This window comes from Fusarium oxysporum, chromosome 3 (genome assembly GCF_000149955.1).
Source record: "Fusarium oxysporum f. sp. lycopersici 4287 chromosome 3, whole genome shotgun sequence".
NCBI classification, from domain to species: domain Eukaryota; kingdom Fungi; phylum Ascomycota; class Sordariomycetes; order Hypocreales; family Nectriaceae; genus Fusarium; species Fusarium oxysporum.
The window spans coordinates 40630-107429 of NC_030988.1; the positions used below are offsets into that span (position 1 = coordinate 40630).

The 66800-nt window shown below is 49.2% G+C and overlaps 14 protein-coding genes across 17 annotated transcripts; 6 read left to right on the forward strand and 8 right to left on the reverse strand.

Annotated features, from left to right (window-relative positions):
- Positions 1-4440: 4440 nt before the first annotated feature.
- Positions 4441-5931, reverse strand: FOXG_17317 (uncharacterized protein). The gene has a single exon (XM_018397320.1). The coding sequence runs from the start codon at positions 5917-5919 to the stop codon at positions 4630-4632; it is 1290 nt and encodes a 429-aa protein (XP_018258283.1). The 5' UTR covers positions 5920-5931; the 3' UTR covers positions 4441-4629.
- Positions 5932-6496: 565 nt separating this feature from the next.
- On the reverse strand, positions 6497-8242 carry FOXG_17318 (uncharacterized protein; the record flags this gene model as incomplete). The annotated part of the gene is made up of 2 exons (XM_018397321.1): positions 6497-8022; positions 8093-8242. The coding sequence occupies 2 exons, from the start codon at positions 8240-8242 to the stop codon at positions 6568-6570; spliced, it is 1605 nt and encodes a 534-aa protein (XP_018258284.1). The 3' UTR covers positions 6497-6567.
- A 1310-nt stretch (positions 8243-9552) lies between these two features.
- On the reverse strand, positions 9553-10258 carry FOXG_22783 (uncharacterized protein; the record flags this gene model as incomplete). Its single annotated transcript, XM_018403196.1, has 2 exons — positions 9553-10199; positions 10246-10258. 2 exons carry the CDS (start codon positions 10256-10258, stop codon positions 9553-9555), a joined length of 660 nt encoding a protein of 219 aa, XP_018258285.1.
- A 404-nt stretch (positions 10259-10662) lies between these two features.
- Positions 10663-12732, reverse strand: FOXG_17319 (uncharacterized protein). The gene has a single exon (XM_018397322.1). It carries the CDS (start codon positions 12588-12590, stop codon positions 11253-11255), a length of 1338 nt encoding a protein of 445 aa, XP_018258286.1. The 5' UTR covers positions 12591-12732; the 3' UTR covers positions 10663-11252.
- Positions 12733-19952: 7220 nt separating this feature from the next.
- FOXG_17321 (uncharacterized protein) lies at positions 19953-23559 on the reverse strand (the record flags this gene model as incomplete). Its single annotated transcript, XM_018397323.1, has 3 exons — positions 19953-21100; positions 21265-22470; positions 22530-23559. The coding sequence occupies 3 exons, from the start codon at positions 23557-23559 to the stop codon at positions 19953-19955; spliced, it is 3384 nt and encodes a 1127-aa protein (XP_018258287.1).
- Positions 23560-24464: 905 nt separating this feature from the next.
- FOXG_22784 (uncharacterized protein) lies at positions 24465-24989 on the forward strand (the record flags this gene model as incomplete). The annotated part of the gene is made up of 1 exon (XM_018403197.1): positions 24465-24989. One exon carries the CDS (start codon positions 24465-24467, stop codon positions 24987-24989), a length of 525 nt encoding a protein of 174 aa, XP_018258288.1.
- A 3861-nt stretch (positions 24990-28850) lies between these two features.
- Positions 28851-30387, reverse strand: FOXG_17322 (uncharacterized protein). The gene is made up of 3 exons (XM_018397324.1): positions 29827-30387; positions 29289-29776; positions 28851-29236 (listed from the first exon to the last, which is right to left on the reverse strand). The coding sequence occupies exons 1-3, from the start codon at positions 30067-30069 to the stop codon at positions 28933-28935; spliced, it is 1035 nt and encodes a 344-aa protein (XP_018258289.1). The 5' UTR covers positions 30070-30387; the 3' UTR covers positions 28851-28932.
- A 7896-nt stretch (positions 30388-38283) lies between these two features.
- FOXG_17323 (uncharacterized protein) lies at positions 38284-40666 on the forward strand. The gene is made up of 5 exons (XM_018397325.1): positions 38284-38608; positions 38660-39140; positions 39188-40243; positions 40295-40393; positions 40445-40666. Exons 1-5 carry the CDS (start codon positions 38362-38364, stop codon positions 40485-40487), a joined length of 1926 nt encoding a protein of 641 aa, XP_018258290.1. The 5' UTR covers positions 38284-38361; the 3' UTR covers positions 40488-40666.
- An 11463-nt stretch (positions 40667-52129) lies between these two features.
- FOXG_22785 (uncharacterized protein) lies at positions 52130-54142 on the forward strand. 2 transcript variants are annotated; one of them, XM_018403198.1, is made up of 2 exons: positions 52130-52944; positions 52999-54142. In XM_018403198.1, the coding sequence occupies exon 2, from the start codon at positions 53568-53570 to the stop codon at positions 54021-54023; it is 456 nt and encodes a 151-aa protein (XP_018258291.1). In that variant the 5' UTR covers positions 52130-52944; positions 52999-53567; the 3' UTR covers positions 54024-54142. The 2 variants fall into 2 exon arrangements, with proteins under 2 accessions (XP_018258291.1, XP_018258292.1); XM_018403199.1 differs by having other exon boundaries at positions 52765-52875; positions 52934-54142.
- A 543-nt stretch (positions 54143-54685) lies between these two features.
- FOXG_17325 (uncharacterized protein) lies at positions 54686-57762 on the forward strand. The gene is made up of 2 exons (XM_018397326.1): positions 54686-55060; positions 55118-57762. The coding sequence occupies exons 1-2, from the start codon at positions 54761-54763 to the stop codon at positions 57287-57289; spliced, it is 2472 nt and encodes an 823-aa protein (XP_018258293.1). The 5' UTR covers positions 54686-54760; the 3' UTR covers positions 57290-57762.
- A 1158-nt stretch (positions 57763-58920) lies between these two features.
- FOXG_17326 (uncharacterized protein) lies at positions 58921-61018 on the reverse strand. Of its 3 annotated transcripts, none has more exons than XM_018397328.1 (3): positions 60502-61018; positions 59682-60444; positions 58950-59632 (listed from the first exon to the last, which is right to left on the reverse strand). In XM_018397328.1, exons 2-3 carry the CDS (start codon positions 60372-60374, stop codon positions 59474-59476), a joined length of 852 nt encoding a protein of 283 aa, XP_018258295.1. In that variant the 5' UTR covers positions 60375-60444; positions 60502-61018; the 3' UTR covers positions 58950-59473. The 3 variants fall into 3 exon arrangements, with proteins under 3 accessions (XP_018258294.1, XP_018258295.1, XP_018258296.1); XM_018397329.1 differs by having other exon boundaries at positions 59014-59632; positions 59682-60306; positions 60635-61018; XM_018397327.1 differs by having other exon boundaries at positions 58921-59632; positions 59682-61018.
- Positions 61019-61084: 66 nt separating this feature from the next.
- On the forward strand, positions 61085-62909 carry FOXG_17327 (uncharacterized protein). Its single transcript, XM_018397330.1, has 2 exons — positions 61085-61820; positions 61871-62909. The coding sequence occupies exons 1-2, from the start codon at positions 61532-61534 to the stop codon at positions 62758-62760; spliced, it is 1179 nt and encodes a 392-aa protein (XP_018258297.1). The 5' UTR covers positions 61085-61531; the 3' UTR covers positions 62761-62909.
- A 125-nt stretch (positions 62910-63034) lies between these two features.
- On the forward strand, positions 63035-64281 carry FOXG_17328 (uncharacterized protein; the record flags this gene model as incomplete). Its single annotated transcript, XM_018397331.1, has 1 exon — positions 63035-64281. One exon carries the CDS (start codon positions 63035-63037, stop codon positions 63662-63664), a length of 630 nt encoding a protein of 209 aa, XP_018258298.1. The 3' UTR covers positions 63665-64281.
- A 214-nt stretch (positions 64282-64495) lies between these two features.
- FOXG_22786 (uncharacterized protein) lies at positions 64496-65979 on the reverse strand. The gene is made up of 3 exons (XM_018403200.1): positions 65715-65979; positions 65387-65650; positions 64496-65337 (listed from the first exon to the last, which is right to left on the reverse strand). The coding sequence occupies exons 2-3, from the start codon at positions 65529-65531 to the stop codon at positions 65048-65050; spliced, it is 435 nt and encodes a 144-aa protein (XP_018258299.1). The 5' UTR covers positions 65532-65650; positions 65715-65979; the 3' UTR covers positions 64496-65047.
- Between the last annotated feature and the right edge of the window lie 821 nt (positions 65980-66800).

Sequence of the window (66800 nt, forward strand, 5' to 3'; positions counted from 1 at the left end):
TGGCTACTTCCACGGCCCTGCCATTCATACCTGTTCCAATAATCAGTCACGTTGAACTTCTGCTTCAGAACGATATCCCTGAATAGACCGAATCGCCTGTAGAAGTGCCAGGCTGCAATGTGTGGATTATCTCGGAGAAGCTTGCTAGACATGCCCATCCGTTGTTGCTCGGGCAACTCCTGCCAGTCTTGGAACTGGGGCAGATGCTGGTAGAGGCTCCTCCAATGCAAGTCAGCCGGGGTGAAAGTAATAAAGGCTCCGGGACTGTCGAGGTTGTAGGCATAAGACTCAAGCTCTCGACGCTTGCGGTACCAATACGGCCGTGTCCCGCGAAGCTGCGCTGTCTGGCGGTTAATCGAGTTGAGTAGCTGCTGGGCATCTGCCGATTCAGGGTTCTGGAAAGCCTCCAGTAGATCATCCCGCGTTATTGGGCCCCGCCTTTGATGGTGTTGCTTGACGAAATAGCTGCTTTTGGCCCGCGCCTGTGCTCGCATCAGCGTGTTGAAAACCACAAACCGGAATGTCGGATGGCGGGCAAATCTGCCATCGTGCCATCGAAGGGCATGCTGTATGTAGTCTGCATACTTGATAGGCCGTAGCCTCGGCTCAACAAAATCGGCTTGACCACGAGGAAATAGTGTTGGAAAGGCCATGGAGAGAAGTGCTTGCGATCGGTTGAACTCGTTTACCGGCGTCCTCCGAATATCTGGCATTTCAAGCTGATGTTGTGTCGGCTGTCGTACAGGAACCGGTTCATCGCGCTCTTCGCCAAGAATGCGCGAATGCAGTGCTTCCATCTCTGTATCCTCTGGTAGCAGATCTGGTACTGCAGGCTGGTCAACCTCATCCGGCTCAACGTCGTCATTCTCCGTGGCACCTAAATCAGCTGAAAGAGGATCAGTCACGTCCACAGCAGCAACCTGATCAAGTACATCGTCATCTTCAGGCAGAACTGACATCCGCTTCTGGCAGACAGCAATATCTCGGTAGCCCGGATGGCTACGGCGCAGGAAATCCAGCCACGCCTGGAGACAGCGACGGCGTACGCGGTGTTGGAAAATCCGGGAATCCCCCTTATCTTCAGGATTCAGACTGTTAGTCTGAAAGTCCTAGATTTAAAGTTCAAAGTCCTAGATGAAATCATCTAGAGATATAAACCCGAGAAGAACTCTCATCTCAATAATGAACAATTAAGTTTCATAAAATATACTTTCACCCAGCACTACTGCGCAATATAAACAACACGCGGAACTGGCGTCTGAATTGGCGGTCAAGGTGGGCATGTTCGCTTGCATTCGGAGGGCGTAGCAGGATAACATCTAATTCAGAGGGTAGAAGAGGAAGTTGGCGATACACTTTGCCAACATCGCGGAGAAAATGCACAATATGGCCACGATACTTGTATTGCTGGCCCCGGACCTGCATGACGTTCACAAATACATGAACTCGAGCGATTAGCATCTCTTCTATTCTTGTCAACTGGGGGAGGAATGCGGGGACTGAGCCAAAATCCAATTGATTTTCGGCTGAAAAAAACAGAGGTTCATCCTCCTTTTTGTTCTTGTCCTTGGCCATGCAACGCTTGCAAACGCCGTCTTTCAAGCCCATGTCAAACCATGTCTCCTGACAACGGGCGCAGTGTTCCATCCGGTCGTTTTCCAGCTCCGTCCAGAACGCCTCCAGGAGGTCCTTATCTTTATCAGACAACGGGCAATGCGACAGATCACGCGCCCAGTCCGGGTCAGGAAGTTCAAAATCTCGATGTTCTGGGTGTTCGATGGCCGGCTGCTGCAGCTGTGCGGGCGGGCGGGGATTTCTTCCCCTTCGAGTTGGCCTCGGGTAAATAGAAAGACGCGATACCGGAGATTCGATCGGCGTCCCGAGTCGTACGCCTTCTTGAGAAGCAGCCGACGGACCTGGTCGGGGAGTAATCGGCGCGTCCGTTCGTGTTGACGTGGTGATTGGTGTGCCCAGTTGCAAGTCTATCAATGGCAATCCTTCTCGAAATATTGGGGATAACTCAGCTTGTTCTGCCGTACGCTTAGAGGCGCCTAAGGCTCGTCGATTCCTACAGTCTAGACAGTCGGTCGTAGGTCTTCCACATGCGAGTGACGACTTTGTCTTCGAAATGAATTGATCTGCTGGCTTCTCCTGCTTGCATTTCCTGCAAACGTTCATCGAAGGGATAGAATCAGCCATGACTGACTGTGTTGGATTGGAGGGTCCAACGACGGGATTTGCATTAGAGTTTATTCAAGCTGCCTGCTATAGTTCAAACAAATTTACTAAAAATAAGAGAGTTATAAAGTACTAACGTACTCCACAAGTGAGTGTCCCATACAAGCGAGTGTCCCAAACACATTTTACACCTTAAACTGCCATTTTAAAAAACTACATCGAAAGTCTTAATCAAGCTTAAACTGCCTGAAAACTTAGATTCAGGCCAATGAACAACGGGAACACATAGAAGAGACGTTTTCTAAATTCTATTTGTATTATTTAGAATATTACGAGGAAAAGCTGTGTTCGCACTGTCTTTTCTCCTATTTTCAGGCATAGAACATCGAATAGACCGTCGAATGGTTTGGAGGAACCTCAAACATATGACTTTTTGCTCAGGAGACTATGGATAAGATTTTCAAGAAGCTAGCAGTGCTATGGCGGAATTTGCGAAATCCAATATTGCCATTTTTAGGTGCACAGTATAGGTGGGACACTCACTTGTATGGGACACTCCCTTGTGGAGTACGTTAGAATTTTGTCGCATGTTGGCAAGAAACATGGAGAACTCAGGGAAAAGACTGTACGCACGGGCCTGTTTGTGTGCGTTTTGTCGAAATGCAAGAGGGGAGGCTACAGTAGGACATCACGGAAGCTTACGTCTATACGCTCCACATAACTCGTCCAGGCATAGCCCTGTGGAATGGACAACCTGTACAGAAATAACTTAATCCTACGACGTGGAGTTTGCGACCGCCCCTGGCCCTCAACATGTACGGCAGCTCTGGACAGGTCAGGAGCCGGATCCCCTTACGACTCGGGAATTTCCTAGCCACTAAGATTGGTTTGCTTGTCCTGTGGGAGGTTCCGCATCTCATTTTGTTGGTTCACACATGGGTTGCTTCAGCTAGATCAGTCCCTGCTATCTGTCGCCGCAGGCTTGAGCGGGGTGCACGGAACTTTCCATATGCACGATTTGGTCAGCACGCTGTCACTTATACGGCGTTGCAGCGGCATGATATGGCGATAGTTAACCTTCCGAAGCAAGGACCTACTATGGGTATTAGCTGATGGTTGGGGATTGGTTTGGCAGCTTAGCTTGGTTGTTGACAACTGGTTCCCCACCACCCGGTGGCCTGGGGTCCAGGAATGTCACTGCAACCGGCTCTATGCAGCAAAAACATTCCCCAACTTGGCAGTGCTTGACCCGACACCCACGTTTGGCGTAATAGCACGGTACTCGCTGCTGGATCAGTTGAGTGCGGTATTGGGCGGATGGGGAGTCGTCCGGCGGCTAGGAGGAGCCCGGCAGTTGGGTCCTTGCAGCACTCCTGTGTAGCTCAGTAGGGGTCCTTGAGCCAGCCAGTCACCATTGAATGCAATAATTGCCTAACTGCTACATCAAGGCTCGTTCCGGAGATGTGTTCGTCCTTTTTGTGGCAATTTCATGTGAGAGAAGTTGTCTTTCCAATCCATACAGATTATGCAGAACGATGAGGGCCGTCCTGTTAGGCAACCATCCTCTTCGGCAACCCGTCAATACTGTCATGGCTTAATGCTCTTGAAAGATCATTTACTAAACAGGCTATATGAAGCATTAAATATACCCTTGTATTGATACATGAGAGGGTTCAGCTAACCATACTCAAGCCCGCCTAATTGCTCTCACTGGCTACAAGGGCTGATGGACAAGGTTGTGTTACTATAGAGCCTGGTGGTCACACATTAATAGATAATGCGTCTCAAGGTTTATCCTGGGCTGGAAACGTTATGGACGCGGTAGCCAGAAACATGACAATAACGTCGAGCTTGGTCATCGAAATAGAGTTAACCCGACTATAGCCTTGTAACTCAGTATCGTGGTGCACTGCATACCTGCCAGTAAGCTTAGCCTAAAAAGATTTAAGGTTCGGGGCGAGCGTAAGTATCAAGTCAGTGGCCATCATCATGAATAGCCCGATTGGGTGCAATCATGGAGCCCTGTTATGGAATCACATGCATCTACATTTGATATCACACATGTTTAACCCTAAGCCTGAGTAGTGCATGGACCCCAGGGTAGAAAGGGGCTGCAACTCGAGTCGTAAGCTACCGAGCTAAATGTGGAGTTACAGCAAGAAAGTAGGCTAGGCCAGATAGCGGGAGAGAAACAGCCCAAGGCAGATCGCAGGCAGGTAGTCCAGAATCGGTTCGTAGCGGTTTCACTGCAATTTTAGATTTGCTTAATTGTATTCATTGCTGTCGATAACTTTGATCCGTCTTGATTCAGTTGCATTATCCATTCTCGGTGCCTCGTCTCCAGGGTACTACCCCCTTCTTCCATATGCCGTTAAACATTATGTTACGGTACTAGTCTGATGAATATCGAAGTGTATCGATACTCGCAGATGATATACCAGGCTACATCGCTCAAACTATCTCTGTTCCATTCACAGCTTTCAACAACCGCGAATTCTCCCCATCGTGATAAGCATCAACCCCGAGAGAATAGTGTGCACCGAATAGATGCGCCTTTCCCGTCTTGCTATAGAAAACCATGTTTAGATCATAACCCGAGCCCTTGTCGTCGCGGTGCATCACAACGCCTAGCATGGCCACAAAGTCGGTTTCATTCGCAAAATGCTCTGTAGTGTGGACGTATTTGCTCAAAGGCTGTTCAGTCCCATCTATCACCTTCCAGTCGATACTTGGGTTCCCAAAGGTGAATATTCTTAGCCTTCCCTTAATTATTTGTCTTTGAGGGGAACCTTTTGGAGTCTCTGTTACCAGCGTCTGTAGCGCCAGGCGCAAGACCAGGCAACCCTGAGAGTGCGCGATCATGACGACTTTGTCAGGGACCTTACCAGCGGCGGGCCATAGAGCAGCCCTAAGTTCTTGCTCGAGGGCCTCCTGAGCAGCCTTGCTACTCTGTGTCCTTCCAATAAGAGTATTTGGCTCACCATCCCTGCGTTCGCCGCAACACTCGATAAAGTCCCAGAGGATGCCGTCGCTTCTGTTATATACTCCTGTGACTTCTCTGTTGAAGGTGTCACGGATCTTATCGCACGACCGTTGAAACCAAAAGAATTCGTTCGCAATGCCGTTGATGAAGAGCCATTTCTCATTTGGTGGGGACGGCGGCCCGCCGTGAAGCGCTGAAATGTATGTTGGTGATGGGGGGTTGGCATTTGCATCAAAGTCGCTGCGTAGACTGACATTTAGTTGAACATCGTCGAGTCCGTTTGGTATTTTGCCTCTGCCCATCTTCAGAATGGCAACAATGGTTAAAGCTACCCGCTGTGCTTGGCAAACCACAGCGTTTCTGTTCTCCGGTAGCCATAAGTCGAGTTCATTGTACGGATTGTCTATGCGGAACTCAGCATCAAGGGTCTTTGTCGCACCATCAGTGGACGGAAATCTACCCAAGACGGTTCCAGGTCTGATCAAGTCGTATAAGAACTGGCCCAGTTCGGGCAGATGGTTTAATATGAAGTTTAGGGAGGGCTTGTTGACGCCGTTGGTAAAGATAGCCCTCCAAATGAGGGCTGCGCCGCTGAGACTTTGTGTCATGGCTTCTAGAGACCGATTTATCGCCTGGAGGATTGCATTGACCACTTGTGTGTCGCCTGCAGCGACAAACACCTTAATTGCCAAGGTGAGAAAGGTGCCAGCTATGTATGAGCCGAGTGTAAGAAGTGCAGGGCGTATTTTCGAGGTCATGTTTGCGAGACGTGTCGAGAATGCTCGGATCCAATTTTGTAGCAAACGAAACATATTAACAAGATAGGGCGAAGGACACGACACAAATGGTCTAGGTAACAGGAGGAAACTCGCGGGAGTCCTGGGAAATATAGCATTTGGTTTACATGCGTCTCCTTAGGTTCACATGTCATATGATTGATGATAGCGCAAAGGTTTCAGCTCAAGGGCAGGGGAATGGTGCCATGGCTGCAAATAGTGGTGGCACAATAATCTTAAGCCACTGATAGCATCTTTCATGGTATGACAAGATGAATACGACATCTTACCTGCATGCCCCTCCTGGCACGGCAGGGTTAGTCGCTCTCATGGACTCCAGTGTGACTCGTATCTATAGGCTCCCTAGAACCATGCTTAAGCCACCGTAATATCCTTTATCATATGTAAGATGAGTATGAAGTCTTAGTAAATAGTGAATCTTAGTTAATAAAATACCTCTCAACAACATTGGGTGGCTCTTCAGTTTTCTCAGAACTGATTCATATTGCATCATTATGGCATCTCAATACTACATCCCACCAATTGCACTTGCAAGTCATAGAGGTTAAGGATAATCCGATGGGATACACGGCCAGCTATTATATGCCCCTCAATAAAGTAATCTGTAGTTTAAACGCCCTTTGTTTCAATGGCCGAAACAGCAAATAGGTTTGCAGTGAAGGTGCCGTTAGGATCAGCTTTACCCCTTGCTCTACCCAATTTCTGGTACTTATCCGCATCCTCATAATAATATTCCCAAACCTCCGGCTTCCCCAAGTCCCAGTCACCATAAGAGCCCCAGAGCAAACGTCTGTCCTGCTTACTAAATGGGCTCGAGGGACCAACCATAATAGAGTCATTCTTGGCCTGCCACTTTTCGGCATATTCTTTATACCTGTCACCCAGTTCATGAAAACAGTCCAGCGTCTGGACAACCGATGCATCCCTCCAGCTGTAGGAAGTGCCGTTATCTTTGTTTAGATAGAAGTGCGAATTGGCGCCTCCAAAGCATTGGATCTGCGTTACAAGCTTGCAATAGGTGTAGACCTCGTACTCCTTATCCCCTGGGTTATTATCGAGTAACTGGCGCGGGTTATAGATCAAGTCGCTGCGATCAATGACCGAGTCGACCCAGCCGTCCTTTTCGAGAGATTTCGAGTTGGTAGAGTAGGTGCGCTTGACATAAGGGAGATCAAACTCTCGCCGCCTGGGGAGGATCCATCTTCCAGTCATTCGAGACATGTCCTCTTCGAACTCGTCGATGAGGAGAGTCTCATTTTTGAAGAAACTCTTGAGGGCCCGGAACTTGTTGAACCATTGATCAACACTCTCGTCATACTTATCCTTCTTGCTGGTAGGGCACCATTGCGCATTAACTATGATGACGGCGGGGAAGCGACCATTAAGCCACTCAAGAAATTCATCCGCAAGGGCGTTCTTGATCTTGTTTTGAATGTGTTCCCAAAGATTAGCATTATTCAATGTGGGAAATAGCATCGCGATGGGAAAGTCGGTGCTGAGGACGTTAACAGTGAGGTCAAAGCCTCGCGGGACCTTGGCATTGTCGGCCATTTGTGCGACGGCGGTAAGCAGCTTGTTGAGGACTTTGGGGGAGTAGATCCAGAACCCTTTGATGCCATGTGGTCCCTTGAATCCGTTTGGGCCGGCAATAGTCCCCATGTAGCTCTTGGCCTGATACACCTCGACGGTATAGTGTGAGATGATACCAAAATTACCTGGACTGCCCCCGAGTATGGCATAGAAAAGCTCGAAGTCGTTCTCTTTAGAGATGTCTCGAATGACACCGTCGTGACAGACCATACGAATGGTTCTGATGTGGTCGCCAAAAAGGCCAAAGCCACGGCCAAGCTGGCCATAACCACCAGTTTGACCATGCCCACCCACACATACGTAAGCGCAATCTCCGTGGGGGACAAACAGTTGATTGTGCTTGATATATGTGTTGAGCTCTTTGAGTTGATTGCTGACGCCAACGTACACCAAGGCTCTATCTTGGTCAATGGGGTCATGGGGATTCAGAACCATCAAGTCCTTGTACGTGTTGCTAAGGTCCATCTGAATGTTCTTGCCACTGGTAGACGACGCGCCAACTCTTAACAGCAATAGCGACTTTGTTCTCTCTGGCCCAAATTACATCCTTGATGACGTCTTCGTCTCCTTTCGGCTGAACGATGAGATCTGGGTACATATTGTGATCAACCTGGTAAGTTGAGGTTGCATATTGCTGGTTGAAGTAGGCGTAGTCCTGTTTCTCAGCTTGAGTGCCATCGCGGGAGTATTGCATCCCCTCAAAACCCGGAATTTGGACTATGATTGCTCTCTGAAAGACGCCAAATGCGCAATTGGCAGAAGTCTTGGTTAAAATGTTTAGTGGGCAGGCTTAAGACGCGAGTGACAACTAATTTTATACTTTTCTGGAGTGCTTAAAGACACGAGTTAGTGTCGAGGCGCCCAGTCTCCACGGCGATTCCGACTTACATCTCTAATCTCAAGTGTAACATTGATTTGGTGCACACTCCTCGAGCTTGAGACCTGTAGCAGAGTCAGATTACAGCGCCACCGTTATCTCAGCCAGCCTCGTTGTCCCAATCTCCATCCACGATGAGCCGTGTCTGACGCTGTTGGTGATCATTAGACATATTTAGGGTAATGAACTATATTCCCGTATCTTATGCCTTTGCTGCAACTGGTTTGCCATAAGATGAAGATTTCCAGGGTATTGAGGTATTGATACAGAAGTAGGTTACGAACATAGAACCTGTTGAGGGCCTCGTTACCCCTCCAACAGTAGGACTCCATCGAATGCCAAGCTCCCTTCCTAATGTGACTGTAATGCACGTAAACTCTCAAGACCAGTAAGATTCAGAAGTGTGTAAAAGAAATTCAGCCAGCCCACCTTTAGCCTCCACGTGAAGCCGAACCACAAGTCTTCTCGTGTTATGATGCCCCGTCGTGTCAACACTTGCAGGGATAGCCTTGAAGACTGCAAATTCAATTGGACTGCCTTTAAACTGCGGGCTCAAACTGCTATTACGGTTTTAATAATTCAAGCCATAGATTCTGGCTGCTCAGCTGGCAGGTGGGGTGTACTTCCCTACAAGCAGATGTTACTGACATGTGATGGCCTGGGAGTGGGAAGTTCCGCTCACTTTGGTTTACATGCGACCAACAAGAATGTTTGGTAATTCAGCAGGAGGCATTGGGCATCCCGTCGATGGCCTTCTTTTACATCTTGGGTTAATCCATTCATGCACAATGAGCCCGAATCTTCCGAACCTGACGCAGAATGGTGCCGCACTCTCGACACTTTAGTCCATCCGGCTTCAGTGCGCCTCCCTAAACGCTAATTATAACGAGCTCTTACCTTACGCAACGCGTACTGGCGTTCCTCACCTATGATGCGCCTCACTAGATGGCAAGCTTCATGGCTAATTATAGATTTAACTCTACCCCCCTGCAAAGTGGGACGAAATAATCAACTCTACTAAAGTTGATTTTGGTATGTAGGACTAGGTGGTCTCTAGCAGATCAAGAAGCCTGACAACCTCGGATGCTTCCGGGTCATCCCCGTGTTCTTTCCAAGCGTCGGTCAAGTCATCTGCATGTTCCATCATGGCATTGTAAGCGCTCTGTTGCCTGTGGCCGATCCGCCTTATCATCGAAAGATATGCATTGAACGATGTAAGCGAGTAGCTGCTTGACCACAAGTGCATATCTCCTCTGTGTTTCGAGCTTAAACCGTAAATGGAATGGCTTTGTCCTCTCTTTCATCAATTCTTTGCGATTGACCTCAAATAGAGCGTTCCAAGATAGAATATCTGGAGTAATGACAGCCTTGGCATGGTTAACCAACCGATCGAATGCGACGTGTATGAACCGTAGTTGAGCGTCGTCTGACTTTTCTGGGTCATCCGGATCCACTTCGTATTCCATAGCGATCAAGCCCCTCAAGAAGCCCTTTTTCCCACTAAATTCCTTTAAGTGGACAGCAGAACCAAGCCGACGAAGCCACGGATTCGGCGCAGTAAAGTCATTCTCCTCATCAATACGCTCTGCTTCTCGACTTCGAATATCTTTACCCTTGCTCTGGAATGCATCAATGGCCCTCTGGAGTGCGGCTTGTGACTCGTTATCTTGAGCCCTTAATTGCTCGAGATTCAGTCCTCTTGCCCACCTCAAATAGCTCGCTTCCCGGCCCACTAGAGAATAGTCGTTGATAACAGACTCCTGTTCTCCACGGACTGTTGCTCCTTTCTTCATCTGTCATAGCAGCTGAGCGACGTCCACCTTTAAGTTCCATGTCCCAATTATGCTTAACCCTGAGATGTTCTCGAATCCGCCTCAACTCTGTGCCCACATATGGGCAATTGGACCGAGACGACGTGCTTCGCTCTGGGATAAACTCACACCGAATACCTCCTGTGCCTGGCGGACCTAAAGCTGTAATTGGCGGTGCATCATCGGGCCTGGGTGGTAAATTAACGTTAGCCTCTAGCTGACCCTCAAAGACATCATGCTTAGATGCCCACTCTTGCGCAAGCCTGATCTCCTGAATGTTGAGATTATGCGGAGCACTGCGAAGATATATCCTAATTTGTTTCTGGGTTACCATAATCTGGCAAGAGAGGCAGCAGAGAAGCCAAAACTCTAGATTATATATAAAATACTTTACTACAAATAAATTAGAAAATATTAAAATATTACATTGACCTTTCAAATTTATTAACTATTATACAGCATTAATGCTTTTCCTGAATCCCTTTGTTCTACATTGGAAGTTCAAGTGAAATTTGACCTGGATGAAATTAGACATATCTTTCGCCAGAATTGTCTCCGCACATCCTAGTAGAGGCAGCTAGATAGCAGAATTCCTAAACCCCCCAAAACCAAGCCATGCATGCCATTCACGACTAATTCGCCGGTACTCGGCATTTGCACCAGCAATATGCCCGGGTGCTTCTTCTAGCCCCCCCGCATATGTCAGCCCGGCTATCTTAGTCGAGTGAGCCGCCATCTCATCGTTCCAAGCCCATGAAACCGCCTCAATAAAGACCCTCTTGAATTTAGCTTGCTGCAAATGCCGACGTGAGATCGCAATAGCTGCGTGGCGCCACATCTGGATGTTGGTTTCTGTTCCAAAACTGAGCTTGAAAGTGCGGCTCAGCGTAACACTAAGTCGTGTAGCTGACCACGGACCGTCTGAGACACCAGCTGTTACTGAATCAGTTTCTGCTTTCTCAGTTGTCAATTTCTGAAATATGCGAGAAGCCTTCTTTCTTTCTTTACGAGCTTCCTTATCGTTCGCTTGCAGGTAAGGCAGGGTCTGCACTTTTGTATTCCCTGATGGCAACAATTGCGATGGAAAACTCGCCCCACAAGTATGGCGTGGATCCTTGCTTGAAGCCAGGAATCTGAACTAGCTGAGAAAGCTGGCTGAGAAATGGGACGATGAGCCAAACATAGTATAAAAGAAGTTCCCCAACGTCGCTCGGTAGGTATCGATGTATGATCTTGGTTGTACCAGTGACGCTATATCCCTTATGATAATATGTCACGAAGCTAACAAGGCCATTTTCAACGAAGATATTTTGACGGCCTCCCGACCCGTCTCTAGGGTTAGAGTGCTGAATACAAAGTAGTTCCGTCCCACGTGCTGGCTGACCCCCTGTAATATGCACAAGAAGTAGCAACCGCTCGAGGAATGCGTTGGCTGTAGATAAGTATCGGCCTACAGTTTGCAACCTCCATTTACCAGTTGATTCATTCTCGAAGAAGTCCCGTCGAAGGAAAGCTTCTTTGAGTATACGGTCAAATATCCACCTCCGATGGCCATGCAAGACCTCGTTCTGGGGATGGCAAGTGAAGTTCCAACCTGGGGCCCCTTCCGACGGATCATCCACGACTGATCGCAGGCTAAACTGGGGCACCATATGCTTTCTCTCTGTGTCAGATGGCACCAAGAGTAAATCTGCTAACTGGTTCTGCGCCGCTTCTACTTCTGCAGAAACCAGGTCACGAAGTCCAGTCATCGAGAAGTGCATTTTTTTGTAGCTCAGAATCTCGTCGTCGTCTGACCACATGATGTAGCCAAGGCTTGTCGTGTTATCTTTTACGGCAAAGCCGTATGCGCGAAGCTTTAGTGACCAGCTTATCGGCGACCTCGCGTCTTTTGTCATAAACCTGTCTTGCATTTCTTCTACTGCGGAAGCCGGGAAGTCTGCTTCGTCGAGTTCGACCGCGAGAAGCGCCCTCTCGGCAACAAGAAGCTGGCCCATCTTGATGAGCGCTGATAACTTCGGAGTAAACTCAGCAGCCTCTGACAATTTCTGCGCATTGCTGGATGTCACATCTTGACGGATTCCCATTACTGCCAGAAAGCTGACAACAATGCTATCATAAACATCGCCATATAACTTGTGATCTAGTAGCGAAACCATTAGAATAAGGCATTTATCGTCCAGTCTCTTGCGGAGTTCCTCAGATTGATCGGGATTCCGTCCATCGCCGCTGGTGGCACTCATTTCTGACGCTGTGTGAACGGCGTCCATCATCGCTACAGCCTGTCCTTCAGTAAGCCGGTAGTGTAATTTTGGACCCCTCTTTAACCATGCTAGTCGAAAAAGATAGCACATTAAATGCTGAAGGACGCGGCTGTATTTTTTTGTCTTCTCTTAGGTTGTGGATTAGTGGCTTCCGGGACGAGCGACCAGCGATGAATGAGTTGAGTCGATGTTGATCGAAAGCATTTAACATGCCATTCTGGAGCGAGATCCGTGATCGGGTGATCACACGTGAGAGAGAGTCGAGAAGAATAGACAGTAAAGTTTCAGGACTGCCTGGGGAGCCTAGCTCATACGACGTGGCTAGGTTCGGAAGTGAAACCAGAGCGGCAACCTGCATCAGTTCTTGTTTGTGGGGCTCTAGGAAGCGGGGCCATTCTGTGACTCTATGTTATGTTATGTTATGTATATTTTTCGTCCGGGGGGCCCGTAGGCCCCGAAAGTCCCCTACTGGGGCACAGGACGTGCTGAGCTAGAGAAATCAGAATCTATCTACACGCTATTTACAGAGTTACTATTGGCTATAAAGGATTAGTCATTCGCCGCGCGAAATTAGTCTTCCATCAGAATCCAATTTCTGCAAACGCGTCCGTAGACCGCACTCTATCCAGCATATCAACGGCACAAATGGCGCATTCTATCAAGCTTGCTACCCGTCAGCGGGATGATCAAGCGCGGCTGATAAACGAAAACCGCAAGGTAAGCCTGTTGCCAGGCGATCGTGAGCCTCTAGACACGGTTGTCGCAGGGCTGCCTCCGAGTAATCGCGGCCGGATGGAGGGCGTGTCGGCGCCCTCCATCTAGCCGTGAGCACATAAGAAAGAGAAAAGTTAGCAAAAGAAACGTGTTGAAAATAAGGAGAGAAATAGAGATGCAAGTGCTTCTCTAGTCGTTGTCGCCTAATAAAAAGGGCAGATCTTTCCAAAGAACGCGCTGTCCTTGGACAGATCGATGAATTTGGTAAAGTCTTTTCCTATTGCAAGGTTTACTACCGCATTCGGTGAGGGTGCCAGCCTCATCCGATGACGCGGCGGTACCTTTCTGCAATAGAAAATGTGATCCGGTGCTTTGCGTCGCCCACATGAGCAGACAAGGCGTGCATCGACGTGGTCGAATCTTTCGTGGTATGCGGCGAAGTCCCCGTGGAGGGACCTCGCTGCCAGAAGATGGTGCAAGGCTGCGCGCGGGAGCGAGAGCTCCGGCGGACAGCTTGTGGTCGCCTTGAGATTGAGTCGCTTGTACTGCTCAGGAGCGGAGGCTGACCACCACGCCTCGAATGTTTCTTTCGATTTCTGTCTTGCGAATCTTCGTAGGTAAGCCAGCGTCGGTTGAGTGCCTTCGGGCTCAGGGAATGATGATGCTGCTTTTGCCAGTTTGTCGGCCTGTTCGTTGCCAGGGATGTCGGAGTGTCCTGGGACCCAACGGACCTGGATGGCTCGATGTGATGTCGCCAGAGCCTGGAACGCAAGAAAGACGTCTTGAGAAGAGTCAGAGGGTGTGCCTCGTAGGCACGTGGCGGCTGCCAGGTTATCTAGGCATATGTAAATGTTTTGTGTTGCTGATTCTCGCAGGTTCAGAGCAGCCTTGAGGCCTTCCAATGCCCCGGCAGCTTCGGCGTCGAAGACCTCAGCGGGTCCAAGGCGACCCGATCCGTTAAAGATTGGGACATTGTTCTGATGAATGGTGAAGCCGTAGCTGGCAGCCCCTTCCGAGGATAGAGAGCCATCCGAGTATACCACCAAAGTGAACGGGCCGAGTGACTGAAGCCAGCAGAGAAAGGCACTAGTTGTTTTCTCCTTTGATGCAGTCTGTAGTGGTACTATTTCTTCTTGTTGGAAGCATCGCTGTACGAGCTTCGGCCGCGGGCATGGTGCAAGCAGCTCGTCTGCGCGTCGAAGACGCGTCCTGAAGACGTTTTCCGTCTGTGTTTGGTATCTTCGCTTGATGAGGTCGTGGTAGGTAGGTTGGGTAGGCGGGCGCGTTCGGCTCGCCAGAGGATGAGCCTCGTCCAGCGATTTGAGTCGTGCGGAGAACCTAAGTCGCCTTGCTTCGAGCAGTTGGTCGACTGGCGGGATCCCGCTCTCCCTATGGAGGATGGTGATAGGTGTTGTCTTCCAGACAGGAAGTATAGCTCGCATGGCCTGGTTCATGGCCTTGCTCATTCTCTGTAGGAGATGCTGATTACTTGATGGCAGATCTTTCGTAGGCTGGGTCCACCGTGGCCTGGTCTTGCCCGGGTACCATGCCTCGGAGCCGTGAAGCAGCACTGGCTCGACGCATGCTCTGACAGCACTTCGCACGGCGCTCGGCAGAGGGCCATGTACCGTGTTGGTCAGTCCTCGCAGGTGATAAGCTACTGCCTTCGCTTTCGCCGCCCACTTTTCGACATGAAGTCGGAAAGATAGCCTGCTGTCCAGCCAGATGCCTAGCCAGCGCAGAGCTGATTCAGGATGTTTCTCGACACCGCCGTGGTGTACTACCGGGGCAGTCCTGAGTTTGCTGCGGGAGAAGTGCATGACTTCGGTTTTCTTCGGGTCGAAAGAGATGCCATTTGCCGCACCCCAGCGTACCATCTCGTCAACAGAGCTGGATGCCATGGCAGTAGTCTCGTCTACTGTGTCGCCTACGGACAGGATGGCCGTGTCGTCTGCATATCCGAAGCGGCCCTGGGGGTTGCCTAGTCGGTAGATTGGCTCAGTATAGAGTAGAAAGAGGATTGGCGATACCGGTGAACCTTGGGGAAGGCCACACTGGAGAGAGGAAAGTGGAGTGGTGGTGTCTTGATATCTGACACGGGCTGATCGTTCCATCATAAAAGACTCAACCCATCTGGCTAGATGGTCAGGCCAGCCTTGTTCACGAAGTCGCAGGACGAGTCTGTTGCGCATGACAGTATCGAAAGCACCTTGTATGTCCATCGTGACCAGGGTGACGACCTTGTTGCGTGCAAATGCTTCTTCGATGTCGTGGATCAGGGCGGTCACCAAGTCTGTCGCCGACCTCTTGGGGAGCGCTCCGGCCTGCTGAGGGTGTAGGACGCCGAAGTAAACAGCTGCCCAGGCTAGACGGCGTGCGATCAGCCGTTCTAGTCCCTTACCGAGGCAAGAGAGCAGAGAGACGGGTCGCCAGGCCCTAGGCGACGTGAGATCACGGCGTCCGGGTTTGGCGATCATGACTACTTCTGCTTCCTTGAACGGCTTCGGATGGTGGCCTATAGTGAGGCATCTTTCGAACAAGCGGCGGACATGTGTCCCGATGATGTGCCACGCGGCCTTGAGAAGGTTCACAGTGATATTGTCTGCTCCTGGAGATGTATTGCCTGTGTGGATGGTGGCATGCTGCGCCTCGTCCAAGGAGATTTTGTTCGAAAATGCAATCGATCTAGAGGGAGAGATTGATGCCCAAGGATTGTCAATGTCGTCGTCTGCAGTTCGTCGTTCTAACGTAGCCTGTCGGAGTGCGTTGGCTTTATCCATCTGGGTCTCGAAGACGACGTTGTCGACCTGCAAGGGTGGAGGCTGAAAAGCGCCTGGCGATTTCAGCCATCGGACAGCTTTGAAGACAGCGCTGCTGCTGGAGAAGCTATCGATGAGGTTCCGCCAATACTGTCTTTTAGCCCGACGGACTATACGATGAAAGTCTCTCTTGGCCATCTGGACATCCTGGTTGAATCCAATAGGGTAGAGTCGTCTGATGGCTCGAAAAGCAGCCGCGGCGTGGGCGCACTCCTCCGTCCACCAGGGAGCCGGACGTCCGCCTTTCCGGGCGGGCCAGCCAGCTGCCTTCGCTGCTGATGTTAGTAAATTTACAAGTGCAGAGGCAAGCTCATCTAGCTCTTCGGAGGTCGAATCGGTGAGAGGGATTCCTGTAGCGCCAAGCTCCACGATCTCGGCGAATCGTTTGAGCTCGTCTTCCGTCGTCACCCGAATCTTGCCCGGCTGCATCGGAGCCGGCTTGGTGTCAGGGAGGGTTAAGCTGAGTGTGAAGTGGTCAGAGCTCGTGGCGAGATGGTCCTCGACAGTAGCTTCGGCCAGTGGCATATTAGTGAAGGCCAGATCAATCGTGTTGCCGTACGGGTTTGTCGGTATATCTAGAGTGTTGAGAAGGTCGAGGTCATTCTCCAACGCCCAGCCTGCGATCTCTTTGCCACGGTTCGTAGTTTGACCTGTCTGCCAACTACGATGCCTGGCGTTGAAATCGCCAGCAACGAGGCAGCGCTCCGGAACAGACCATTGCAACAGCGTGTTCAAGGCATCCATCTCGTCGTTCTGACGATAGAAGTTGACGATCGTCATGTCGTTGATCGCGAGCCAAAGGATATCGCGAGTCTGAAAGGGCCGGATCTGGTCAGCCAGAAGTCTGGGGTCTCGCCGGACATATGTCATGACTCTAGGCCGAGTATCATTGCTGTTCCACATGTCGACCGGCGTAAATGTGTCGTATGCAGGGTGAGTCTTGGTTAGAGAGCGGGTCTCTGTATGAGCCGTCCACGGCTCTTGCAAGAGCACAACGTCATATCGTTCCGAGTCGGCCAGCGCTAGAGCGCAGTCGTGGGCCGGAGGGATCTTGCCGACGTTGGCCTGGAAGATCCTGATCGGCTTCCTGTCGTTCTTTCGTGTTTGAGAATATCTATTCCTGGCCATGCGAGCGATTAATGAGAACTATTCGGCGCTTTCGCGGTGAGCCTGGTCTGGGCTGTTCGGGTTCTTCCTCTGCTTCATAGCCAGCATGAGGGGTCGTGGCCACCATGATGCACGAAGGTGCTCCTGATACAGCTGGGCTTGGAGCACGAGCGTTCGGTCGTTCTTGTGATGTGACATCCTCGTTTTGTCGCTCAGCCATGCCCTGCCGGGCTTCCTGATGTGATCCCGACTGTGGTTCTTGGTGTCGTTGTCGGTATGTCTCCGCACCAACGGCCCTGACATGTTTTCGTTGTTCTTTAGTCAGTCGGCGGAGCACGCCGTGCACTGTCTTTGGCCGAGCTGGGCACCTACGAAAGTTGGCCTGGTGGGGGCCCAAGCAGTTGACGCACTGTTCTGGTGCGATGCAATCGTCTACGAGGTGGCCGGCCTCACCACAGCGTCGGCAAACTGGCTGTCTGTGACAGTTGCGGGCAAAATGGTGGCCCCAGCACTTCTCACATTGTCTAGGTCGGTCGGTTTTGTCGACGAGTCTGGCTGCGCTGCTGCCAAAGAGCGACCAGAATCTCTTTGTGGGCTTCAGGAAAGACACAAGCAGGGCCTTGGTCAAGGGGTTATCCGAGAATTGTCTTCCGGTACGTACATCAATGGGCTTGAGCCCAGTCTGGATTTCTATCTCGTCGCTAACGACGCTGTCACTATTCACCTCATTTCCGTAAAAGTCAGTCAGCCTTGTAGGAACGTCTGAGATCACATAGGTGAACCATTCCTTGTTCGTTTCTACTGCTATAGGTTTTAGTTCAGCAGCCCACTCAGCTTGCTTTTCTACCAGAAAGTCGCGTGTTGCCGAGTCGGCAGCCAGGACGGCCCATCCCGATCTGACCTGGAACACCTGCCGGATCTTGTCTGAGACGGCGCCGAGCTTCTCCCTGATCAGCCAGAAATGGTCTGCATCAATGCCATGCATCTTTCCTCGAGGGCTTCAATGCCAGACAAGCTCAAAGTCGAGTCGGGGTGGGGCGATGGTCGTCTGTTGCCCTTGGCGATGAGGTGGATCTGTTTGTCGGCCTTTATGTTGTTGTTGTTGTCTGTAGGTCAGACGGTCATGGTCAGTGGGAGGCGCGGCAGCGGCCACGCTGCTGTATGTAGGCTTGGGGGTCACAGGTCCGGAGCAGGAGAGCTCTCGTTTCCAAAAACCGAGGAAATCATCAGCAAATTGCTGAGCGAAGCGTCGTTGCGGTCCGGTGACGAATTGCTGGGCCGCTTCTTCAAACTTGGTACAAAAGGCCTGAAAAACCATCAACTTGGTGTTGTACTCTTCAACGCGTTCTCGCGCGAGATCATTGGCTGATTCGATAATAGAGATTGGTCTTTGTTCAAAAATGGATGCGGGACTGGCACGCTCAGCTCCTTCCGTAGCTGCAGCGGTGGTGGCGGGGTTAAGTGGTGAGGATGGTGTCTGGGCCATCCGGCCGGAACCGGTTGAAACACCAATGGTGCCGTTGACGGCTGCCGGACTGTTCTGCAAGAGGGCTGCACGGGCTCCCCGATTCAGGTTGACGGGAGTGTGGATTCCCAGATCAAAGGGATCTGGGGCAGCAGGCGGGATCGTCGTAGACGAAGCCATCACTGCGGCTTGCGACTGCGCAAAGCGCAGATTGGAATGTTTGTTGTGCACTTGTTAAGGATTTAGGTGTAGACAGGGCCACTTTCTTAACACTTGTATGCCAAGAAAGTGTGATGACAAAGGAAGGTGCATTCTGTGACTCGAAGCCACTGGGATTGATGTCTAGGGTCGGAAGATAGAAGGTTTATGTCAAAACCAGTCTGGTTTAATATTGCTGAGTTTTGGTTTTCTTACTGGGCAAGCTGAAGGTTTATGATGTCCTCGAGTCTAGTTTGAGTAAACGCAGGGCTGATATTGGTCGCGCTACTTCCTGCATCAAATCCAGATGGGTTTTCCTCCATGTCCTTGTGAACTTTGCGGGCCTCGACGATGAAGTACCTACATCGTGAGCCGTGAAAAAGGGTTTGATAAGAGACTGGAGTCCGGACCAGACCGGCCTGGGCCAAACCCTTGATCCCTCCAGCCTCTCCCCTTCGTCTACGCCCTGGTTGGCGCAATGGTTGATTATGAACCTTTTTGAGATGATCTTCTGTTGCTGTGCGACCTCGGCAGACATACCGGTCTCGGTCGTCTTGACAAAGTAGACAACAAATTCCATCGTGAAAAACATCAAGGAACCGAATCGGATGGGCGATCGGCAACGGTCGCACGTTCCTACATATCTCATCGGCGTCTCCTATGAGAGGTAGATGGTCGAAACTTCTCTCAAATAGCTTGATGGCAGTAACCTTAAAGGCACGCGTCGCATTGTGGTGCCGTCGGATATGCCGGGCGATATTGGTTTGCGGTACAACGCCACACTGTTTGCAAACAATGATACGCCAAGAAGGATCGTAGTAAAAGAGATCTTCAAGTTCCATAGTGAAAGTCGTTTATAGTCCACTAGCCTTTTGATGGCACGAGCTTTTAAAGATCGTTGGGGGAAACCTCGAATTGAAATTACAGCAAGAGAGTAGACGATGTAAAAAAGCTGAAGTACGCGTTTACGCGTGTTTACACGCGTAAGTAATGCGCCCGCAGACTGTCGATCGAAATGAGAAAACAGAATTCACCATAGCATGGTCATATGGGAATAGACGGGAGATAAATAAACAAGTGAGAAATAAACAGGGGTAGGCGACAATTAGGAATAGAAGAGTAGGGCAAAGACAGCTTAGATAGTAAATATTAACCCTTTTCTAACCCTAATCCAAACCCTAAAACCTTCGCTATCTCCGAGTGACCGTTTCGTAATGCTAAAAGCAGTGGTGTCAATCCATACTCAGTTGCAACCCTAGCATCCGCTTCCTGCTCGAAAAGCATCTTTACTATCTCCAAGTGACCGTTCTGCGATGCTAGATGCAGTGGTGTCAATCCATCCTGAGCTGCAGCCGTAGCATCTGCTTCCTTCTCGAGAAGCATCTTCGCCATCTCAAAGTGACCGTTCTGCGATGCTAGATGCAGTGGCGTCCGTCCATCCAGAGCTGCAGCCGTAGCATCTGCTCCCTTATCGAGAAGCATATTCGCTATCTCCGAGTGACCGTTCTGCGATGCTACATGCAGTGGTGTCAATCCATACTCAGTTGCAACCCTAGCATCCGCTTCCTGCTCGAAAAGCATCTTTACTATCTCCAAGTGACCATTTTGCGATGCTAGATGCAGTGGTGTTAATCCATCCTTATCTGTAACTCCAGCATCCACTTCCTTTTCAAGAAGCATCTTCGTTATCTCCAAGTGACCGTTCCGTAATGATAGAAGCAGTGGTGTCCGTCCATCCTTAGTTGCAACCCTAGCATCTGCTCCCTTCTCAAGAAGCATCTTCACTACCTCGAAATTGCCGTTCCCCACAAATCTCACTAAGTCATCCACACCGACTTTCGCATCCTGGTCCAGAAGAAATGCAGCGATAGCCAGATGACCCTCTTCGCATGCCCAAGAAACAGGGGTATGATTCGTCTTTACTGAGTCTATTTTGCTCTTGAGGCCATCTGTAATGTCGATTCCGTTATGGAACCTCGATGATAAACCCAACAGCGCTGTGACACTATCTTTGTTTCCCTTGGCCATCGCAGCAAGGAGCGGGTGACGGTATCTTCCTCCTCCACAGTCAATCCCAGGGTTTACTTCGAGTCTCATCCGAATGAGTTCAGGATATCCCCTGTCTGCGAGGATGTAGAGAATGTCTGCTCCTTCACTATACTTTCGGATTTTATGCTTTTCAAAGATATTAAAGATACGGACCCAGCTTGATACTGGAAATTCGCTAATGAACTGTTGCTGGGTAATCTTTTGGGCAGCAGCATCAGCGTGTCCAAGAACAAACTGACTGGCGTACTCTAGAAAGGGGAACTGTCTTAACAGGTCATCCTTTATGGTCTGTGCTTCAGTAGATTGTTGTCCGTCAATCGCCTCTCCTATGGCCTCATGAAATATGTAGGCGCTACAACATGACCTCGGTTTTCCCATTCTGCCCCAAGTTCTGGCCATAGTTGATACAAACCCTTGTCCTTGATTAGGAAATCATGGACAGACTCATGTATAAACTGCACTGTAGGCTTCTTGGCTTTGGTGATTTCAGCGAGTCCTTTAGAAGAGCTGATGACGCATTTGTTAAAGCAGTCGCTGGCATCCGAAGTGTTGACAGGCGGTATTTCGAGATCTACCAGGCCTTTCAGTGATAGTCCAGACCAAAGCGCATGATAGTACTCTCCAGGCTTTAACGGTCGTTCTGCAAGAAGAATCCAGAGAATAGAGAGTAACAGATCTTCCATGTGCTCTTGATCCCGAGTCAGGATAGCTTTGAAAAGCTTACTTAATTCACTTGGCACCTCTTGCAATCTTCTCCGAAGTGCTAGGCGTCCATGGCGATTCTCTTCGTTTAGAATGTCCACTACCAGAGCAACCCAGAGGAAGACACCGGCCGCCTTCTCAAGCATCATCTGCGTCAACTCATCCACAAGGGAACGATCCTGAATCCGCAGGTGTTTGCTGATGTAGCGTTTCAAGTCTTCGTTGTGACCGTCTTGGCCTTCTAACGTCAATCGAATCCCCGACTTGATGTCAATGTAAGGGTAATGTCGGCTCGAGAAGCACACCTGAAATCTCACATTGTCTTCCACACAGTGTTCTGCGACTTCTTCAAAAAACTCGACCATGTCCTTGACTTGCTGCTCATCGCACTCATCCAGCGCATCGACAAAACAGGTAAGGGATCGCTTCTCCAGAGACGAGATTGCGGAACGGATCAAGTCTTTGAGGATGTTTAACGGTGGGCATGTGACCTGGTTCCGTGGTATCAAGTCAGGATCGTCCAGGATTTTCTGTAGATCGGGGAAGCCTTCGAGGAGCTGCAGGAGTAGAGATCGATACATCCCTGAGACTGATTTCTCTAACAATTCTCCTCTGGCGTTGAAAAAGAATGAGACAGTGAGTGCTTTCATTGGGATATCTGTCTTTTTCATCTTTGTGTAGATGAACTTCATAATGATTGATTTACCGGCACCTGGCTTGCCTCGGATCCAAAGAAAACCATGGTGCTGCGAATGCTTCTCTAAATCGAGCCATTCCAGATAGTCACGGTGTTTGAGGAACCAGCTGCAGGTCTTGGAATAAGCAGTTTTGATTGTGGTTTTGCGCGAATCGATTTGCTCGAACCGGAGAGACTCCATTAGCTGTAGCCGACGATTACCAAGATCTGCTTGCTCAGCTGTAATAACAAGTTAGCTTCCTTTACTTTAGCAGTTGAAGGGTGAATGGCAAACATACGAAAATGGGCATTGGGCCGAGAGTCTCTTAACCCGTCGTCGGTTGCCAGTAGAGCCTCCAAGAACTCTCTTGCATATGCTGCAGCGACTGCTGCTGCATATTTCTGCCAGTCTTTAGCCTTGTGAGAATCTGAATAGTCGCATATACCTCGAATTGGAAGACAGGGAAGGACATCCATCAGCCCTGCAGCCTCCATCTCGAAGCATATAATGTCCAATTCTTGGGCAAGACGGTCGCGCGTAATTGCATCTTTCATGACCTGGTTGCTGGAGGCAATTCCGCCATAATGAATCTTTGGTTCGCAAGATCTTCGCGCCTCCCGTTGCTCTAGTTGCGATTGATCGCAGGTTTGGCAATTCGCCATTGAAGGGTCGTGCCGATACGATGCCTGGAATAGACGATCGGCCGCATTTGGATGGTTGTAATTCGTAAGGCTCTTCATCCTTTCCTGAAGGATGCCTGAGACGCGGCTTGAATTTAGTTCGTGCCCAGCACGAAGGTTTGTTACGGCCGTGCGAAGAGAATAATCAGGGACTCTAGGAACTGCTGTTGTTTTAATCTTGCCACCAGCCATAACTTTCCCGAAGTCATATTGCATAACCCTGGTTCCCACAATAATGTCGCCCAAACGAATATCGAGTTTGCCAGGCGCCCCGCCGCCGATACCAACTATTAACCCATGGCGGATTGATGGAAAAGTACGCTTCAAGTCTGTTAACACAATTGCGGCAGTGTTATTTCCGAACTGATCTTGAGGTAAGCATGCGATAACGATATTATGATTCTTAATGCTTCCAAGCGTGTAGGCATTGTTGTCATTAGGACGTCTCGGTAGTTCACCATGCCTCTCGTCTAGCATGGCCTGAGCAGCAGCCGTCTCGATATACAGCGCACAAATCCAAGCTATAGTATAGCGGCCATATGGTAGGTTGTTCTCTGTATTTGAGTCTGTATTCGAATGAGAGGTCTTTTGTCGCTTCGGGAGTCGGAGATGGTCATCATCGAAGTTAGGCAACAAAGCGGGGTTCATGCTGACAAGATTGCTCTCACGCTACACGCCACGGTCAGCGCAGGGGACCTTTTTGTGTGACAGGGGAAAAAGGGATGTTGTCTTGACGCTCAGTAAGACGGTCGTTTCGTGGAAGACTGGAGATGCACGAGGAAAAGATGGCGAGGGCATGGAGGCTGGAATCAGGCTGCGACAAAGGACTTGTCGAATTCACGTGACTTCAGCACTGCCACCGCCTCATTAACGTGTCGTGGTGGCTATACCCGTCATGCTCAAGCTGTGAGCTGTAAAGTCTGGTTTAGATAGATTACAGAATCATTTCAATCATGAAAGTCAATTGGGCGGTATAAAGTTCAAGCTAGAGCGGAACTACCCTCGATTGTAACGTAAACACGAACTAAGCCTTGAATTGCTCGTTGACCCGCTCTTTCCTCGGTAGATCGTCAGCATTTCCCCCGTAGACCAGCATCTTCGTACCAAGAATGTGACGGAATTTAAACTAGCCGCTCGATGATCTGAGCTCGCAAAGGTCGTTGGAAAGAATCCTCGGATCGAGATTACGGAAAGGAGAGTGTGTAATGTATGAAAACTCAAGTAAGCGTTTATACGCGTGCAGATTGTCGATCGAAATGGGACAAATCAAATGCCCCAATATGGATTGGAAGGGAATAAACCGGAGATAGACAGGTACTTGAGAAATGGACAGGGGAACGCGACAATTTGGGGCACTCGACAATTAGGAATAGAAGAGTAGGGTTAATTTGAACCAATCAGCGACTCGGCTTCGACCAAAGCGATTTGGACCAAATTTCCATACCCTGCAACCCCATTTTGGTGCGCGATTTGACTCAAATCGTCTCTTAATAGTACCTAGGCTCATCTGGCTACCATCTGACAGTGAGCTCAAAATCCAGAGGATAGCCAAGATGCCAGCCCGCCACGCAACAGAGCCGTACGTCACACCACGCATAGGAACAAGCAAAGCAAAGACGACAATTCTCAGTCGAACGAGAGCAGACTTGCGAAGGGAGAGAAAACTGCCAGACGGAGTTGGCAGACATTCGAGAAAGGTCGACTCAGCTCTGCCTGGTAAACATACTCGGCTACTGTACGACCAGCTACCGTGGAAGGAAGCCAGCGTGCTGGCACAACTCAGGACCGGAATGGCACGACTGAACGGCTACCTGTATCAAATCGGAGCAGCAGTGACCGATGAATGCCCATGCGGGCAAGCAAAAGAAACAGTAGAGCACCTCCTCTTCCGATGTGTAAAATGGATGGCACAGCGCAAGGAGATGATGCTTCAATGTGTAGAGGAAAAGCGCGGCAACCTCTCCTTTCATTTGGGGGGCAAAGCTGCATCAGATGGACAAAAATGGACACCGAACATGGAAGCAGTACGAGCCACAATCCGTTTCGCAATCGCCACAGGTCACCTGGAACAGAGATGACAACAACATCACTACTAACCTATCGGCCATAAACTTATACCTACTAACGACTGCCCCGTGCAACCAGAAGCAGGCACCGCTTCAGCCGCCGAAGATAGGAAACTGAACACTTGGAGGAATTGGGCTTCAAGTTGACTTGCTACTACTAACAACTACGGGGATCAAGGAGACAAGCGATGACCAGGCTGGAAAGAACAAGAAAAGAACTGCATGGGCTTGGCGAGATCAAGGCAACAACTAGCGAGATGTATGTATTTTTAACTCATAGAGCCCTCTGGGCAATGGCCTGCCGGGCGTAATAGACTTTGTGTGTGTGTGTGTGTGTAGCACTAGGGTGTATAACGTATGAAAGCTTAAGTATGCGTTTAAACGCATATGACGCGAGTGCAGATCGTCGATCGAAATGGGACAAATCAATCGCCACAGTATGGATTGAGGGGAAATAAACCGGAGATGGACAGGTACTTAAGCAGTGGACAGGGGTAGGCGATAATTAGGGGTGCACGACAATTAGGAATAGAAGAGTAGGGCTATTATTGGAATACCTAGATCCTATTTCTTAGTTGTTACTAGGTTAAAGATGTAAGATATAAAATAGCTCCCTTAAATGAGATATCATAAATAGATTCCCCCTTGCCTTGAGACTTTCCTTGTGATTAGAGTCGTGGCTTGTCTGGAGATCCTTTTGCCCGTAAGACTAAATCCCACTTTTGCAGTTCTGCGTTCACGTCCTTGACTCCACCGTTTCTGTCAGTCGAAGCAGGCTGACTAACAGCAATTCTTTCTGCTACCATGCAGTACCCACCTACCGGCAGTACCCACCTATCGGCAAGCAAAAAAAAAGTTTCCTCATACAAAATGCCCAATTTCACTTACGCAGTATTTGACCAGAATTGAAGTTATTAGCATGGAACAATGTCTGTTGTATTGGGGAGTTCGTTCCGTCTGATATCATCACATTGCTTTTTTGATTACGTATGCAGTATGGTCGCACGGGACCAATGTAAAATTTGTCAAAACGTCTCCTTTGACACCCAGCCTCCCCGACGCTCCGTCCAATGTTCCCGACGGCAGCCCCTAACAATCGCCTTAAAAATGCCACGCGTGTCTTATACAGAGGATGAAGTTGCTGAAGCAATGTTAGATGTCACGGATAACTGCCTCTCGCAGAACAAATCCGCCCAGAAACGTGAGATCCCTCGGTCGACTCTCGGGGACCGATTAAGGGGCCTACCGTCAAGGTCAGAGGTCACACAGCCTGCCCAGCTGTTATCCAAACCTGAGGAGTCTAGATTAGTCGCATGGATACTTCGGCAAGAGGCCTTAGGCTATGCTCCCTCTCACAGTCAAGTTCGCGCCACCGTCAACGCCCTCCTACGACAACAAGGAAGGGAAAAGCCTGTCGGTGTACATTGGCTAGCCAGGTTCATGAAACGACATCCATCCATAAAGACAAAGATAGGAAAACGGCAGGAGGCGTCGAAGTTCAATTGCTTTACCCCGACCGCTGTGAATTAGTACTTTGATATCCGGGAGAGAGAATATGGCTGGATCAAACCCGAGAACCCGGTTAACGTTGATGAGGGCGGTATAATGGCTGGATTTGGCGAGTATCTGTTGTTTTGACCAAGAATTCAGCTAATCTATTGCGAATCTAGGCTTGGATTCTTTGGTTATCAGCAGTAGCGATCCCAGGAAGAAAGCCTTCCTCAAAGGCTCCCAGTCCCGCACTTGGACTAGCTTTATCGAGGCCGTCACGGCAACTGGCCGTCTTCTGAAACCGGGGATTATCTTCAAAGGCAAAGAACTTCAACAACAGTGGTTTATCAATGAGCTCAAGGAGGTGGCCGACTGGTATTATATCACGTCCGACAACGGCTAGATAGACAACCATATCGCAATCGAGTGGCTCAGAGAGGTCTATCTTCCCCAAACGCAGCCGGACGATGAGTCTGATGCAAGGCTCATCATATTAGATGGCCATCGAAGCCATGTGTCTGTAAGTATCTGCCTGCCCTGAACCTCCTGAACCAAAAATGCCGCTGACCCTAAATCCAGGATGAGTGGATGGTTACGTGCTTTTTGAACAACGTCTATTATTGTTACTTGCCAGCCCATTGCTCTCACGGCCTACAGCCACTTGACAATGGCGTGTTTAATGCCTCTAAAGCTGCTTACCGCAAAGAACTCCAAAAACTGACAAGCCTGACTGATTCTGTGCCGGTGGATAAGGTTAACTTCATCAAGGCTTATGCCAAAGCTAGGGAAGTGGGTATGACGAAGAAAACCATCCTTTCGGGCTGGAGAGTGACTGGAAACTGGCCGATTTCACGACGGAAAGCGCTCATGCACCCTGAGATTCAGCCAGACAAGAAGGAAACGACGCCTGCATCAGACGGCCACAAGGATGGGCAAGACGACTCTGATAATACGCCAAAGACCAGCCGTCACATCAGGGATCTGGGGAAGAACAAGAGCCCTTTAACAAGAAGACGGTATTCTGTGATATCAAAAGGATTTGAAGCGCAAGAGTCAAAGATCGCCTCCCTAAGCTCAAGAGTAGCCAGTTTAGAGGAGGAAGTCGGGCGGTTGAGCAGAGGCAAGAAGAGCAAGGCGATACCGAATCCCAACAGGAAGTTTATGACAGTAGCCGAGGCTCTAGTGGCTGGCGATGCTATTTCAGAGCCACATTAAGCAGCTGAAGAGACAGAGGCTGTTGAGGAAGTGATCGAGGTGGGAGGAGCGGAAGAGAATGAGGGCTCAAATTCGGAGGCGGAAGAGTTACCTGTGGCACGCACGCGCGCTGGGCGCGCAGTCAAGAGGCCAAGACAATATTAAAATACATTCAATTCCGAACTGGAAAATAGCAATCAGTTTGTTATTCCTATATTTGGTGACTCTCTGTGAGGGGGTTGAAAGATAGCAGTTTGTATGGGGAAACTTTTTTTTTGCTTGCCGGTAGGTGGGTACTGCCGGTAGGTGGGTACTGCATGGTATGAGGCGTATTCTCCCGGGCGTAATAAATTCATTCATTCCCTCGGTCACGCCGACCCTTCTCCACCACCATTTTTTCGATAATTCAGCCACTACCTGTGCATCCGCATCCATCTGGTCAATTAGTTGCCTTGCTTCCCCTACTTTCATTGCTCTGCATTCTGTAGTCCAGTCCTTTTTGCCCTTCGGCGCCGGCTTAGTATCTGGGAAACACGACAAAGGCTGTGGTGAAGCAATACCACGATGCCATACGGCAACGGAAGAACATTCACTGGAAGGAGTTTCTAGCGGATAATGACAACGTCTGGAAAGCAGCCAAATACATAAAATCCGGGGATGAGGCAACTTTTGGAAAAGTACCCTAGCTCATTAGAGCAGACAGAACAACAACGACCAATCAACGAGAACAAACCGAAGAACTTCTTGTTGAGACGGTATGACTAAGATGGTCCGATCTGCTGGTGGGCCTGCTTGGCTGAAACGATCTGCAGAAACGTGGATTTTAAGGAGTAAATTCCGGGTCCATTGGACGATAGTTCAGCTGCTCGGACCCGAACGCTACTGTAAGATGCTTATTTTCTGGGCCGTTAAGGCGCTTGCGTAGATGTGGAGTATCAAAGAGTCAATTACACCGAATAAAATGCCCCTTTTTACTTGTGACGATACTGATCATGTCTAGAACAATTTACATAACTCTTTGCGGATTGTCCAGTTGTCATTGGCCATGGACGTGAAGCCACTTCCACGCTCTAGAAGAGGTGATGCGGGATGTGGCCTGTTTCGAACATATCGAGAGTTCACTGGTTATCCTTCTAACGAGAAGTATAAGTGTGAGTATCCATAGTGCTCTGATAAGAATCGAAATTAGTGGTCATTAAATCTTGAGAGTTACTATCTAGGTACAAGGAAATTTGGGAGACATCCATCCTATTATACAATACACAACACTTTATACGACTCTAAATTCAACGGTCTTCTTGATGACATTACCCTTAAGGTCCATATCGTCCATTTTGATAGAACCATCTCCCTGCGAGGAGCCGCACTCTATGATGTGGTCTGTTGAGTCATTGCGTGTCTTGCTCTTGCCTCCGTTGACTCCGACCACATGCTCACTTCTGCACTGACCAAAATCGTCCTTTTGTGTCGAGGTGAAGCGACCTGGCTGACTACCTTGATGTGGGTAGCGATCCCAAAAGGATGGATAATCCCGAGTGCCACTGAACTTGAGTTTTGAAGCAAGGAGATCAATACTGCACGAGTCAGCCCAAGGTCTGATCAAGATAGCGCAAAGGAGGGACGTACTATAGCACCATGGAGTACAAGCAAAAGACTGCGTAGAAGAAGCGATCGAGCTGAGTGGCAATATTCTCTGCCGTCTGACCCGCAGTCTTAAAGGAATGCGTAACAGCACGAAGTACACCCTGCAGAGCTAGAAGCGCGACTCGCATCTCGGTACTTCGGGCGAGGTATTGGAACAGACCGCCGTTACGCGCAATTTCGGCGGATGAAGCCTTGGCCGAAGTGAAGAGGACTATGAGGAAATAGGCGCTGAGACATTCGAGCGAAGCGATGAGACCAAAGTATGCGATATGAATGTGATTGATAATCGTCAACAAGTCGTTGTTTCCGGCGAGGATAGAGCGGACTCGGAAGACGATGATGACAATTCGAACCATAATGATACCAGCTATGCCTGTCCAGAAGAGCGAAGCGAACACTCTCCACCGCAGTCCTCTCAGGACTAGTTTGAGGATGATGTAACTATAAAATAAAAGACTGGCTTCTTGCAGCTGGCAGTTTGTCAGCTCGGGCAGATTCCAATTGAGACGTGAGGTCATACTAGCCAGAAAATATCAGTAAATACTGAAGCTATCGCTGTATACATCGGGGGATGTTTCTCGTAATAGACATAATAGCACAGTCCATTAGCAATCGCTCCGGTCGCTGACGAGAACATCGGGACAGCTGCGAGGAGCGTCCAATTCGTGATGCCGCACACGAGACAGCCGAGCAAGACGTTTCCAATGCATATGGTGCAAAGAATAGACCAGCTCAGCTCGAAAAACACTGGTACAGCCGCCATTGTCGATCAATAATGTCGAAAGAATGGATAGAGGAAGAAAGTGACGAAAAGGCTGAGTAGAAAAGGCAATGTGACGGCGCCAAGGAGTTTAAAGGTGAGACCCTGGCGGCGAAGATCACTCTCCTATTAAGTTAGCCAGATCGAAGGCTGTACTGTCTGGTCTTGTCATATCATGAAAGTTTGGGATAGCCCCTGACCCCGCGTCAATCCAGGCTGTTGGTCGAGAGAAGCCAGGAGTTAATTAATTAAAGACGGACCCCCGGATTCATAGCGTCGCTCTGGGGAGACATGAATGGTTGGAAGACTAGAGTCCTTCGGTGGTGAGCAAAGAAGTTTAGCAAATCATTCGAGGGATGGCTAGGCTGAATTAGGCTGGTCGGAAAGGAGGGGATTTGTGCCAAGTCCCAACGGCGTGGCTAGCGCAATCAGTTTGAGTTCTGACTTCCGGCACCTGTCCTTGCCATTATCGCTCTGGTTACCCATAAAGGGGATGGTAAATGCTGGGGTTACTGGGTCTTGTGTCGGAACAACGCAGTCCTGGGTAAACGAAATTCACTGCCGTTTCGGTAATTCGTGTCAGAGTGAACCCCTACCTGGCTGGAATGGCACCCAAAACTTCGGTTCGTCAGGCCTTCTGGTAGAGTTTAAAACCAGTATCATCTCCACTCACTTCTCATCGGAATAAAAGATGGCTGCGATGGCTAAACTAATGCAAAGGATTCTGGACTGCATCATCTGATGCGCCCTCGTACCGGGTTCATTGACCCTGAACTGTCAGTGCCTGGAAAGTTCCGAGTGCAGCCGCAAAATAATAGCGGAGATCTAGACTGATTGATGCTCGGGAGGCTAGTGAGCCGAGCGGATTGGTTGCTAATGCTCAGGCGTGAACAGTGCTGGCGGAGCGTCTCGCGAGCCGGACTGTAACCCATTTAAGGACAGGCAGGTATGCTTGATCACATGTGTCAGGGGCACTGTAGGGCTACTGATCTTCATAGCGCCGTTCTGGCATCTAGATGCTTTACAGTGCATATGCCGGGATTTCAATTGCCGCTGTCTGCGATGGTGGTCATGGACAGCTCCCATCTGAAGCATGTGGGCGTTCGCCCGCAAAGTGGGATATCGAATGAGCTATCAGATGAGACATCGAGTAATGATCGGATTTGCCTATCTATTCCTCGGGTTGAAACTAATGCAAATACCGCGCCACTCGCGCGATACTTCCCTTGCTCTAGTTCGGCGCGAGGCGTCGACAAGTCATTTCCGCCCTACGTGATTCGTCTATTTTAGAGTTTGGTAACCCATGCAACGAGTAGAGGCGACCGACTTGCCGCGATAATGCCATTATCTCCTCAGTGCCCACAAGCCTCAATCCCGCACCGTGCGGGATTGAGGCTTGTGGGGCACTGAGGAGATAGGGAACATATGTTATGCAGTATCACATCAACAAAGACTCCCACAGTTTTGAAGTCAAGGCCAAGTTTATCGGAGCCCTCGACAGCGAAATCAAGAATTAAGGTCATGCTACAAGTCTGGTTATCTTGGCAAAACTATTGGCAGTAACTACTAGCAATGTGGTGCTGTATCAGCCCATTCGCCTAAATACTTTCCCCGTCTTGTTTTAAAGACTCATTTACCAGGAGACAAAATACCTAACTCAGGTCGGCGGTCAATCCTGCATTAAGAAAAGTAACCTGCGCTCATCACCAGCAACTACAACGTATTCGACCCGCCTTTACTGTCGACAAGAATTCGAAAAGGGGGCTTGTGATTTCGTTCTTGAATGGTTGGAAGATGCCGCTACAGGGACTTGCAGTCCTCCCAGAACCACAAGGTGGTCATGAGCACCATTTAGGCTCCAACCATACGAAGAGACGCGCAGTAGCATACATGGGCAAACCGTTTAAACGGTCGAATATTTCCTCAAACGTTTGAAAGGTTCAAAAATATTGCAAACGGTTAAACGAACGAAGAAACGATTTAAACGAACGAATGAACGATCTATGACTGTATGACAGTGAGAAATATCCACCGCGCCTGCTCTGATACCAGTCAAAATAATGCCCACTATCATCGTCAACGTCCTGAGAGTCACCCTCCGGCCGTGGGATTCCGATTAAACCCATCCCGTTCTCATGCAGAGGCTGTATGAGTCCTTGACGCAACCAATTGCCCGTACATTCAATCATCTCGATAGTTTTGCATGTGATTCGTAATCTATCCCATGAACATGTTCTTCTTGCCCCAGAAAACGTCCTCTCCGGCTCCGATGACTCTGCCGGGATAGAAAGAATGCAAATAGCCATGCGGCTAAGTTTCGGATACTGCTTTCTCTGCTGTGGTTGACACCACCACTCCACAGGCGCACAATCCGGAGGGATATCTGTTGCATCAACGTTGACAAAGCTAGTGAAATCATCCCTAACACTCGCGTTAATAGTCCTAACCTCCAGCTTCTTTGATAGTATCGCGAGTTGATTTGGCTTCTTTGCCAGCGGTGGTGGCATCGACGTCGGGGTGGAGGGATGGTCGCTGGGTTGCTCGTAATTAAATTCCTTTTGCCAGAATGCTGTGGCCGAGGCAATAGTATCTTCATGCCATTCCTTTGGCCAGTTCTGCTTGATATACGCGATGCGTTTACGGGGATCAAGGAGGAGAGCGACGGCGTATACGGGAACCTCGTCAGTTAGGCGGTAGTATTTAGAGAGGATAAACCATCCCATATCGATGGCTCGAACCATCTGTTCGTCGGAGTGTTCATCCGACTGATATATCTTCTGATACAATGTTAGTAATTGACTTGATGTGGATAGATTGAATGGTACGTGGTTTTTTTTCGTAATGGAGTAACAACATATCCATCAGCATCAACGATTGTGAGATAGACGAGTCATCTCCCTCTGCATACAATGTTGCCAGTGTTGCGAATAATATGGCAATAAAGTAGTATATTGCAATACATACCATATAATATGCCTTTTCTGGTATTGTGATAATATGATATGAAGTCTACGATATTGTGACAATATAATATGAGGATGTCCATATTGGCAATATATTATCTATATTGGGCTGTCAATTCTTGGGTGAATTAGCCCCGTGAAAGCTGCAGAACTCGGTCTTACCCTATATAAGAAGCAGGGATAGCTGGCATTTTATTGGCCATCGTTCACTTCCACGCACTTCTTTGTTGACAATTAGACCTAACACGCGATCACACATGAAAGAAACGCGTGAGGGAGTGCAGACCATGTTGGGTTGGGCCATCTTCGCCTCTGCTCCCCCCAATTTTTTTTCTTTTTTTTTTCTTTTGTTTTTTTGAAAATCACTCGTCGAACTCAACTTTACAGATCTAACTGCCATGCCTCAACAACGCCTCTCTTTTGCGCAATGGTCACAACGAAGAGGGTCGTCAATTTCTGGCGACCTTCTGGAGTTTTCCAGCCAGCAATCGGATGATCTGGACGTAAGCCAAAAGTCCAAGTGCCTGTCATCTCGACCTCGCACCGTCTCCACAACCTCCTCTACCAAGCCCAGAACATCATGGGTCTTCTCTCATATGCCAGACGAGGAGGTAGAGACGAGATACTATAATCAGCGGACCGGAAAGGAAGAGTGGCGCTGTAAACATTGCGACAAAACCTATGCCTCTTCAGGGGGTACTGCAGCTCCTGCAAAACATCTCATGGACCCTCCTCCTGACGGTCACGGCCTGCCAAAAGGAGCCCCGCGAACAGCGAAAGTTACAACTATACGAACTATTATCGAACAAGCTCGTGTTGCGGCAGAAGAAAATCCCCGAAAACGCCGTCGACTCAACGATCAATCCGGAGACTCGATCGAACCCGACCAGCTCGAGGCGTTATACGTGAGGTTTATCACGGCCTGCTCTCTCCCATTTCGGCTCGTGGAATGCCCAGAGTTCCGAGCACTCTTGGCCTACATCAATAACGATATCGAGACTTGGCTTCCGGATACGCATGATACCGTCAAGACATGGATTATGCGCCAATATGAATGCCAGAAAGAGAGGGTCAAGCAGCGCATACAGTCGGCAAAGTCAAGAATTCACATCAGCTGCGACCTTTGGACTTCTCCCAATTCTTTGGCCATTTTAGGCGTAGTCGCACACTATGTCACGGAAGACGGTCAGCTGGAACACCATGTTTTGGCGTTGAAAGACATCGACAGTGAGCACGACGGTTCTCATCTCGCTGTGGCCATTTTGAAGGTGGTTGACGAATGGGGCTTTGCTTCCAAGCTTGGATATTTCGTGATGGACAACGCTGGCAATAACGACACCATGATGAGATCCCTTTCGCTTGGTCAGTACAACTCACTATTTCCCCTGACTGGCGGCCCTAACACCCCACAGGCCTCCTACGCCGATATGACATCCAATACGATCCCAAAGTGCACCGACTCCGCTGCCAAGGCCATATCATCAACCTCGCCGCCAAAGCCTTCCTCTTCGTCACCGATAATGAGAAGCTCGAACTCGACGATCCTGGTGTGCATAATGTGACACTAAAACATATTGAAGCGTGGCGGGAAAAGGGGCCTCTTGGCAAGATTCACAACTTCGTCGTTTTCATCCAACGAAGTGTCCAGCGCAGCCAAAAGTTTCTTACTATTAGCCATAACCGTAAGCTCGCACGGGACAACGACACAAGATGGAGTTCGTGGTATAACATGCTGCGAGTGGCCCTGAACCTCAGAGATGCGATTGACGGCTATTTCAACAAATGGATGGAATTAGATTGCGCTGGAGACGAGCTCTCTTCAGAGGACTGGATCATCTTGGAGAAAATCAAGTCCTTCTTAGAGAAGCTGAAGATGACGACCAAGGCTCTCGAGTCATCGTTTGCAACACTCGATAACGTCCTCTTGGCTATGGATTTCGTTTTGGCACAATTCGAAGCAGGGAAGGAGGCATATATTGACGATCCGATAATGGCGCCCATGTATAACTCTGGCTGGGCCAAGTTGGACAAGTACTACCGGCTCACTGATGAATCGCCTGCCTACGTTGCCGCTATCGTGCTCCACCCTTCGCATAAATGGCACTACATACAGGAGAACTGGAAAAAGGAGTGGATTGAGTCGTCAAAGAAGTTGATGGAGACGCTGTGGAATGACTATAAACCCGTGGAATCACCTCTTCCTCTCTGCGAGGTCCCATCGACGACCACGAACGAGTTCTTGAACTGGAGGAACAAGCACCTGCAGCCGTCGCTCGTCACGGATGAATATGAACGATATTGCAACTCTGAACGGGTTTACGGGTTCACAAGCGCCCTTGCATGGTGGCTAGAGGAGACACAGCAGAAAAACTACCCAAACTTGAGTAAAATGGCGGTGGACATACTGTCAATTCCCGCAATGTCTGCTGAGCCCGAACGACTCTTCTCCGGGGCCAAGATAACCATTACAGATCGTCGAAATCGGCTTGGTAGTGATGTAGTTGAGGCTCTGGAGTACCTGAAGTCATGGTTTGGGATACAAGAGCTTCAAGGTGATGTACTTTAGTTGCCGCAGTAGAAGAACCCAGATCACATGCAATATATGGGATGTATTGTCATACTGGCAATATATTGGGTTCTTGGCAATACAATACAATATAGGCCAATGTCATATGGCCTAATACAATATGCACCACTTGGCAATACAATAATATTGCGAGGCTTCCATATTGCCAATATACGTATTGTTTATATTATTCGCAACACTGGCCTGTGGCGGAACGATGGTTCGCGCGTCGTGTCGTGGTCTGCGACGGGAGCCCCGTCATGATCACTCAATTAGGCTTAGCTCTTGCCTTATCAGGTTAGACCATTGGAGCTCCAGGAGCTGGTTGCCAATCAATCCAATCCAGTCCAAATCTTCGAGAAACCCAAATCCAGTCCAGCCATTTTCCGTCCACTCCAGTCCAATCCAAATAGCCCTCCAGTCCAATAACATCACTGCATATAACTTATATACATATAAACAATTGCCATCCCAGTAGCCGTCAGTGGTAATTAGCTCGTATTGTCATCTCAACCGTTTGGGACGATGATATGCGATAAAACTCTCTTTTGTCACCAGGCAAACTCAGTTCGCGACCCCTGCCCCTCAGGGCACCTTAACCCGGCACCGTTCCTGCTGCCAGCGTAGCCGAGCATTGCTGCGACTCTTCAGTGGTTTACAAGGTTTGGCTATGCTAAAACCACCTTTGAGCCATAAGAGAAAGACTGTCCTGGCCTTCAGAAAGGCCTGCATCATACAGTAGTAACAGCCACCACTTCTCTAACTTCCCCGAAGTGCTTCGATCAGCTGTTAGCTCTAGTCCTAATACCGTATCGACTCGAAAGATTGGCCACGCCCTGTGGAAACCACTAGCTTCCTGGGCTGCCAGTTCTAACCTACATACGGTTAGTATGCAATTTCAAACTCAACAACCAGCCATCCTTCCCCCGTAGTCATGAGGATCATTGAAATCATGAAGAGAAGTCGAAGATGATCCGGCGAGGAAGAGGACGAGTCCCAAAATTTCTCCAACACGACGGGCGCCGCTCCCGAAGCTAGACCCCGCAGATTACCCCTCCGCGCCCGCAGGCTCCTTCAATTCAACCCCACCTTCCCGTAGTGGATTGCCGAAGCTGCACGCCAGGGGGAGAAGCATGATTGATGCTGCATCTCATTGGTCTGACTCCTAAACTGGGGGTTGGGGGTTGGCCCGTGCGTTGCGAATGCGATGGCGATCAACAGGGGGGCGTGTAACTGTCCTTCTAAAACTGCATGGGGCCGTCCTAATTAAGTATAGCGCCTCCGCCATCATCATTCCTATGTATCGCATTGAGTTCAACTGCCGAGGTGTGCTTACCGTAAGATCGAGTTTACTAGTCCTTTTAAGGAGTCACTTGCAGACAGTTACAGCCAATTTCAGGTTCAGTTTCCCGACTTCCGTCTTGAATTTTCCTCCCCACCGGCCAAAATAGTAAAACTATTGATGTTTGATGGGAAACTGAACCTGCAATTGACTGTATCTACATTTCATCTACATCGGTAGAAAGATTCGCCAGCCTGGATGATCACAATACCGGCTTGAGTGCATTGTGGTCATGCCATTCTGACAGCTGAGAAGCAGCGTGCCAGGTTCTCCGTAGGCGTAGAATTAGACACTGGGGAGACATGAATGGTTGGAAGACTAGAGTCCTTCGGTGATACACTAAGAAACTTAGCAAATCATTCGAGGGACGGCTAGGCTGAATTACATAGGCTGGCCGGAAAGGAGGGGATTTGTGCCAATTCCCAACAGCGTGGCTAGTGCAATCAATTTAAGTCCTGACTTTCGGCACCTGTCCTTGCCATTATCGCTCTGGTTACCCATAAAGGGGATGGTAAATGCTGGGGTTACTGTGTCTTGTGTCGGAAACAACGCAGTCCTCGGTAAACGAAATTCACTGCCGTTTCGGTAATTCGTGTCAGAGCGAACCCCTGTCCTGGCTGGAATGGCGCCCAAAACTTCGGTTCCTCAGGCCTTCTGATAGAGTTTAAAACTAGTATCATCTCCATCACTTCTCATCGGAATAAAAGATGGCTGCGATGGCTAAACTAGTGCAAAGAATTCTGGACTGCATCATCTGATGCGCTCTCGTACCGGGTTCATTGACCCTGAACTGTCAGTGCCTGGAAAGTTCCGAGTGCAGCTACAGTGGGATGCAAAAAGTATTCGCAGGTGTGCAGCTAGGCCCTAGCTTCTCTAGTTACTAGCTTAGCTTAGCTTGGGTACTTGATACTAGATTATCCACCTGATATAGGTGTGATATAAGGTATTGAGGACCTGACAAGCTACCCACGACTAGCTTCCGAGCATTAAGCCTATCTGCACACCTGCGAATACTTTTTGCATCCCACTGTACTCCATACACTTGAGACAACGGTACTTAACAGATAATGCTATTTTCTGGACCTTTAGAAGCACAGACGCCTCTACTTATAAATAAGGTTGAGCTGTGGACGGATATATCCGAATCGGCAGGTATATCTGCGAAATAAGGTTTACTGAAAACCATTTCTTGTTTCAGGTGAGAATTTTGGGATATTTGAAACCCTTCCAAGGAACTTTACTAGAGATCGTCGTTCGTAAAGATGGATCTATAATCTTAATTAACTTTCATAACAATTATGAGTTGGTATAACAGTAGCGCGATCTAGAAAGATCTGACGGTTATGCGATGCCTCAAGTTGTTACAAACCACAGTCCTTTCCTTCTTTCTTTTCATCTCTGTCACGTTCATTGTATCAATCAAGATGATTGCACTCTACTTCCTTCCTTTCGTTTTATGGGCTTGTCTGGGACAAGCCATATTGACCCCTCGCAAACCGTTCGACACGGCATTCTACGTCTTCAACGGAGCTTGGCCATGTTCCCAAGATCAGCTGAAAACAATTTCTGGGGCCATCGACGAGGCACATGATCTTGCCAAGGCAGCTATCAATGTCCTTTCGAAGCCTGGCTCCGAGCAGTCGATCGCCTTCGACTCTTGGTTTGGCTCAAGTATGTCTCCCTCCTGCACAACATGATAACCATTCTAACTACAGTTCGAAGGTAACGGGACTCCTGATAGAAGAGATATCATTCTCAAAAGACATTTTCAAGCCGTTTTGGAGAATCTGGTCCCATCCACTGCTGCCGCCCAATTTCGACTCTCGCACAGCCCGTTCCTGAATCCCCAGCAAGGCTCTACCATCACCGAGTCTTCTCTGGTCTACGCCTGTCCTCCCCCTTCCGAGCCAGTATGCGATGGCAATACGGTGGCAGCTGTTCAGAGTGCAACCGGTTCCAGAGCGGCAGTATTCGGGGCGACGCTTCTCGTTCTTTGCCCCGACTTCTTCGGAAACAAGCCTAACCTCGATAGTGCTGTTCAATTGTGGAAGACGGAGCATACCCTGGGTGACAATCTGTCGGGTGGCTTTGCACTCGTGCATGAAGTTCAGCATATGATCCAGGCAACCGAGTCAGAAGAGGAACGATGCGACGACTTGCAGGACCCGTTTGAGGATAACAAGGACTGTTATTCAGCTAGCTGGTGAGTCTGAAATGGAGGTTCTAAAGCCTGTTGCTGATATAGTTTAGTTGCTTCCGGCTTTCCGATGCCCAAAAGTTAAAGAACGCCCAAAACTACGCTATATATGCACTCGATGTATTGGCTTTCCCTGATGCTGCAGGATCTCCGTCTTCGTCATGCAACCTGCCCCAGAAGCGCGAAGAAGCACCCTTCTTAAACTTCTTCAAGCGTCAAGCACGGCCACTACCAGGATCTGTGCCGCCTGCTCCTTTCCAGAACACTTCTGCTAGCTTCATTACCTTTCCAAAGACTAGCACGGAACCTTTGTCCTCCGAGGTTCCTGTGACTCCTACCAGCAACGTTACTACGCCAGGCGGGGTTCCTACAGAGCCGGTTACATCAGGTAGCCCTATTACCACTTCGTTCATCGAGACCGCGACCACGTCATCGGCAGCACCAACTACGACCGTCAGCGGCGGTGCCACAGTGGTAGTACCTGTTGGCGCAGTTGTTGTTGGCGGACCAGGAGGCGGCTTCATCTCTGTTGGTGGAGCCTTGATCCCCGTTGCTGCCGGTGCTGTCGTAACGGCCAAACCTGAGGACGAACAGAAGCCAACAGACCCGGATGACAAGTCGAAAGAGCCTACATCCACTCCAACCCCGACCTCACCCTCTACTGAGTCAGAGTCATGCAGCGCACCAACTACAACAGCGACGTATGGTTCGGAAGGAAATGCAGCTTGTAGGGATTTGTCTGGCATGAGTAATGAACAGCTTTTGCAACTCATCCCACAGTATGGCCAAGTCAGCTCTTCTGCTGAGCCTGCACCAACCTCTACACCAGGCGCTTCTAATACTACCGCTATCATCTCTGGCACGCCTTCACCTTCGACTTTCTTGACGACACTATCTCCCAAGCCAGAAGTTCCGACATCTACTGTAAACACTACCTCAATCCTGGTGACAATTCCAGCCCCCAATGGCTCAAGTACGCTGGTGACTGTACCAAGTATACAGACACCTGTTCCCTTTATCGGTGATACCACCAACTGCAACTTAACAGACAATGGGGTGCCCGAATGTCAGAACTTGGTCAACGGGAAGAGGGCTTGCCTTTACTCTCAGTAAGTGTAGGTTCGGCTTTGAGATACCTCTGTTACTAACTCCACTGTTAGGCCCAAGGGATTTTTGTGCGTTGCAGACTGTCCTGCAGGGGATCCTTGCCCGCAAACTTGCCGGACAATGAATTACAAGGGTGGCTATTGCAGCAATGGGTTTGTTTTTCCCACAGATGAGGAAGCATTGGTGACTAACATAGATTTTAGAACTCCCTCGTGCGTGTGTTCTAATGACGATCCTACTGCTTGATCAACTTGTATCAACCCTACTCTCAAGATCTTCTTCGTGATAGAATTCAGAATTTTCAAGGAGAGCAAACTCTGAATCCTTATGAGCATTCTGGCTCAATAGAGCAAGCTTAAGCAAAGTTTGAGATAGGTTACGTGAATAAATCTTTTTAAATTCTTATACTATGATAAAATATGCCGACACGCTCACCGGAGGTGGGGAGGGTGTAATACAGTCCGAAGGATGTATCTCTATGATGTGATATTCTATACTAATGACTCTGTGTACGTCGCTCTGTGAAGCGGCATGTGCATGATCGCGACCTTTCTGTTCGCAGTCTATATACTACAGCGACATCATAAAGAAAAAAGAGATTGGAATAGTGGCTGATCAAGTTGCTGTTTCTTGCGTCGATCCTGGTCGCGGACTTTCATCAAAACACCTACTACACTGTTAGGGCTCGCAGAGCATTAAGCGTAAATAACATGATGGAACTCTACTTGCCATCAGGTAGCTTCTCATAGTGGAGAGATGCCCGTTCAAAAGGGGTATCAATCATTAACCCGTCTAACGTCTTGACTCTGGACACTGCAACATAGCTGAGCCCTGTCTGGAAGTCACGTTCCGACAGATCTGTCACCATCTTGTCCACCGTGATGCTCTGTGACTTGTGAACCGTAATGGCATATGATACCATAAGTGGGAACTGCTTTCGTGTACACGCGGATGTCCCCAGAAAGAAGTCTCGCTTTACTGGGAGTATGGGTACTACCTCGCGCCCGTCGTCTGTGGTTAAATATGACGGCCCGGCATAGTTATCCATCACCATCATGATGACACATGGCGGGTCACGATGTGCATCAGCACCAGAGGCCCAACCGATGTCATATACTGTTCCTCGGGCGCCATTGACTAGACCTGCTGGTTGCCAGATATTCTGGGTTAGCATGAGACGAGCACCAATACATACCGGAAACTGGCCAGCCAGGTTGCCAGCTTGTTCCGATGTTGCCTTGTCAGCGCCATTACCAATGTTCTTCGCCATGACTTTGATTGCTGGGTGCTTCAAGCGGATGAGGTGCTCGTAGTTGTACTCGTCAACACGAGCCTTCTTACTATAGATACGAAGAGCAGCGTCAAACGTATCTACCTCGCGCTGGCTTAGCTTGACCCGCACCCGCTGGCTCAGGAGTTTCCATGATTCGATGGACAACTTGAGACCACGTAGCTCTGAAAGCGCGAGACGAAAGCCGGCCTGGTCATCGCCCTGCTGCCGCTGGACCTTCTTCAAGAAGACGGTGTGGTTGAATGCCCTATATGCTGTCTGGCCAGAGACCTCATGCAGGTCCTTGAGTGGCCCATCAAAGTAGAGAGTCTTGTTCGCAACCGGCGGGAGCTGGAAGAAGTCACCAACGAGGATGATGCTCATGCCGCCAAAGAATTCGGTTGCTCTGCCAGGAAAGACTTGGCGAAGGCGTTTGTCGATCCACGAAAGCTGACGCAGACCCAACATACTTTTCTCATCAATCACAAGATACCTGACGTCGCGTAGCTTATTCTGGACAGCATTAGCATCTGCTGGGGATAGCTCTGTAAAAGCCCTATCCACGGGTAGCCGGAGGAGAGAGTGTAATGTTGTCCCCATGATCTGGTTGCTTGCAACTCCGGTGGGTGCAACTCTCCAGATTGGACTGGGCCGGTTACCTGCAAGCCTCTGAAGATGCGAAGACAGGACTTTGATCATGTAGGACTTGCCTGTCCCACCACCACCATCAACATGGAGTAGAATCTGCTCCTCGCTGCCGCTTTGGAAGTGCCCAATAAAGGTATCGTATACTACACGCTGCTCCGGGTTGAGTGTATCACGGACGTCTAAAGGCAGGTCTTCAACATCCATATAGAGACGATGCTGCTCAATGAAGTGGCGCCAATAATCGCCTTGAACGATTCCTGGGTCAGCGTAGCGGCCGACATGGGGCGTCCAGTCGTATTGGATATCGATATCCCGCCGACCCAGAAGATCTATTGCCTCTTGGCTTGGTGCGCAGTCGGGAAGCTGGCGGGCAAGTTCAAGCCAGTCCTCCTCTAGAAGTTCAGGCTCGTGAAATTCTTCCTCGAACTCGTCCGGATCTGGTCGACGTTCTTCAGCGTCAGGTGTGCCATAATAGTCATCAGGGTGCTGATGCTTCGCATAACAGACTTCGGCGGCAGACGCATACGAGTCATACTCAATGCCGTCGATCTTGCGTAGTTCGCTGGGATCGCGATGTGAATGAGCCAGCATTAGCTTCACACGACAAAAATCATCGTATTGGTGATGTCGGGGATTGGACTTGTACCGCGGGAAGTAGTATAGCACGCGAGGCTTGGCTTGACGACTCCAGCGTGTCCACTTTCTCCCATCCCTCTTGCTTGTATTCCAGTTGGCTAGGAAGTCGAGATAAGTGAGTTCTTCATGAAGGGGAAGGCGAGAAAGATACTTCTCATATATTCCAACGACCTCACCTTCGTCATGATCACCTTGGAGGCGAAGCGACCGTCCCTGTTGCTCGTAGGGACGGCAATCGACGGCTCTTATAACACGGGTACCCTCCTGCAGCTCGCAGTTGAGCAAGATATGGCAGATCTCCTGTCCCGAAAAGTCTCTCTCACCAAGCAACTTGTTCATCAGACGCGAGGCAAAAGATAGAAGTGGATTCTGGTGGGAGACATAGGGCAAGATTTGCCGCCCCAGGCCGGCATAACTGTCAGTCCGCTTCTCCATCTTACTGCAATACTTGGCTGCATAATTAATCACAGCTTGGAGGCTTGTACAGGGGGAGATATCAATGTTGGCTAACCAGCCAAGACTCAGGCACCGGTTATAGTGGTTCATAAGGCTGTCATTCCTGGCCGCCTCGAAGGAGAAGTAGGATTGTCCTTGTCGTCGAACAACCTCAGCCGTATCTCTCGTGTCTCGCGGGAAGAAGAAGCGGCAAGAAATCTCTTCTGAACCCTTCTTCTTTCGTAGGCAGTATGCATCACTGCAATGGTGGCGTTGGCAGCGGTTCAGAACCTGTGAGAGCCATTGAAACGTCAGGGGATGCTGTAAGGGATTTACAGCCAACGGGTTACCTTCTCCCTGCTGTTGCACTCGAGCTGGCTCAGGATTGAAAGCTGTGACGTGGAATCTCCAGATACGGGCGAACTCCTTACGTGCATCCTCGTTTTCCAGGTCGACACCGGGCGCACCGTCCATCCAGAATAGGCCATGGCAATGGCTACTCCCACGACCCTGCCATTCGTACCTGTTCCAATAATCAGTGACGTTGAATTTCTGCTTGAGAACGATATCTCTGAATAAGCCAAACCGCCTGTAGAAGTGCCAGGCTGCAATATGTGGGTTGTCCCTGAGAAGTTTGCTAGACATGCCCATTCGCTGTTGCTCGGGCAGCTCCTGCCAGTCTTGAAACTGAGGCAAATGTTGATATAGGCTTCTCCAGTGTAGGTCTGCTGGACTGAATGTAATAAAAGCACCAGGACAGTCGAGGTTGTAGGCGTAAGACTCAAGTTCTCGACGCTTTCGGTACCAATAGGGGCGTGTCCCGCGAAGTTGTGCTGTCTGGCGGTTGATCGAATTGAGCAACTGCTGAGCTTCTGCAGATTCGGGGTTCTGGAAAGCTTCGAGTAGATCATCTCGCGTTGTTAGGCCCTGCCTTTGTTGGTGTTGCTTGACGAAATAGCCGCTTTTCGCCCGTGCCTGTGCTCGCATCAGCGTGTTGAAAACCACAAACCGGAAAGTGGGATGACGGGCAAATCTGCCATCGTGCCATCGAAGGGCATGCTGTATGTAGTCCGCATACTTGATAGGCCGTAACCTTGGCTCAACGAAATCGGCTTGACCGCGAGGAAATAGTGTTGGAAAGGCTAGGGACAGGAGTGCCTGTGACTGGCTGAACTCATTGATCGGCGTCCTCCGAATGTCTGGCATATCAAGCTGATGTTGTTGCGTCGGTGGCCGTACAGGAAGCGGCTCATCGCGCTCTTCGCCGAGAACATGCAAATGTAATGTTTCCATCTCTGTATCCTCTGGTAGCAGATCTGGCACTGCGCACTGATCAACCTCGTCTGGCTCAACATCGTCATGCTCCGCAGTACCCAAATTAGCTGAGGGAGGATCGGTGGATTCCGCAGTAGCAACCTGGTCAAGTACATCGCCATCTTCAGGCAGCACCGACATCCGTGTCTGGCAGACAGTAATATCTCGGTAGCCCGGGTGGTTTTGAGACAGGAAATCCAGCCACGCCTGAAGGCAACGACGGCGTACGCGGAACTGGCGTCTGAATTGGCGGTTAAGGTGGGCATGTTCGCTTGCGTTCGGAGGGCGTAGCAGGATAACATCCAATTCAGCAGGTAGAAGGGGAAGTTGGCGATACACTTTGCCAACATCGCGAAGAAAGTGCACAATATGGCCACGGTACTTGTACTGCTGCCCTCGAACCTGCATGACGTTCACGAACACATGAACACGAGCAATTAGCATCTCTTCTACTATCGTCAATTGGGGGAGGAACGCGGGGATTAAGCCAAAATCTAACTGATTTTCGGCTGAAAAAAACCAAGGCTCGTCCTCCTTTTTGTTCTTGTCCTTGGCAATGCAACGCTTGCAAATGCCATCTTTCAAGCCCATATCAAACCATGTCTCCTGACAGCGAGCGCAGTGTTCCATTCCGTCGTTCTCCAGCTCCGTCCAGAACTTCTCCAGTAGCTCCTTATCTCTATCAGATAACGGGCAATGCGACAGATCATGCATCCAGTCAGGATCCGGAAGCTCGAAACATCGACGTTCCATGACCGGGCATTCGATAGCCGACTGTTGCGGCTGCACAACTTGGCGGGCATATCTTCCCCGGGCCGATCTCGGCCAAGGAGAAGGACTCGATACCGGAGATTCAATCGGCGTCCCAAGTTGTACGCCTTCTTGAGAAGCAATTGAGGGACCTGCTGGGGAAGGAATCGTCGCGCCTGCTCGTGATGATGTGGCAACTGGTGTTCCCAGCAGAATAGATTCTTGTGGGTTAATTGGTGTACATAATTGCAAGTCTATCAATGGCGGCCCATCTCGGTGTATTGGGGGTAGCTCGGCATGTTCTGCGGTACGCTTAGGGGCGCGTGGGGCTTGCCGGTTCCTACAGTCGAGACAGTTAACCGTAAGCCTTCCACATGATATGGAAGAATTTTTCTTCGACATGAATTGATCTTCCGGCTTCTCCCGCTTGCAATTCCTGCAAACCTTCGTTGAAGTGATGAAATCAGCCATGGATATGTTGGATTGAAGGGACGGATTGATGAGGAAGAATGAGGAAGGGCTGCGCTGCGCGTTGGCGGCGACGTGTGATGTTGGCAGGCCGACATTACAGAGTGGGGACACAAGACGCATTCTGACCAGTCCCCGATGAGTGGGTACATAAGACACGCCTGGCCAATGAGAGCAGAGGTTATGCTTTCAAGTTATCGTCGTAATAGAAGTCCTTCGGACTGAATGAAGATAAATTTTTTTTTTTAATGATTAGATCTGTATTTCTGTTGTAGCTACTTGTTAAACTTAAGAAACAATGCCGTTACCGTTCGACCGTGACGATTTCCTCTTATGGACTAGTAGAGTTCTTAGTGAGCGTGACGATTCCCCCATTTGGCTAGCGTGGATAAACTGTCCCATATCGTCACAAGGTTTGTGCGACTGGACCTTAACGGCAGGGCAGTTTATGCCCTACTCTTCTGTTCCTAATTGTCGTGTACCCCTAATTAAGCATGTAAGCTAGAAATGCGCCACATTTCCATCTAGGACTGGAAAACAAGAACGCGACGAATTTCTCGTTTCTCTCCTGGTGCCCCGTGCCAACCATGTATGAAGTCTGCGCTCATGGGCACTGTCGTGCGTAATGATTTGGCTTTAGTCAACTGAGGGCAGGGGAGAGGCAAGGGGCAGCGACTAAGTCCTCTTCTTAGCATAGGCGCAACTTCGCCAAGCGCAGCCTTTCCTGTTAGTGCTTTCGCAGCTTCATCAAAATGACGGACCTCATGACACGCATAGAAGACCTGAGTGGGATCTCTTCTCACCTTTTTAGTGTATGAAGCTTTTTTTCTGGCTTTTGGTCTTAACCTTAAGCGTTACATTTCCTAACATGGCTAGTGCTCCCAGCTTCGCAAAGTTCAGCTGTCTCACCCAATGTGTTGTCAGGTGTGTTGAGACAGTGTGGCTAAGGTGGTCCGACCTACTGGTGGCTGGGATGTGGATACTATGTAAGGAGCTGTGCTCCTCTCAGACACATGTAACTTAGAACAAACAACAATACAATCAACCCGTTTTTGCTTTAACAGGTTATGAGCCCGGAGGGCACGACCTTTTCTCCAACCAAAAAGCTGAGTGTTTTCTGTCTCCTTTCTACTTTCCAAGATAACACAAGAAGTCGAAAGGCTTCCTTCCACTGCGCATACGCATTCAGCTTAATTGGAGCTATTTCCCTCTTGGATCTCTGATAGAGCTTGCAGATCCGCTAACAGGATATGTCTAGAAACGTTTACGGAAAGATCCTTTGACCCTCCGTTTATTGCATCCAATTTAAATCGTCGAATCTTGAATAACCAAAATTTTCCCAGATTGCAATCTGGTAGATGGATTCGCCAGACCAGACCGGCCTTTCAGTCTGAGATTGCTGAAGTTCTCCGGTCGGACGACCTACGCCCACATAGCCCAAGAATGCCTGAAACGTGGTTTGCAACATGATCGACATCAGATCATTGCCCTTCCTCCAGACGGAGGGAATGATATGGATATCTGAGACCACTAGGCGTTTCACCCTTCGGACAATCTCTACCCGACTCCGATAACCCCTATTTGCACGGCATTATCATGTTGCCGAACGCAGCCAAGATTCATTCCCAAGACTCGATCCAAGACTGGTCGATTGCCGTTCGCCCTCATGTCTCTTAATCATTAGCTTCTACGAGAATCTATCATGTCCCTTTCCAAAGAATCGCTCAATCTCATAGGCAGTTCCGGCACCATTCCAAAGCTGGAGCAAACCAGCCAGTGGCTGACCTGGAAGAGAGAAATGCTCGACCTTCTGGACATGTGTGGATATGGAGACCTTCTGACCAGGAATGCTCAACCACCAACAGAAGGTAACGACCTTGCAACCCAGATTGAGGCCTGGAGGAGCCGCCAAGATCGAGCATGCGGTGCCATTCGAAGTCGTCTCGGTTATAACGCCCGAGTGTTTACCACAGGGATCTCGACGGCTCAGGGCATGATCAACCACCTTGAGACCCGATATCGGCCCGTCGGAAGCGCCATCTTCCAAGAGCTCGACCGCAGATATCAAGAACTCACGCTTGAATCTTGCGATTCGGTCATGGAATACGCAAATAAGCTACGTCAAGTCAGGGCTGAACTCTTGGAGATGGATGACACCTGCCAGATCGGGGAACCGCATTTTGTCAATAAGTTCCTTTGTGGACTTGGTCCGGACTATGAACTGTTTCTCACTGCCTTCAATCAGAATCACAACATCCTTCCTATCCGAAATCCGAGCAATCGCAACGTTGTTCTCAAAGAGGCCGTTACGTTTGAAACCGCCATCTTTGCCGCACCTCAGGAGGAGGACAGACAAAGAAGCGCCACGGCCAAGATGGCACATAGAGCCATGATGGCCCAGGATACATCATGCTGTGGATACTGTGGAAGAAAAGGGCATGACAGGTCTACTTGTTGGAGGCTCCACCCAGAACTTAGAAGAGATCGTATCAAAGCTGGTTACGAGAGACGACAACGTAAAATGCAGGTTCGGGAGAAGGAAAGGGAGAAGACGAATAATGAACTGGAATCTGCCACGTATACAACTCCTGCACACCTCCAACCTGACCAAGCTCGACTGGCACTCTGGCAAAATGACTTCCAAGGCCACCTTGGATTGATTGGCTCATCACTCGGACCTTCCGGTCTTCAAGCATCTCTTCAAACTCGGGCCCTCGAACGTATCCACGTCTTGGATAGTGGCGCCTCCTCGCATATCTTTTGTCGACAGGAGAACTTTACATCACTTCACAGGTACCACGGTCTCCCCATCAATGGTATTGCGGACATAAAGGTCATGCCAGGAGGGTGCGGAACGTACTGCCTCCGCGTTCAAGGGCCTAAGGGATCACAAAATGTTACTCTCGATAACGCTCTTTATGTTCCAGAAGGACATTCGAACCTCTTGTCTGTGTCAGCACTAGAGAAGAAGGGAGCAGAAGTTGTCTTTCGGAATGGGAAGGCAGTGGTTACAAACAAGGGAAAAGTCGTCCTCACTGCGACAAGAATATCAGGCGTATATGTAGTCGATGAAGTTGAGGACCGTCCCTTTCAAACCGCTTTGGCATCTTTTTCGGTGGGAGATCCTCGACTGCACCTTTGGCACGAGCGACTCGCACATTTGGGAGAGAGGAATATCAAGAGACTGATGAATATGTCTACTGGAATTCGACCGGATGATTCTACATCAAACCCATGTGGAGCCTGCGTACAGGGCAAACTCAGGGAATGTCCCCATGTCCGACCGATCAAGAAAGGCATTTACCCTCTGGAGTGTATTCATGCAGATATTGCCGGACCATTCCCAGAAGTGGGAGTAGACGGCAGCCGGTACTGGGTTTGCTTTATTGATGACTTTACTCAAATGTCCTGGGTGTACCCAGTCAAAGAACGGTCAGAGTTTGAAGAGTGCTTCCATCATCTGTTGCAACAGTTCGAGAGACCGGAAAGACGATGTCACTTCCTGCACCTCGACCGAGGGGGAGAGAATCGAAGCCACAGTTTGACCCGACTATGCCGGGACAGAGGAATCAAACTCTCTTACACAGGAACTGAGCAACACGAACAAAATGGATTGGCTGAAGTTCTCAATCGAATCATCCTGGAAAAACTCACACCGACACTGCTCAAATCCGGACTCGCTTTGAAATGGTGGCCGTACTTCCTCAAGGCAGTGAACCGCATCCGAAATCTCTGTCCTACGGCGAGCATTTCTACTACTCCTTACCAAGCCTGGTATGGAGATGTTCCTGACCTCAGCCATCTGCGAGTTCTTGGCTCACGAGGATGGGCTCTGCTTCCATCCTCTAAGCGAAAGAAGATGCAGTCGAAGAGTATTCCCTGTCAGCTTCTCGGCTATCAGGGCAGTACAAACTATATACTCCTTGACGAACGGGGACGAGTCTTTGTGTCTAACAATGTTGTCTTCTCTGAAAACATCAAAAATGTCGAACCAACACTCGACAATCTCACGCATCAAATGAGTGACCAGAGACCATCACAACGACGACGAGTAGTCGGAGAAGAGGATAGCGATGTGGAAAATGCCATCGTTCTAGAGCCGTCGCCCCTTCCGATCGCGTCGAGAGAGGCGAACAGAAGCGGGGAAACGGGCCGTGGAGAGACGACGCCGGATGAGCCCCCAGTGGGAGATACAGGATGGGATCCAGACCAAGAGTCAACCAGATCGAGTATTCATGTTGCCACAGACGAGCGCGAAGTGTCATCGGAAGAAACAGAGAAGCATGCAGAGTCTCGGCTGCCCGAAAGATCGACCAGGGGACAGCTGCCATCGAGATACATACTCGCCAGCACAAACTTCGCCTTCCTAGCAACGGTTGCAGAACAACTGTATCTAGTCGCTCGCGATATCGATCAGTCCGAGCCAAGAACCTTCAAGGAAGCCACGCAGGGTGTACATGGAAAACTCTGGTGGGGAGGATTGAAGGATGAACACGGATCTCTGGTCGAGAATGGTGTCTGGACCTTAGTCACGCTTCCCCCAGGACGAAAGGCTCTTCGAGGCAAATGGGTGTTTAAGCTCAAAAGAGGAGAAAATGGGCAAGTTCTACGGTACAAAGCGCGATTTGTCGTGAGAGGATTCGAGCAAAGGGAAGGAATTGACTTCAACGAAACCTTCGCCTCTGTTGTCAAGCCGATGAGCTACAAGATGATATTTGCCATCGCGGCAGCACTCGATTTGGAACTGGAACAAATGGACGTCAAGACAGCATTCCTCTATGGCCTCGTGACTGAGGAGATATACGTCCAGCAACCCGAAGGATTCGACGATGGAAGTGGGAGAGTCTGCAAGCTCTTGAGAGCCTTGTATGGACTGAAGCAAGCACCAAGAGTGTGGTATGAGACTCTCTCGACATTCCTCGCGACCCTCGGGTTCAAGCCTTTACTTTCAGATATGGGAGTCTTTGTGAAAGGTCACACGTTCATTGCGGTCTATGTGGACGATCTACTTATTGCCGGGCCCTCCAAGGACGAGATCGTGGCGGTCAAGCAAGATCTGTGCAATAAGTTCAAGATGACGGACCTGGGCCCATGCAAATACTACCTGGGCATGTCCGTAAGAAGAGACAGAGCCACCCGATCGATCTTCTTGTCGCAGACGACCTACCTCGAGAAAGTACTTAGAGACTTTGGAATGGACCAGTGTGCTCCCAATGCCACACCAGTTTCGACTAGCAAGTTCGGAGAACCAGGCCCTGACTACAAGGCAGCGGACAAACTAAAAGAGTGGTATGCCAAGGCGATCGGGTCCCTGATGTATCTCATGCTGGGGACGAGACCCGAAATTGCTTTTGCTGTCTCCTTATGCAGTCGACACCTAGCGAACCCAACCAATGAGCATCAGACAGCTGTCAAGCGTATCTTTCGATACCTTAAGGGATCGCAAAATCTGGAACTAGTGTACCAAGGAGGACTGCAACCTCTCCTCGGCTACACCGACTCGGATTGGGCGGGAGACCTGGAAACTCGAAGATCAACGTCTGGATATGTGTTCAACCTTGGTACGGGCGCTATCAGCTGGAGCTCGAAGAGACAAAGAACAGTGGCCCTGTCTTCATGCGAAGCAGAATACATGGGGCAAACCGCAGCCGCAAAAGAAGCAGTCTGGCTGCGAGCTCTGCTCCAAGAACTGTTGAAAGAATACAAGGAGGTTCCAGAACTAAAGACAACTGTAATTTTCGGGGACAACCAAGGAGCGATCGCAATGTCGAAGAATCCGCAGTTCCATACAAGAACCAAGCACATTGATATTCAGCATCATTACTGCAGAGAGAAAGTCAATGATGGAACCATTGAGTTCCAGTACATTCCGACAGGCAAACAAGTGGCCGACGGTCTAACAAAGGCGTTGCCAAAGGATCGTTTCCTATTGTTTAGAAACGCACTAGGTCTCAAAGAACGACGACCATGAGAAGGTGCAGAGATGAACCAAAACAGGAGACCTGCCATGAACATACAGGAGACCCACGGATCTAAGATTGCACGGAAACGTGAGGAAGGCGCAAAGATGAATTAGAATGGGAGAGCTTCTAAACAAGTAGAAGGAAATCCATGGTCTCGAGGTTGTGCCGAGCGTGAGGAACGTGCAAAGATGGACTGAAGTGGGAGACCCATCATGGACAAGAGACCTACAATTTCAAGAAAGACTTCAAGACCTGCAGAGACGGGTGTAGGCAGGAGATCTTCTGCGGATAGAAGACCTGATAGAAGACCTGCAACCCCAAGATCGCAAGACCTGCAGAGATGGGCATAGGCAGAAGATTTTCTGTGGACAGAAGAAGACCTGCAGTCCCAAGAAAGCTTGCGAAACCTGCAGAGATGGGCTTCAGTGGGAGATCTTCTGTGCATAGAAGAAGACCTACGATGCCAAAGAAAGATTGCAAGACCTGCAGAGACGGGCAGAGGCAGGAGATCTTCTGTGCATAGAAGAAGACCTGCGGTCCCAAGAAAGCTTGCAAGACCGTGCAAAGATGGGTGTCAGTAGGAGATCTTCTGTGGAAAAGAAGAAGACCCGCAAGTTCAGGATCGCACTGGACTGAAAGGAAAGGTGCAAAGATGAACTTGGAGGGAGATCTTCTGCGGACAGAAGAAGACCAACTGCCCTAAGATTGCACGAGACCATTAAGAGATCCTAAGCGCTCATGTCGAGATAGCTCTTTCCCTGCAGTTTTCACCCACGAAGGTGTTTTTGGGGTTTTAACGAGGCTCGACAGGCGTGCACATCAAGCCCAACAGCAGCTCGAGTGGGAGTGTTGAGACAGTGTGGCTAAGGTGGTCCGACCTACTGGTGGCTAGGATGTGGATACTATGTAAGGAGCTGTGCTCCTCTCAGACACATGTAACTTAGAACTAACAACAACACAATGAACCCATTTTTGTTTCATCAGATTGGATCTGAACCGATTTTACAGAAGATCTAGGAGGCGGTAAATTGCTTTTTCTACTAAGCTCTCTGTGCTGATTGAAGTTCTCAAGCACAGGTCTTAACTGCAAATAACACATATAGCTCACAACTTAGACATTATACCACAATGTTTGGCCAATTGCTACAACGTAAAGATGAGCAAATCGGGAACAATAGATAACCCTCGCTAAGATGGGGCTGAACCAGCAAGGCTTGAGGTATTCCTCTTCGCGTGAGGTCGAGAGCCTTCGCATGGCACTGACGTACACCAGCATCACCGAGCTCGCGATACCGCCCGCAATATCTTCGATGACAGAAAAATAACAAAAGCGCAATGGAACATAGATCGCAGAGTCCTGAGGGCGGTCCTCTTCACTGTTCAAAGACCAAGTGGAAGTGAGCCACTGATGAAAGCAGCGACAACGCCATCCTCTCGGGCGTTGTTTGTTGTCATTGATGCGTTAGATGAGTGCGAGAAGGATGCTGACATTAAGCCCCTTCTCAAACTCTTCTCCACCCTACTGTCCGCGGGTTCTTTACGTGTTCGAGTGCTTGTTACTAGCAGACCCGAACTTCCTGTACGTCTTGGCTTTTCCGCCATCGGCGATACCCATCAAGACCTGATATTGCACAAAATTCCACAATCGATCATTGAGCACGACATATCTGTCTTTCTCCACTATGAGTTCACCAATATTCGCAACCGATTCAACAAAGAGGTAGTAGAAGAGCTGAGACTACCAGTGGACTGGCCGGGGGAAGCCAACCTCGAGAAAATTACAAAGGCGGCGGTGCCTCTATTTATTTTCGCCGCGACTCTCTGCCAATTTGTTAACGACTCATGTCTCGGTCGTCCAAGATAGTTACACGCCGAGAAAAAGCTAAAACACGGGGAGAGCAAGGTGCTTCTCCCGGTGATATAATAGAGCTACGGGACAATGCTCCAAGTGCTCACGGAGAACCCACCGAGTTGGCCAAAGGTACCGCCATTAGAGTAACGAGGCAATCGTTGGGGGTCTTTCAACTTATGTTCCCCGACAGAGATGAGGTTGTGAAGGACGTGTTGTGGGATCGATTTGTTCATGCCATGATTGATGCGGGATTTACTGCGAGGAACAACAGCGGCTCGGCAGTGGCGTTTAAGCAGTTGTCCAGGGAGGGAGGCAGGATCGTCTTTCACAAGCCACATCCTGTTGACAAGATCGATCCAGTTCTGTTACGGATCATGGGCAAGAGAATGTCAAGGTGGTTTGGGTGGAGGCGGGAACTTTTTGTTTTGCGCGACAAGACCACCTGAGCTACATCTATCGATCTGGGGGTCTCAGAATCGATCATCCCCTGGCCTTCGTAGGGCCTGCGCGACCCCCCTGTTGAGACCATGTGACTAAGGTGCTGGTGGCTGCGATGTGGATACTATGTAAGGAGCGGTGCTCCTCTCAGGTATATGTAGCGTAGAACTAAGAACAACACAACCAACCCATTTTTGTTTAACATGGAGATCCCATCGGGGTCTCGTACGAGAGGCAGATGGTCAAGGCTTCGCTCAAATAGCTTGATAGCAGCGGTCTAATATGCACGTATTGAATTATGCTGTTGTTGGACGTGCCGGGGATGTTAGTTTGCGATACGTCACACCATTTGCAAACAATGATACGCCAAGAATGGCCGTAGTGAAAGAGATCCTGGAGTTCCATAGCGAAATGCGGTTGATTTCGACCGGCCGTTGGATGAAATCAATTAGAAAGTAGTGTTGGATAAAAGCTTCAAATCAAGCTACGATAAAGGGTCTCGATGATAAAAGCAGCCCAGGACACGCGTTCAGGAAAAAGGGAAGGTTAATCGCTATGAAATAGAGACGCATGGAAATAGGCCATAGATAGAAACACATGTGAGGGCGAACAGGGGGGATAGGCAAAGATGCGGGGTACACGAAGATTAATAATAGAAGAGTAGGTGTCTGGATTCTTGAGGTTCAACGAGGAGAGGAGGGGCTTGAGGCCATGCCGAGCAGATGCGCCTTACAAGGCATTCTTCATGTTGAAGCTGCAATGCACACATGTTCCTCCCAACATTCTACCCTGCAGCCTGGTCTCTCACCAACATTATTTTGAATTGCTGGGCTTCAATTGTCTTGGACTGATACAGACAAAAGCCACTATCATCGATATAGTCGAGCGCTACCACCGTCGCGGAATTCCTTCTAACCACGACTCTTCTCTCCAGATTGTCGATAAGCATTCAGCCGAGTGGCAGCTCCTAATGACCGCAGTGCCAATGTCTGAGGCGATCATAAGAGATATGTACCAAAAACCAAGTGATGTAACCACTGCAATCGTAAGTATATAACGATTAGCCTTGTTCGGATAAAAGCGGCAGCTCAAAAAAACCTAGATCGAACAGTTTGATAAATCCGACTATATTGGTCATAAGGCCAGGATAGAGCCGCCTATTGATGACACTTGTGTGTGGTTCCTTGGAGTGCCCGAATATGTCCAGTGGCTTGAGAGTCAGTCGTCATCCCTCCTCTGGATTACCGGCGACCCTGGCTGCGGAAAGACAACCCTGGCTACTTTTCTCATCGAGAGCATCGATCAAGATCTATCTTTGTACGGTACCGATTATCTGACCACCTATTTCTTCTTTGACTGGAGTACCGAAGATCAGGTCGACGGGACGGCGCTCCTCTTCGCCCTTATCCACCAGCTCCTGCAAGCCGACCCAGCGCTTGTTCTGATAGCCAACAAGTACTTGGAGAAAAGTCGTCGCGAGTTGGATCTTGATAAACTATTCGAGATCTTTGCGGCCATCGTGTCCGCGCCGGAGAGGAAGCCCAAAAGGCTGGTTTGTGTCGTGGATGCACTGGACGATTGTGAGACTACGTCTATGAAGAAAGCCATCAGCTTCCTCGCCTCACTCACATCCGACAGCAATAACAGTGATAGAGATGTCGGATGTTTCAAACTCGCCGTCACAAGTCACTGTAACCAACAATTCGACAAGGTGTTCACTAACCTCCCTGCCTTTCACCAAATCGATCTCGCAGACCACGCGGAACCCATAAAACAAGACGTTAAGAAATTTATCCGCGCTAGTTGTGTTGAGGTGCTGTGTATAATGGACTGCGACGACGATATGCGCCGTGACATCGAGGAGGAGCTAATAAAGAGGTCCGACAATACGTTCCTTTGGGTCGATATGGTACTGGAACAGCTCGAGATCAATCCCCAGACCTGGCTGCAGTCCTTTGTGCCAACACTGAGGTCTACCCAGAATGAACTAGATGGGCTGTACAACAGTACTTTTAAACGCTCAGAGGCGCCCGAGGAGCTGTCGCGTATACTCTCCATTCTTGCAGCCTCGCAGCGTCCCCTTACGCTGGACGAGATTGATGTTGCGCTCGCAGTCCGACCTGATGACAGCTTCATCAGGCAGGTCGAGCACCGGTGTCGTCCTGATATTGCCCAGTTCTTACATGCTGTCTGTGGACCGTTCATTAGGATCAAAAACAACAAGACGGTGTCATTTATGCACAAGACGGCCACCCAATTCCTATTGCGATCGGCAGATGTACCCAGGTCGCCTGTCGGCAATGGTATGTACCAGTACAAAGGGTGCTTAGACGTGGTTGGGGTGAACAAGTGTCTGGCTGAGATCTGTGCTGTGTATCTTACGCTCGATGGTGCGAGAAACGACGCGTCGTCGTCAGACCGCAGGGCAGGTATAAATGTCACGGATTGTGGTGACGAGGGCTTTGACAACGAGGACTGTCCCACGGTTGAAGAAAACAGTGGCCCAACTTGCCAAAAGAGCGGGAGAGGCGCCGGTCTGTTTGACTACGCTGCCAAATACTGGGGTACACACTACCGTCTCGGCCACGCCTCTTCTTCCGCCTCTACTGGAAGCTGCGGCAACAACACCATCGTCAACAAAGCTATCACCCTCTGCAACACATCTACATGTACCTTCCATGACTGGTTCCAGCTGTACTGGAATACTATCAGCACGAGCTCGAAGTACCCCGACAAACTCACTCCTCTAATGATAGCCTCGCATATGGGTCTTCTAGATCTTGTGCGTGAGCTTTTGGCTGACGGGCAAAGTCGGAACAAAGACTCAAATCACCTGCAAGCCGCTGACTCAGAAGGGTGGACGGCGCTTCACTGGGCCGTCTGGAACGGCCACGGAGTCAAGAATGACGACGCAATAGCCCTGTTGTTACAGCATCACCATGACAGCAGTGAGGACAGCATATACAACAGACCTCATGACAACGACTGTCATTGTAATGGGCCCATTGAAGACCAGCAAAGTCTTCCAGCAGGATCAAGCACTTGTGTTTTAGACATTCAAGACAACAAAGGCCTGACACCCCTACACTGGGCGGCCGCCGATGACCAGGCTGGTGTAGTGCGGCTCCTACTTGAGGCCAGCGCAACCGTCGACGTCTTCGACTATCAGAGCATGACCGCACTAACCCTAGCTTATGAGCACGGGTTTATTGACACGCTTGAGGTATTGCTAGCGTATGGTGCAGATGTCGATGTCCCTTATGCGGAGCCATAAACTACCATTTCTTGGCCAGGTGCTCTCCTATGCCAAGGACATAAATGTGATTGAGGATTTAACTGAGTCTATTAATGGTGCATTTCTGACTGCGTAGATGGTGTTTTTGGCGATGACGATGTATAGAGTGTAGGAATTTGGTAATTTGGACAAAAGTTTGGGACCCCGAGTATCGGTGCGATAATGTATATAGACACGGTGACACACATGATAGGATAAGCCGTAAGCGAGATGGGGACCAGTCAAGGAAAACGGTGCTAAGATGAACACTGAGCGACCGACTGGGTAGAATTTCTGACAGATAAGTTGTCGTATGTGAGCGCCACCTGATTGAAGAGCGCGGAACCTTCATTAAGCAGATCACATAGTCCAAAAGAAGTCTAGAAGAGGTATATCAGGCCATGAGAACCCAAAAAGGCTTTGAATTCGAATCAACATCTACCCAGATAATGCCAGAAATGCCCGCTTCAGAGTCAAGAATGCGGAGAAACATTAGGTTGGCTCTAGGTCCAGCATGATTTTTTAATAAAGGCCGTAACAATGTTAGCGGTAAGGCAAATTCAAAGGGAAAAAGTTAGTAGGGATTGATTATAAATCTACTTATAACGTGTTTGATAGGTAACCCGATCGGATGAGTAGCCTATCGTTTGAGTCCCGGGAGCCCTCTATGTTTTCAATCACAGGGGAAAGTCCTTGGCTGTCCCTGCGCACCAACGCGACTTCCTCGTAGTGACATACATCTCGAGAGTCTGCTGGTGGGAAGGGACTGGAACTCATAAGGCAAGGCGCGAAGTTCTAGCTGTAGAGTGTCAAGAAGGTGTAGTTTCGAAATCTCACTCCCTTCATTCTTCCCTCATAGCGGAAATCCTGCATCAGTCAGGCACCACTGGTGGATGTGGATATGATCTTGAATGTGACTACATCCCGTGATGAGATACCTTAGTCTAAATTAGATGCATTTCTACAGTGCAGTTACCTCTGGCCAGCGATATCATTACCAGCTTGTACACAGTATGTGCTACATGGCGATCTTTCGATTGACAGTCACTGGTTGCTTGCATAAAAAGCATGGGAAACACATGTAACGAACCCAGCACGGGTTGCACAGATCACCGTGTCTCAAAACGTGCCCCATTCGGCGTAGTGGTGACAGGTTCGGACGTTGTAACTAAGTGCGAGAGCTTTTGAGGGGGCGAGCCATGACCAAAAGCTTGAGAAGATATGGGATACTTACAGGTTGCCGCAAAGCATCCTGACCCTTGTTGTAGGAGGCGATTCGTGGCCACCTGATAGTCCGGCGGCTGCTGTGCACCTTGAAGACGATTCCAGGGGAGGTTATCATTGACGCGACAAAATTACGCCAAGTGGGGAATATTAGTCTGCCGTCCCAGGCTAACCCCGCGACAGTCGCACAGCCCTGGCATGCTCAGACCCTTGAAGCAATGTCATCTCATTTGCCAGCCGGTACCCTCGCAGCCTACGTACTCAACTTCTAGCCGCTCAGTGGTTCGTAATGAGACTGATCCTTGATTATTTTGATAATCTGTCTTTACAACTGGATTGGGGCAAAAGGAGGATGCCTTTTTCATGAAAGATGTCTGCCACTTGCTAGGCTGACCGGCTAAGCCGTAACCAGACTTAGCGATCGGCCAATGCCACCCTCGTATTATAATGTAGTGGATCTATTAAAATGCAATTGCCACGCAAATGCTACGGCACAATTTGGTCGATCGTTAAAGTTTATGATATCTCAACGAGATGTATCAAGGCACTACAATGAAAACCCCCAATTTACTCAAGTATTTGGAAGGTAAGAGGTACAAAGCCCCAACGACGAGAAGACTCCAAATTTAAACATAAAAATGAGCTTTTATGATAACTCAATCAGTAACCTTAGGAAGTCGTCCTGATCCTTGATTGCCGAAAGCAGACGACCAAAAACCTGTTCTCAAACTCTCACACAAACCCGCAAAAATGCCGCCTGCTTTTCCAAGTGGAAGGATTGCCTTCCGAAAACTTGTTAACGGGCTCCAAGCGGCGTAAAAGAACAACTGGCCTTTTCAGATAGAGCTATCAGATATAGACTGCGCCTTTGGTATTCCGATGCCTATATCATCTTCGTAGGATCCGTTACTTCATTCGAGACTTCGTGGCTCAACTAATGAACTCGCAAGGAAAGTACATTCAAACGTAAATTCCAACCCAGTCATTCTCTGTAGATACCCTGGTATTGCAGCCTTCAACGGCGCATCCGAAATCTGCTGCTGCGAGATAAGGAGATTTCTCATCAGGAGCCCGCAAGTCTACGCCATTACGCTTTGCGTAGCAGTTGGCACAGTAGACCTTTTCACGTTACTTTCTGTTCGTGACTCGATGTAATAGGATAACTTACATGGCCACAGTTCTTCAAGGCCCAGAAATGGCGCTCGTCGGGTGCTCGCTTTCGTTTTCCTGTTGATGTGTTCGCGGGACAGTGTAATCCGGTATCAGCTGGATCATAGGCTAGTTCGTTATAACATGCTGGACAAATAGCGACAGTTTCGTCGTCTTTCTCTGTACCGGCACGGGTATTGCGGGTAAAGCCTGCTCGTGTTGGAGGGGGTGAGGGCGTCCGAGGCTTGCGGTTGGGCGATGTCATGAATATAGACAGGCTCAGAAGATTAAACGCCGGGCCCGACATGGTAGCTGATGGCTGGCTTCCTACGTGAGAGGTTGCCGGGTTATCACGGAAAATATGATTAGTTCGCCATGGCGGGAGCCGGTAGCTCGTACGTGCTCCGCTTCTTGTAGCCTCTCCATATTGCGTTTGAGTCGGAGAATCAGGCAGCCCTGTGAGGTCAATATAGGGAGCAGGCTGTGGAGGTCGTTGGGGAGGTTGTGTAGCTGCAGTGCTTCGCAGCAAGTAGGCGTCGGGCTCCTCTGTGAGGTCAATAACGGAGAAGGGATCAAATACGCCCGGTGCGGACGGGGTCGACTGATGTAGTTGTGCCTCGGGGTAATTGGGAAGCCTTCTTCTCCTAGGGCGCATATTAGCCGAAATGCTCGCCTGGTACATCGCGTTACGGGTGTCGCTGTCCTCAGCCATCTTCAGAAGTTAGAGAAGGATAGTTGTAGATTGGGGATGCTCGTTGAGTATTCAGCTACCACTCTTTGAGCTACCAAGGGCGTCAGAAATTCATAGGCGAACTGAAGTTTTTCATAGAAAGCCTGACGATTAACTGCAAAGCCAGAGAAGTCTCAAATCGAATGTCGCTGGCAACCCCAGGTACAGCCACCTTACTCAGCTCCTTGTCTCGCTGCCAGGTTTCCATTTGCCACTTTAGTCAACAACCGCAGTATGTGTACCTTGAGAACTTGGACATATTGGCCTTCTGTGAGACTGTGCCCGCAAAATAAAGACGTGATTGTCAATCATCAGGACATACACCAAGATCAGGGCAAACAGGCCAGCTAGGCAGGATAGGCAGCAACCTGGGTGAAATATTGCCCGCTTCGATGCACCACTACAATAGCAGACAAGCCGTGTTTGGCCGAACGTCTCAGGAAATATGGGACCACCATCTCTCTGTGATGCGGCCACTTCTGCCTGCGTCACGACACCATGCCTCTCTCTTGTCCCAGGTCTGGCCAGCTGGCCAGCACGAATGCGCTGATCTTTCGAGCAACTGATTGTCTTAGTTGTGAAGAAGTTCTTGCGATACTGCTAATGAACAGTCACCTAATGATTAGGTGACGCTTAACAGCTCATCAGAAAAGTAGGAGAATTCCCTATCTATCACGCATCAGGGACTGTCTTTTTCATTGATGGGAGATCCCTCCCGCCCTCTTGATGTTTATTCACTCTAGTGATGTAAGCAATTGATCTCCCACCCCTCCAGAGAAACGTGATCTTCCAGGCAAAGTCATGACACCAACCAATAAAGAAACGAGTAAAGTGCGCAACCAGTTGCGACATGAGTGTAAAATAGAGCACAATCAAGGGCGTTTCATATCCAAAACTTACATCTTCTTAACACGATACCCCTGCTATGTATTAGAGCTGCAGTATTTCAACGGTGTGCTTTGACGGGCTTTACAGAGAGGTGAAGCTTACGCTCACAGTACGTAGATAACTTTTAAAATGCGGACTTCTGCCCTGTCACTGCTGAACACCATCAACCCACAAGATCCCTTTCTACTCATTTTAGGATTTGGCCTGCATACTCGCCAATTTTCACTGCACCAGCTACACAACTCGGTCTTATGCCTTCTGAAAACAACCTCATTGAGGCACTTCAATGCCTCGACGATAAGTCGTTCAACAACGAAGCGGGGCGTCTTCGTGCCTTGGAGGCGCTAACATTGGCCTTGAGCAAAATCCAAAGGCCCTGGGATATCGTCTGGCAACACTGTTGGGTCAACCCAGCTACTACCGCATGCACCAAGACTTTGATCGATGCTGGTGTTTTTACAAAGTGGGTTGAGGCTGGGGGTGGAGACAAGACTTGCGCTGAGCTAGCTGAGCATACCAAGACTGATCCTGTGCTGATCCGTAAGCTACTCCCTTCAACATCTTCAAGCTTAATCATTGACCGCTGAAAGGGCGACTGATACGGCAGATCTCTGGCCAGAATCTAGTCATTGAGACTGCTGAGGACACATACAAACCTACTCCTTGGGTGAAAGCACTGGCTGCAGACCAAGCACTCGCCAATGTCTATGGGGGCTTGTATCATTTCGTAAATGTCCCAATGTTTCGAACATTGCCTGAATACCTGAAAAAGTCTGGTTATAGGAATCCTACCGATTCCTATAACTGTAACTGGCAGTTCCTGAACGGTTCGAAGGAGAATGTATTCGAGTCCCTTGTTGCCAATCCTGTCGCTGCAAGAGAGTTTAATGATGCTATGGAAAGCCACTCCAAATATAACCTGACGCCTTGGCCTGAAATCTACCCGACCGGTACCCTCCTTGCTAACTATAAGCTTGACCGGCCATTGGTCGTAGATGTCGGCGGCAGCAAAGGCCATGACTTGATCAAGTTCCATATCCGCCATCCTGGTACTCCTGCGGGAAGCTTAGTCCTCCAAGATCTACCGGGGATCCTTAGTGAACTCGATATTCCGGACATTATATCTGTACAGCCTCACGATTTCTTGACTCCTCAACCAGTCAGAGGCGCTCGAGCTTACTTCATGCACAATATCTTGCACGACTGGGAAGACAATAAAGCAAGTCAAATCCTCAGGCACATCGCTGATGCAATGGAGCCTGGCTATTCAAAACTTCTTATCCACGAGAGCATTATCAACTCCATCAAGCCCCTCGCGCGGGTGACGACGTCCGACATCACCATGATGGCTTGTCTGGGTGCAAAGGAGAGAACAGAGAATGAGTGGCGCCAGCTGGTTCAGAGTGTTGGGTTGAATGTACTGAAGATCTGGGGTCCATTTGAATCGATGGAGGGTATTATTGAAACAGAGCTTGCTTAGGGCTCCATGTATTACTATTCGTCCTCGTAAACAAAGGGTAATTACTAAAATAATACATTGCCATAGCCCTCGAAAGACTAAAAAAGTAAAATGAGTATTTAAGTACTATAAAGTAAACTTATAAATAAATAGACTATTACGTACGGAACCAACTGTAAAAGGAGCAATATAACTATAGAATAACATAAATCGTATTATTTCGTATTTTTATACATACGCCTTAGAAATAAAAACTGATTTTAATATAAAAACATACACACTACTTTTGACCCAAATGACAAACTGTGTTTTCGGTTTAATATTAGTTAACATGTTTACTCGTAGCTCTGCAAGTATTACTCCCCACGATCAGTACTCTAGTAGCATTGGAGTTCTCGGCTGTAAGATCGACACCAACCGCGTTGCCTACTGGCCCGGTACCGTTGACTGCAACAACATCTGCGTCAAGGTTTTCAACGAGGGCCGCGACGTCCATCTCCTCAAGATCGACTCCTCCGGGGGTGCTCACGACATCTCCTACGATGCTTGGAACTACCTTGGCTTCGGCGAGTCCGCTACTAAGAACCCCCAGCAGGGCGGTGGCATTGTCATGGACTACGAGTTCGTCCACGCCTCCAGATGCAATGAAATCCTCGACAACGGCAAGCTTCCCCTATCGGCCGCGAATTCAATGAACTATGTCGTTTCATGCCTTGACGAGCCCACAAGCTGGGTCGCCCAGAATTATGAGTTGTACAACATCAATGAACCCACCTGCAAGCGCGGTGTTGACGAGAAGTGCCACCTGAACCTTGCCGTCAGCAACCAGCCCGAGTGCCCCAGCGGCCTCGGCTCCGGCAGTAGTCTCAACCTCAAAGTCGAGAATATCTTGTACGGCTCTGGCAAGTCAGTCGTCGCACCCTAGGTGATATTAATGACTCTGTATAGGTGGAGTAAAATAGCTTAGCCAGATAGGGATAGAGAGCCGAATAGTGGTAGGCTGTGTTGTACGGCAAAGTCAGGGCTGATAAGCTTCACATGACATAGGTTAATATAAATAGATACTTCAGAAAATGCAGTAGGTTTAGCAATGACAGCATAGCATGCCTTTAGCTTAACTTTAATACAATCGATAAACTCTCCATTACAGTGAGTATGAAGATTTCTTTTAGCTCAATCGATTCCGTCTCCTATTAAAGTCCACATACAGCACATCAGAGTCATTATCAAGCCGCTTAACACAATAGAATGCAACGTGGCGAGCTGGGAGACATCAAAACGAATGGCTTCGTCCTTGGGAATGAATTTGGGTTCATCAGCGCTTTATAGCTAGATACACAAAACGAGAGAACCTTCCATTATAGGAACATAGTAACGCAGGCATACCAGCTCACTATCGGCTTCGTCAAGATCATCGACTGGTTAAGAGCCTTCTTCTTGACAATATGAGGGCGTTCAAAGGCTTCTGGGCCATTATATAGTGTCTTTCCGAATCCTGGCACTTATGTGATGAAAATTGTTTTTTATGAGGTTGACTCCCGTGCAACCATGCCAAAACACGGATTTTCCGATTTCACGTCGGAGAGAAGACTTACAGAGTCACGACAGACTCCATTAGACATAGGTCACTGGGTGAGTCATGCTGAGAAGTTATGTTAGATAGGGGCGGCAGGGAGAAGGATCTTGAACGGGTGCCCAAATGCACTGAATTAAACGAGGCTAACCTGTTGATTCACATGTCTGCATACTAGATATACTCATGATTCACTCCAGTTCCTATCTATGTTATGCAGCGCCCTCCAAACTTGCTAGGGTACAGGTAGACGTGAATGTAACCCGTCGGGACTCAGCATTCATTCCCCTATTGTAATGCTCCATATCTCGAAGTCTGCTTAGCACTACGGGTTAAATTACTTAGGGCCTCTTTAGACTCGATACCTGGCTGTGGTCAATCAAAAATGTTATGTGGGAATATTAGGCCTCGACGTACATGCCTTCTGTAAAAGTACAGTGCGCCAAACCTAAGATTAAAAAACGGTAATTTGTTCAGGCCATTGCTGACCAAGAACTTGTTCGCGAGTAACAATTATAAACAGGTAAGATCTTCTATCTAGCAAGATCAAAGCCATGCGATGTCCCATAGCTAACAAAATACAATGCGCCCACTTGCGAGATTCGGATATATCTACTTGTAACGAGCGCGGGGCCATACACATTAATGAGTCGGAGTCATGCTTCCATCATGCAACCACCAGATGACAGATTCTCTCCGGGTCCTCAGTCCTTCTTGGCTACCGTTACCACACATCTAATACTGCCATTCCTTGTAGCTCCCTCCAGGACATCCCGGCGTTCCGTACACACCACCCACAATCCACAATATCATATCAACAAATGCCCAAAGTCCCAAGCCCCCAAGCGTCAACAACTTGAAAACGGCCAAAGGCCAATGATGAGCGTAAAACTGATCAACCCCCAGAACTCCGAACAGTAAGGAGAGAATCATCGCGGTGCGTTCTTGCCGGTAGCATTTTTCCGTTTTAGGTCGTTCGTCAAAACCGCCCCAGCTTCGCGCTGCGAGGTAAGATGCTTCTTGTTCTGACAGTGTTAGTTGGAGGAAGGTTGAGGGAAGGAGGGGGAGATGGACCGTTGTGAATGGAAAGAAGGGTGCTGCCGATGGCAGCAAAGAAGACGTAGCTTAGCATGATCATCTTCCATCTTCGAATTGCGAAGCATAGACTGTTCGTGAGGACGCGGCCAAGCTTGTCCGCATTTACAAGTCCAGCCTCCATGATAATTGAAGATATTACGAGTTAAGTTGAGATGTCGAGCTTAACGCGTTGGGGACGGTGGGAAAGATGCCTATTATAATGATTAGGCGTTGGGTGAAACTAGAAAAGGTCCCGACGAACTGAGGCGATGGTTAATCATTTATTAGCCAGTCGCTCCCTTTCTGGATTCCATGTGTATCTTACCCCATGTTCTAGTGCTAGCTGTAACCAACAAGTCCTTGTCCGACACGGTTTGCGATCAACTATTCCTTTGAAATGTCCTCCCTTGCCACTGCTAGCCCCCTGCTGTGTTCCAATGCTCTAACTTAAACTACCTCAAAGATACTCTTCCTCATGACGTTGTAAGCCTCTCCGAGCAAAGCGTTTACGTCATGGTGATGGCTTTGTAGCCAGTAGGCTTCTGCTATGATATATGTGTGTCAGATGTGAAATGCAAGGCCAAAACTATGTGACGATGTGTGGCATAACGATACTACCTATGAAGCGACGAAGGCTGTGGACGTTTTTCACAAGTGGAGATAGGTGGGTATTTCGAAAGTCCACTATCGTGCTGTGTGATGTGTAAATCAACAATACACTCCTTCTATTACTAATATAATGGGACCGCCAGGGCTGAGATTCCTCTTCGATCCCTAAATACATACGGAACTACCCACGATCGACCCTGACAAAAGGAGCATCAGTTTCTTCAAATTGAAATTCACTATAATGCCCATCCATCCACTGCGCGGTCCGCCTGAGATCCACATGATGACAGACTGCACTTTCCCATGCTTTTAGCAATAAATCATTGAGTGTGGCCCAGTGGCTGATCGAAAGCTCACTACATTGGGTCATACATAACGCTTAAAAACCAAGGTGACCATTTCCTTTCCGGCTTCGTGCTTGTGTCAGAATCAAACTTGCATTTATGGAGGCAATAATAGTTTTTGCCTCCATGCTATGCACATTCGACTGGGAGTGGGTCAGCCAAGAACTGGACTGGTGTGATGAAACGAGATTCGACATGACTAAGAAGAAGATAGAGTTATTCGTTCGCTTTTATCCCTCACGTAAGAATACAATTACGGCTTAAAAAGTGGAATCATTTAAACGAGGCATATGGCAAAGACAGGGTGCTTTGCTTACATCTAAAAACAGATTCTCTAGAAAGGCCTCTTTAGCGAAAATCGGACTGTACCTATTATTAACTTTAATCCTAATATCCAATACTCACCCTGTGAAATGTACTGATAGATAGCAACATGGCGCTTTTTATACGCTACGTGT

Coding starts and splice junctions, on each gene's coding strand:
- FOXG_17326 (XM_018397327.1), bottom strand. CDS start 60,374: ATGGCTGAGGACAGCGACACCCGTAACGCGATGTACCAGGCGAGCATT. Junction 59,633..59,681: donor CCTTGAAGAACTGTGGCCAT/GTAAGTTATCCT, acceptor TAACGTGAAAAG/GTCTACTGTGCCAACTGCTA.
- FOXG_17319 (XM_018397322.1), bottom strand. CDS start 12,590: ATGTGCTATCTTTTTCGACTAGCATGGTTAAAGAGGGGTCCAAAATTA.
- FOXG_17325 (XM_018397326.1), top strand. CDS start 54,761: ATGTTGAAGCTGCAATGCACACATGTTCCTCCCAACATTCTACCCTGC. Junction 55,061..55,117: donor GTGATGTAACCACTGCAATC/GTAAGTATATAA, acceptor AAAAAAACCTAG/ATCGAACAGTTTGATAAATC.
- FOXG_22786 (XM_018403200.1), bottom strand. CDS start 65,531: ATGGAGGCTGGACTTGTAAATGCGGACAAGCTTGGCCGCGTCCTCACG. Junction 65,338..65,386: donor CCTTCTTTCCATTCACAACG/GTCCATCTCCCC, acceptor TAACACTGTCAG/AACAAGAAGCATCTTACCTC.
- FOXG_17322 (XM_018397324.1), bottom strand. CDS start 30,069: ATGGCGGCTGTACCAGTGTTTTTCGAGCTGAGCTGGTCTATTCTTTGC. Junction 29,777..29,826: donor TTACTGATATTTTCTGGCTA/GTATGACCTCAC, acceptor ACAAACTGCCAG/CTGCAAGAAGCCAGTCTTTT. Junction 29,237..29,288: donor TTGTACTCCATGGTGCTATA/GTACGTCCCTCC, acceptor TGACTCGTGCAG/TATTGATCTCCTTGCTTCAA.
- FOXG_17327 (XM_018397330.1), top strand. CDS start 61,532: ATGCCTTCTGAAAACAACCTCATTGAGGCACTTCAATGCCTCGACGAT. Junction 61,821..61,870: donor GACTGATCCTGTGCTGATCC/GTAAGCTACTCC, acceptor GACCGCTGAAAG/GGCGACTGATACGGCAGATC.
- FOXG_17323 (XM_018397325.1), top strand. CDS start 38,362: ATGATTGCACTCTACTTCCTTCCTTTCGTTTTATGGGCTTGTCTGGGA. Junction 38,609..38,659: donor CGACTCTTGGTTTGGCTCAA/GTATGTCTCCCT, acceptor TACAGTTCGAAG/GTAACGGGACTCCTGATAGA. Junction 39,141..39,187: donor GACTGTTATTCAGCTAGCTG/GTGAGTCTGAAA, acceptor GATATAGTTTAG/TTGCTTCCGGCTTTCCGATG.
- FOXG_17317 (XM_018397320.1), bottom strand. CDS start 5,919: ATGACCTCGAAAATACGCCCTGCACTTCTTACACTCGGCTCATACATA.
- FOXG_22785 (XM_018403198.1), top strand. CDS start 53,568: ATGTCTCGGTCGTCCAAGATAGTTACACGCCGAGAAAAAGCTAAAACA.